Genomic DNA, 70779 nt, shown 5'->3' with positions numbered 1-70779 from the left:
AAGCCTCTCTGGCTGCACTGGCATCAGGAAGGTTGGAGGTTCAGAAGTATCTAGATGGAGTTTGATATGGGGTATCAAGTTGTTGGGTGCATGCACAACCTTCATCTCTGCCACTAGCCGCTCTGCCCAAGCGTGGTACCTAGTTTCACTTCAGGACACTGTTTCCACACACAAAGAGGACAATGAGACTACTACCTGAAACTGGCTCAACAGTTGGAGGGACTTTCCCTGTTTTTATAAGGCCACCCCTGAGCGAGGCTGCAGTGCTGCTACATTCACTTTCGGTTGCCATGGACCCTGGAAGCTGGTCCATCTGTAACCCATGCTCAGGCTTTTCCCTCATTTGGCTGGTTGGACAGGAGCCCATACAGCCATGGGCACAAGCTGTGGGAGGGGCACAGGATGACAGTGGTGGGGGCCTTGCACTTGCCTGTGCCTTCTGACCCTTGCCCATGCTCAGTTGGCCAAACTGTCTCCATCTGATAGTGCACGATGCTGGGCCTGCTGGACCTCACGACTTGGTAGGTCTGACAAGACCCAGCCCACTACAGGCAGCTCCTGCGGTATGGTTACTTGCTGTCCCATGGAACTACATTATGTTTTGGGGGTTGGTGCATAATTATGTGCTGCAGAGGGCACAAACTTGCTGGAGAACCCCAGAGAACTCATTGTGAATCTCCCCTAGGAACTTGGCCCCAGCCTGACCTGGCATCTTTACCCACCACTGATACCTTCTGCACCATAATGCCAGCTGGGTCACGTGGCTCACATGACAGGGCTGTGTGCATCTTGGATATCATAGGGCCACTTGGAGACATTACAGTGGAACTTCCCCTTCCTTCTCAGGGGACACTCTCAAACTAATGTGTGTAGAGGCAAGAGAGTGGGAGAAAGAGAGGGGAAGTTTGAAGTTGCTGGTTGTGGGATGGTCTTTTTTTTTTTTTAATCTACATATCTCCCAACTAACTTCTGGTTCCCTTAGGGCAGGATTAGAATTACAGCTACAGGCCTCCCTGGTGGTGTAGGGGTTAAGTCTCAGTGCTATCAAGCTATCACTGCTGAGGCTTGAGTTTGATCCCAGGCCAGGGAGCTGACCCACATGGCGCAGCAGACCTCTCCTGTCTCTCCTGCTGCTCCCCTCAGCAGTGTATCTCAGTAGATCTGCCTGTTCTGCTCCCCACTCTGTCTCTGGTGAATCCTCTCACCTCCCCCAACACCTCTGGCCTACACCCCAGTTCTTGTATGCATAAATAAAAATAAATTTTAAAAAAAGAATTGCAACTACATAGCTCTGTGATCCTGGGCAAGTCATCTCACTTCCCTGAGCCTCGGTGTTCCCCTCTGTAAACTGGGGATAATGTTGGCGTCCCCAGTCCAGCAGTGTTGTGAGCACAAGAGGGAGAAAGCATGCAAGGCCCTGGCACGGTGTCTGCATGAAGTTAATTCTCCTTAAAGACCACACCATTCTTCTCCCCTGTGACCCTCTGACAAAGAGCCTCCACCCCAAGCCTAGTGCTCAGTAAGTCTGTGCTAATGTGTTAGTGGGTGTTGATGAGTTTATGTAACCCTTGGGCCACATGTGGTTAACATGTGTGCATTTTAATAGGCTCTTTTACAGTGACTCTAATGATATGTGGATTGTCTGGGGACTGTGGGGGTTGTTCGTTCGTGTTGTAAACTCACCGCAGCTCTGCTCCACACTCTCCTCAGAGTCTCTAATCCACCTCCTTTGCAGCCTGGGGTCTGCCCACAGCCACCTCCTCGCAGACACTCAAAGCCCAGGGTGCAGGGTGTGTGGTTTGTGTGGCGTCTAGGGGTGTGTGTGTGTGTGTGTGTGTGTGTGTGTGTTCTATAGTTAAAATCCCCAGAAGGAGGAAAAGGCCCAAGTCAGAGCAGGCTCTGAATCCCCCTCCCACTCCCTAAAGCAGCACCTGTGCCCTGATCTTTGCGTCTCAGTATCTAGCTAACCCAGGACACTGGCTGCAGGGAGCTCAACAGACTAACTTTGAGCACTGAATTGCACAGGACCACCTCCATGCAGATTTTCTTGTAAACGGGTGATGAGCTCATGGTGTTTTAAACACAGTACAATTGTTTAAGTCTATATTTCTTCCTTCATAATTCTGTTAATGTTTTCTTTTCTCTAGCTTGTTTTAGTGTAAGAATGCATACATGGTGCATATTACATGTAAAGTGTGTTAACTGTTTATATCATTAATAAGTGTTCTGGTCAGCAGCAGTAGTTAAGTTTTGGAGGAGTCAAAAGTTATATGAGGATTTTGAGATGGGAGGGGCAGCACCTTTAACTCACTCCTGTTTTTCAAGGGTCAACATGTGCTTTGCTAATTGAATGTAAAAGGTTTCCCTCAAATGGTTTTTCCTGGGCGGTGCTGCAGTGCCCTCTAGAGGAGGCTCTCTGAAATTCTCGGGTTGTGGCTTGGCTGGTCTTTGAGTGTTAAAGCTCAGATCTTTGCCTAGGAATCCAGCCAGGCTTGGGCTGGGGTGTTGTTGGTCACCCCTCCACCTTGAAGAGTGGGCTCAGTAGGAGCTGAGACTCTGACGGGCAAGACTGGGAAGGGGACTGATGTCAGAAGACCAGAGCTGAGCCTCCCTGACCCAGGATGGCACCAGAGCAAGGGACAGACGACTCATTTTCTCTCTTCTTTTCTTCTCAGGCAGAAATGACTCAGCAGATGTCCTGATTCCCGTGTGGAAAAAGAAAAAAGAAATGCATATATGTATGTCAGATACATTCATGAGTAATTCGTTGAAAAGGAGAAAAAAATAAGGTAGGATATAATCCAGCAAATCGGAAATGGGGGGGGGAAATTAACCAGAAAAACAACTGTGGGAGCAGGATGTCCACTGAGCAGGTTTTCTAATCTGGCAGACAGGTAGAGTCCTGGAGCCCACGGTGGCTTTCTCAGGCTTTTATTGAGCTGTTACATATATTGCTGCAACCAGGTACACAGCAGGCAGGGGTGCTGGAGGGCCGGGAAGCCAGTAGGCTTCCAAGCCCCCACAAGTCTTCACTCTGGGTTTCTCTAGCTTTCTTTCTCCCCTTCTCTCTCCTGCTGCTGCTTCTCTCGGTGACTATCTCTCAGCACTCCTCTCCTGGCCCACAGAGGTAAATAAGCCAGTTTACAACAATATAACAACTGCAGGTGCCCCATCAGGCAGGCCCATCCTAATGGTGGGAGGGCAGAAAAGCCTGAAAACCTTTTACCACACCATTTACCCTACAACAACCAACAAATATAATGAAAAGACAGTTGTCACATCAGTAATTGTGATTAAATGATCTATTCTCTATTATCAAGCTTTTAAAACATATATCAGTTTATTTATTTTTGCGTAGAAGAACTGAGGTGTAGGCCGGGGTGGTGGGGTGAGGGGATTCACCAGAGATAGAGTGAGAAGCAGAACAGGTGGATCTACTGAAATACACTGCTGAGAGGAATAGCGGGCGAGACAGGAGAGGTCTGATGCACCATGTGGGTAGCTCCCTGGCTAGGGATCGAACTCATGCTGCAGTGGCTGCAGATAGCTTCATAGGTTGTGTCTTAACCCCTTGCACCACCAGAGAGGACCCCTCTGCTCACTTTTTAATCAGATTTTAAAATCCATGTCACTGTTGATGGACCTTAAAGTTCCTCTCAATTTTACTATTAAAGGCATTGCTACTACAAACATTTTTGCTCAGGTGTTCTTGTACACATGCTTGAGAGTTCACAAGGGTGTATGCCTAGGGCTGAGGGCATTGTATCCTTCCCGTCCACTGTGGCAGTGCCCTCACGACAGCAGTGCACCAGAGTTTCCGCTGCCCTATGCTCTCACCCACACTTGGGATTGCTACATCTCACATGTATAAGATGACCTGTTTATTCTGTGCTTAATAGCCCTTTGTGGCAAACACAATGGACGAATAGTTACTCAGGGAATGCATCTAGATTGTGTTCTTGGCTATTAAGTCCTCAGCCAAGTCTGGATTGAGGTCGTGAAGGCAAGCTGTGCCATTATTAATTCAGAACATCCTGCTATAAAACATGGGGTGAGAGACATGAAGTACACTGGGAATTTGGAAAGGCTTGTTGGCCATCTCCACCACCAATCTGCTTCACGCCATCGTCTTTTTGTCTTGACCTTTTGTTCAAGGGAATTAATAGGGAGCCCAGACTTCTAGGTTTGCCTGGAGTGCTCCCAATTCATGCCAGTTGTCCCAACACGATTATTAATAGCTTCCTTTGACACTTCAAAGTGTTCAGGTTTGAAAGAAAAAGTGTATGGTCATCCTAGCTATTAGAACAGGAATTCAGATCAACTCTTATCCACAATTTCTGACACTCTGCTGTGGTCGTGTGGAGATGGTTGAGGGCAGAGAGCGCATGTGACACAAATCACAGGGGAAGAGCTGCAGTTGTTGCTGCCACAACTTGGTTTAAGGTGGAAGTGGGCGCCCTCTCAACCTTTCAGCTCACAGAGGAGCTGACCTCTGCATGGGAAGCCCTTTCCCGAGGAGGTCAGGTGCTCTCACTGTGGAGTCGAGGTCACACCTTGTGGTCACAGCTAAGGGACAGCCACCCCAGGGGTAGGTGGTACCAGGCAGCCTGGTGGGCATTCCCCCTCCCAGTCTTAAGAATCCGTTCCAAGCCACCAGACATTGCCCCCTGCCAGCACTTTCCCGAGAACAGTTCCTGGATGTGCTTTGTGAACTGTGGCCAAGCTCTTGTGACAACACCTCCTGGAACAACAAAGGGACTCTTTGTGGGCAAGCGGCTCCAGCTAACAGCTTGTGGACTCCCTCTGGCACTTTCTTTTCTAGACAGTCCCTCCACCCTTCTCCTATCCATTCAGTTCAAGACAATCTGGGATCCTAGATAGATAATTGAGCCATTTGACGAACCTGAAAAGGTAGCTTAGGGCAGCCTCCTAGCATCAAAACTTCCGGAGGAAATGCCAGGGCACAATGGGAGCTCTGTGGTGGGAGATGGATCAGGGCTCTGCATTCAGTGCTTCCCATCCAGCATTGTGTCACCTCCCAAGTGAAGGCCTCGGGCACAGCAATGCGCTCATGCCACAGAGGCTTACCCTCAGAAAGAAGCCCACAAAGGCATTCCCACTGAGTAGCCTTGGCTGCCCAGGCTCTCACTTTAAGAGTAGACTCATTGAGGCTCACTCCTACACGGGGGCTCACGACTCCTCTGGGGTCACCACCTCCACAAAGTCTTTGTTGAGCTGCTCTTCCTGCTGCCATGGCCCAGAGGATAGTGTACCCTCTTGCTTTTGTGCCTCCTCCATTATCTACTCTGTGTGTGTGTGTGTGTGCGCGCACACAGACACCCACACATGTGCATGCCTGTCACAGCACAGTTCCTCTCTCAAGGGCAGTAACAGTATCTTACTTATTTCTGTCTTCCCCTTTATATACGGGGAGCTTAATAAAAGTTTGTTAAATGAATAAATGAGTTAATCTTTCACCTAGAGGGGATTTGTCACAGAAACAGACTGTACAGAAGAACTTGAACGATATTGTCAGGTCTCTTTTTGCCTTCTGTATTTCTTCCTTGACTCACTTTCCGTGACCAGAGACAGACTTTCTCCCTGCTGGGGAAGATGGCCATCAGCAAGCCCAATTCCTGGGACTTGTGCTCTGGGAAATGAAAGGAATTCCATGGTCTGCCCCAGTTGTTTGATGAGCCTGGAGTGTGGGGGTGGGGTATACACTGACTGAAGGGTCTACTAGAATCATGTGATTGAACTGGGGAGAAACAGTTCTCCAAAGTGAGGGGACTGTGGTTACTTGAAGAGACAAAAATAGCAATAACCATTAAGCTGGCCGAGTAGCATTGAGAAAGAGCAATAGCACTGAAGCTTGAGGAATTCTTAGGACAGATGCAAGAGCCAGAGACTGGGATTGCTCTATAGGAGGGGTGACTGGCACTAATAACCCAGTAAAAGCAGCTCGGGCCTGGAGGGGTTTTACAAGGACCGTGCCTTCTGTGAGAATGGCAAATGGTTCTATCTAAAGATTCCAAATATCAGTCAACAAGGAGTGGATGTTTATTGAGGACCTACTAGATGCTAGACACCTGGCTGGCCTGGGGATTAAGGGGAGGGTGTTGATCAATAGTCAACAGAGCAGCCACAATCCCTGCCCTCTTGTGGCTCGCCATCAGCTGGGTGCCCATGGTTCATTGAATGATCGCCCTGGGCCACACCTCCCAGCTGACTTTAGCTCCAGGGTCACTGGGGAGGGGGCTTTGTTTCAATAGCTAACATTCTTGGAACTGGGCTTCACAGGCTCAGCCCCATTTTATCCTGGCAACAATATAGTGATATCCACTTCAGGATTTAGGGTCAGAAACAGGCCTTAATTGAGGCAGAGAAAAAGAGGGGGAGGGAGAGAGGAGAGCTAAGAATAGGGGGAGGGGAGAGGGAAGAGCGAGAGAAGGAAAAAGGGAGGAGATATACAGAATTGAAGGGAAGAGATGCAGCCAGGCTTTGAGGGGGCAGACTGGGACCAGGACTGGTGTGACTGTGTGTGGACCCTGCTCCACTGGCTCAGCAACACCTACTCTCAGACCCTGTGCCTTCCGTGAAGAGTCCAGTTCCCAATAGAAAGGCTCTGACTGGCCTGACCTGGGCCAATGCCCACCCCTGTGATGGGGATCAGGTTCTGTGACTGACAACCCTGCCGTGTGGAGCCGAGGAGCCGGATCTCCCAAAGGAAGGGTGGGATGGAGGCAAATAGATTGGGGCAAACAAATACAGCAGCTGTGTGCCACATGGGTCCTCCTATTATCTCTGTTCTCCAGGTGAAGAAAGGTATCTGACTTGTTCAAGGTCACTCTGATGGTAAATGACAAGTCTTAAACCACCTGCTTGATTGCACAGCCCATGTTTTCAATCTCTATGCCAGCCAGGGGCACCTCACTTGATCACAAAAAGTAATTTAGGGCCTCCCTGGTGGCGCAAGGTGTTAAGCACCGCACTATGAAGCAATCTGCAGCCTCCGCAGCACAAGTTCGCGAGTTCGATCCCTGGCCGGACAGGGAGCAACCCAAATGGCACAGCAGACCTCTCCTGACTCGCCCGCTGCTCCCCTCAGCAGTGTATTTCAGTCAGAATGCCTGTTCTGTTCCCCACTCTGTCTCTGGTGAATCCTCTCACCCCCCCCCCCCACATCTCTGGCCTGTACCCCAGCTCTTGTATGCATAAATAAATACATCTTTAAAAAAAACTAATTTAAAAGAACTCATAGTGGTTCAGAGTTTAGGGACCAGTTAGAAGGTAATTGCAGTTCAATAGGCAGGAGAGGAAGTACTAACTTAGACCAGGGCAACTAAGAAGGAGAGGAGGACCTGAAAGACTAGAGCCATGAAAAGACAGGCTCTGCTCTGTCATGACTGATAACAAATGCATGATGGAAGCTTGGTGAGGAGTCTACACAGACACCCAGGTTTCTGGAGTGGGCACTGGTGGGTGGTCTTTACTGAATACAGAACTGAGGAGGAAGCAGTAGGGTTGGGTGGGAAGAAGATGAGTATCATGTGGACACGTTGAATTTGAGGTGCCTGAAGGAAAGCAGAGATGTCCAGAACTAGAGAATAAGCAGGGTATGGAGCATGGGAAATAAAATGCTCCAGAATAAAATGACCTATCTGTGTTGCTGGTGCCCCCCCACATTCGTGTCATCTGACACTGATAACCTGATGATCAAGCTGGGGATCACAGTACTGAGGGCTAGTCAGGACATTTTCTGGGTTCTGCAGCATCGTGAGAAACCATCAGGGAAGGTGTCTCGTTAATAACTGAGCTTCCATCTGCCTGGCCCCTTCTTCACATTATCCAAGGAAGTCTCAAGTGTACACGGTGGTGGTTGATATGCGTTTGTGTTGTGACAGAGTCTCGCCATCCAGTGAACATCTTCCAGCAAGTCATTCTTTTTTTTTTTTTAAACAGCGGCAGGTGATTCATTTTATTTTATTCATTTTTTAAAGATTTATTTATTTATGCATACAAGAGCTAGGAAACTAGGGTACAGGCCAGAGGTGTGGTGGCTGAGAGGACTCACCAGAGACAGAGTGGGGAACAGAACAGGCAGACTGATGAAATACACTGTTGCGGGGAGCAGCGGGAGAGTCAGGAGAGGTCTGCTGCACCATGTGGGTAGCTCCCTGGTGGGGGATTGAACTCATGCTGCAGAGGCTGCAGATTGCTTCATAGATTGCGTCTTAACCCCTTGCACCACCAGGGAGGCCCCCCAGAGAGTCATTCTTAAAAGTCAGTATCCATAGCATCTTCTGAGCACAACCTTACCCATTTCTTCTGCACAGCACTTATTTCACTGTCATTACTTCACCAGGTGCTAATTTTCCATGCTCCTTAAAGGCAGGAATCATTCCTCTCTTGTTTGTTCATCTAAAAGGTGGAGACTCTCCCCTTTCATGCCCTTTTCCTTCCCTTACTTCCTGTCCAGGGCTGTTGATATACTCCATCAGTTTCCAAGGCACACCCACATTCCTGCCAACCTCCTTCCGCTTCCTTTGCTGGTGCCATTGGCTCTGTAAGATAACTGACTTGGAGCCAACATCTCCTCCTCTCCTGTCTTCCACATGAGTGCCAGGGCAAGACTCTGCATTGGAGCCAGCAGTTCCTGGTCAAGGGCAGAGCTCCAGCTGTGAGGTCCCATCGGCTCTAGAGTTGTGGTCCCACCTGCTCCAGGAGAAGCCTGCCATGGGGAAGTCATTCACTGATCTGGCTAATAAACAAGAGGCACATTGGTTTCCCATTTATATTTATCCTCATAACCTTAGGGACTTCGTGAATAGGGGGATTAGTGGAGAGCAAGATTTTGCCATTTCCGGATCCTCTGGTCAAATCCCACCTACTAGACCCTTCATCTCATTTACCTGAGAAGGAAGGAAGAAATGCACAGAGATGATTTCTACCCTACAGTCTGGGCCGTTTATGAAGATTTGTCCCTGGGATCATGTCTTAGATCATTCAAATACACTGCAAACCTTGGGCTTTGCTCTCATATACATGATCCACACTCTGAATGATGTTATGACACTGCTGGGCTTTATCCTGACACATTTTGAAAGGCTCCTGTCAATCTGCCAGCAAGAAGTGATATGAACCCCCATCACTGAGTGCGAACCAGAAGATCTGAAGGGCCTGGTAGATATTTAGCATTTTCTTGGCCCAGGAATATCTCCTGATTGAATAAAACATCCCACAAATTATCTGTGTGTTGCATCCACAGCAACTCTACAAGTTGGATGTCATATCTTCTTATTTTACAAAAAGGCACACTAAAGCTCAAAGAAATGCTATAATTTAGCAGAACACTCAGCATGAGTAATAATAACAATTAACATTAATTAATGGAAGTGAATGGTAGACCTACTAGGTGCTAGCACTTTGTTCAGGCTTTTATGAATTTCTCACAAGTGTCCCTTAAGGCTGGTGTTGTATCTTACATATGAGGGAACTGAAAATCAGAGGGATAAATGACTTGCTTCCGGTCACAAAACTAATGGGAGTGGAGGTCAGCCTGTCTGATTCGGAAGCCCTTCTTCCTTCATTGCAATCCTCTCCTCCCAGGTGGGCACAGGAAGCACAGACAGTGAGTAGCGGTAGAGACTCAAGCCTGACAAAATACATTCTGAAAAGGAAAATGCCATTCGGTCTGACCCCAGAGTGGTAGCTTTGGAAAACAGGGAGAAGAAAGTTCCTCATTTGTGCTGTGCCTCCTGGAGGCCTGGGGCAGAGCAGGGGCCTTTTCTGGCTTGTTCGGGAAGGATGCCCAGGATGAAACTGGCCAGAATCAGTACCTGGGTGGATGCTGGGAGCAGGGACAATAGGGGAGGAGGGGTCGAGCATTCCGATGACCCTTTTCCAAACTTAGCCAAGGATCCCCCTTGCCCAGAGATAGAGGCAGGGCCTGGCAAAGGCCTCTAGCTCCGCAGAGAAAAGGAGAGCCCCCAGCAAGTCCCCTTGGCCCTGGTAGTCCTGAGTGAGCCTTTCTAGGGATCCCTGCACATCAGTTGGTTGGGGAAAGAGCAGGCAGGGGAGGAGCTAGACCAAGAAGCATTGTTTTGGAAAGCAAATATGGTGGATATACCCCTTTGCTTGAAATCCATCCTCTCTCCCGTGGGCTGAATTCCAAACTCCACACACTGGTGAACTCCTCCACCATGTGGCCACCGCTAACCCCACCAGTGATCTTGGATTGTCCCCCAACACATATTATATGATTTAGTGGTTCTCCCGCCATCTCTCCCAAAAGTGGACTCACCTGGGGAGTTTTCTTTAAAACACAATAGTATAAACCAGAGACACACTATTGGGGTGGGAGTGGGGAGAGAAGAGGAAGGATCAGGGCCAAAATAAAGGGGGTGGGAACTGTACGGGGACTATAACTAAAATGAAAATGCATACACTGTGCAAAAATGAAAAATGATGTAAGAATTATATAAAATAAAATAAACTATTTAAAAAAAAACACAGTAGTGCTTAGACCTTGCCCCAGACAGGGATCTGTAGGGAGGGATGTGGGGGGGGGGGTAGACACCCCTCATATTTAAAAATTTCACAGGGTATTCCAAGGTGTGTCTAGGGCAGAGTAGCTCTCTGCTAGGGCTTTTCCCTCTGTCATCCTCACTTGGCCAACTTTAAAAAAAAAAGATTTATTTATTTTTGCATATAAGAACTGGGGTGTAGGCCAGAGGGTGGGGGGTGCGTGGGGGTGGTGACGAGAGGATTCACCAGAGACAGAGTGGGAAGCAGAACAGGCAGACTGACTGAAATACACTGCTGAGGGTAGCAGGGGGTGAGACAGGAGAGGTCTTCTGCTGCGCCATGTGGGTCAGCTCCCTGGCCAGGGACCAAACTCAAGTTGCAGTGGCTGGCGATAGCTTGATAGTGCTGAGCCTTAACCCCTGCACCACCCGGGAAGCCCCTCATTTGGCCAACTCTTAAATTCCTGTTGTGTCTCTTGTAGGGGCCGGATGGGCACAGGGCAGGTTTCTAGGATCCGAGCAGACCGGGTAAAGGAGAGTCCTGGAGCCCTCGGTGGCTTTCTCGGGCTTTTATTGAGCTTTACATGTAGTGTGGCAAACAGCTACACAGCAATCAGGGGTGCTAGGGGGCCTGTAGGCCTGCAAGTCTTCACTCTGGGCTTCTCTGGCTTCTTTTGCTCCTTCTCTCTCCTGCCTCCCTCCTGCTTCTCTTGGTGACTATCTCAATATTCCTCCCATGACCCACAGAAGTAAACAAGACAGCTTACAACAATGTAACAACTGCAGGTGCCCCATGAGGCAGGGCAATCTTAATGGTGGGAGTGTAGAAAAGCCTGAAATCCATTTACCCTACAGTCTCTGTTCTGGTGTAAGCTGAGAACAGGAGGTCCAGGAGGTCTGTCAACCAAGGGAGACTTCCATGAACTCTGTTCTCCTTGGCAGGGTGGGCTGGGTGCCCATCTGTGCTGCTCCCCCATGGCACATGGTAACTATTCAATAGATAGGTGGAAATGTTAATATCAAGTTAAAAGCTGTCTCCCTAAAATTTCCCGTAGTCCCTGATATTCCCTCCTTCCCAATTAAACATGAAAGCACCAGTCTTTGCTGTTTCTAAAACTTTCCCCAAATGTCTATCGGTATTGGTCCTTAATTAGCACTTCTGGATCCCTCTGGTCCTCGCTGTCCTCCTGAGCTGGGGAGCTGGCTGTCTGTTCCTGCAAACATTAGCGTTTCCTCAAATAGCTGCTGGAAAAGGAAGCACTGCTTCTCCACAAGAAAAGACCGTTAGCAAACAAGAGCTCTGCAGCGGCAAGCTCAAAGGCAGCTAAAGCGTGTCCCTCTCTGGGAGATGTATAAAGCACCTCCACTTAAGATCATAGGGTGATGTAGTCAATACCTATCTATTTCCTCCTCCACCCTTCCTCTAGGAAAGCCACACCACGTTTTTGTCAGAGAGCACCAGACAGGGAATAGCTTCAAAAGAGTGAAGGGAATGATCCAGGTTGGAGCAGAAGAAGAGAAAGGCCAGAAGCTGCCAATAAGACATTAATTGGCTTTGGAACAGGTAAGAGCCTCACTCTGGCCCAAATATCCCAAGGCAATTTCCAAAAGCAACTGTAGAGGAAGAGGTCTGTGTCTTTCTCACCTTTTTTTTTTTAAAGATTTATTTATTTATACAAGCACTGGGTACAGTCAGAAGCACGGGAGGGTGAGAGAATTCACCAGAGCCAGAGCGGGGAGCAGAACAGGCAGACTGATGAAGTACACTGCTGAGGGGAGCAGCGGGCGGCAGGAGAGGTCTGCACGCCATGTGGGACCCTTGCCAGCGGCTGGGGATCCAACCTGCGCTGCAGAGGCTGCGGGCCGCTTCGCAGCCCAGCACTTAACCGCTGCGCCAACGGGGAGACCCTGTTTTTGTTTTTTCTTAAAGATTTATTTATTTATGCATACAAGAGCTGGGGTACAGGCCAGAAATGTGGGGGGGGGGCGGTTGAGAGGGTTCACCAGAGACAGAGAGGGGAACAGAACAGGCAGATTGACCGAAGGGCACTAATGAGGGGAGCAGCGGGTGAGTCAGGAGAGGTCTGCTGCGCCATGTGGGTTGCTCTCTGGCCGGCTGGGGATCAAACTCGTGCTGCAGGGGCTGCAGATCGCTTCATAGTGTGGTGCTTAATCCACTGCGCCACCAGGGAGGCCCCATCTCACCTCCTTTGAATGGGTGGCTCGGAAGTCGGAGAAGGGGAGAAGGGAGCAGGAAGCCACAGGGCAGCCTGCTCCTGCCAACTGCCCAGGGTTTGGAGAGAAGCCAGGCCGCCTGCCTCCTGAGGCTTGGGAATATGCCCGAATAGAAGGATGCTGCAGCCCACCCCACCCCCCACGCCAGCGTTGAGAGGAGTTGCTCCTGGCAGTGCCCAGCAGGTGCCAGAGCACTGGGTGTGGACAACTCATCTTTGTTGGATTTTTGGCTCCCTTGACTTTACTTCTTTGGGCTGTTTCCTTATCTGAAGATGAGGGTTTTGTTGGACCAGGTGTCAAAAGTCCCTACTGGTCTTGCTTTCTGGGACTGGTAAGAAAACAGGGGAGACAGAGGGGGGAGGAAAGTGCAGGGTTGAAGTCTCAGTCCATGAAGAAGGGGTGGAAAGACTCTCCCCCTGACATCTTGGATGAGATATCAGATAAGGAAACTGAGCTAGAAACGACTCACGTGAGGTCGTATGGGTAGCAAGAAGGCAGGCTTAACTTCATGTGCCAACTCGAGCAACAGGGCTGTCAGCAGCATTGCTGGAGGAAGGCATCCATAATCCAAGAGCAGTATCTGCCACTGGCTTGGGGAGAGGAAATGGCAGCATGAATGCCACACATTTGCCATACTTAATATTCATTTGAAAATTGCTAATGAGAAATTACTTCATTCGTGGTAACTAAAAAAAAAGACCTGCCCTCAGGAAGCGTACATTCTAGGAGAAACAGACAATACCCATGTAAACAAATGACTAAATAATATCATAGCCACTATCTCTTTGCTAAGTAGTATGAGGACAATAAAATGGTGCAATGGGGTAGACAGTGTTGGTATGGGGGAGCAGGGAGAGATCAAAGTGATCAAGGAGGTGACATTTAAGCAGAAAGCTAAATTCCGAGAAGATGGAGCCTTGTGAAGAATTGAAAGAAGAACATTCAGGCAGAAGGAACTCCTCGTGCAAAGGTCCTGAGGTGGTGCCTTAAAAGGACAGAGAAGGGAGTAGAGGCACTCACAAGGTAAGGAGAGGGGTCATTGAAGGAGGTGGCAACGGTGAAGCCAGATGCTTAATGAGCCCATGTGGATGTCTCACAGGCCTCCCAAAGTCAGCCTGTCCAAATTCACCTCCTCAACCCCTGTCCTCCCTTCCCTCACAGCCGACTGGCTCCTCCCCAAGTCTTTCCTTCTCTTCCTGTAAATGACCACCCAGCTGATGACTTAGACCACAGTGCCACCACCCAGCCCTGGACCATCAACCCTTGCTTGGGGTGCCCATGCTGGCTTTCTTGCCTCCAGTGGTCCTTGACAGAAGCCCAAAATGCTCAAACCAATCCCATCATCACTGCCCCCAAGCTGTCCTCTCCCTGTTTTAGCTTCCTTGCAACTATCCCCAGCCCACAAACTAAAGGACACGTTTTTAAATCATCTTCTTAAAAGAGTTTTTGGAGTTGGCCACAGCCACAGACGTGTTTAGTCCCAATTCAATCCACCCATATTCTCTACTTGTCCCCAAACTGACAATGTTTCCAGAGTGGTTTTGGGGGCTGGGGACCACTGGGGACTGGGCATTAGTTATTATAGGGACCGTTTATCAGCCACCTGCAGTGCTCCTGGCCCTGTCTCCAGGAGCATCATAATTAGTCCTGCCAGGCAAGTATGATTATTCGTCCCACTCTCATTCCTATGGATCCTCAGACTCAGAAATGTTCAGCTTCTTATCATAAGTCCCCCAGCTGGTAAGTGGCTGAGCCAGGATTTGGACTCAGCTCTCTCTGATGCCAAAGCCCAAGCACTTGCTTCTACATTAAGCGCCCTCCTAGATAAAATGAGCAAAGGATGACAGGCTCAGTGAGTGGCACCTTGACCTTGACATTTTCCCTTCATTCCAAATCAAAATAAAGGTCGGAGCCTGCTCCCCAGGCTCCTTGGTATCTCCCAGCCTGGAAAGATAAGAGGGTAAGTAAGACCTTCTGCTGCCCCCTTCCCTGAAGAGATGGAGGTGTTCTAGTCTTCCTTATCTGGCCTTTCAGTCCCTGTTCTTCCACCTGCCTGGCTCTCACATTCCCTCTGTTGCCAGGTGGTCACCTGCCTGCCCTGGGCTGGACTAGCCAGTAACCGGTGCCCTCCAGCTAGTTGGCCTCTTGATCAGGAAGCATTCCCGTGGGAACCATGGTGCCAACATCCGGTGAAGACGGGTCCTCCGTTACCTGCTGGCGCTACTGCTGCTGCTATCAGGCACAAGGACAAAGGACCTTGGTGCCTTCCGCCCGGCAGGCTGTGTTTGTCCAGGGCGAGACTTTAACTGGCACAGATGTTGAGTAAACAGGAGTGCCGGCCTCACAGATCCGCCTTCCAACGAGCCGGGCTTTTGCTGGAAGGTGTTGCTTTCAGGCCAATTGCTGAAATACTACCCTGCCCATCTCTGCAAGGTAGAGACCATCAGGCAAGCACTGCTCCCTCTGGGCCTCAGGCTTTCCAGCTCTACAATGGAGAGTTGCACAAAAGGATCTCCAAGATTCCGTCTCAGGTCTAAAGCTTTGAAAGACGTAGCTGGAAGTCTCCAGGGCTTTAGCACTGGAAGAGTGAGTGCCTGGGGTTGGGTGTGGAAACCAGGCCTTGGTGTCATGACATTTTTCTTCCTCCCCTCCCTCAGCCTCATATACCCCCATATACCTCTGTGTCTGGCCAGGGAGATTGACCTTTCTCAGAGCAATGTCCTTGAACACGGGGTCTGTGATCTCATTTACCCTGATAGAGCTCCTAGGACTGGAACTAGGTAACCTCATGGTAGGAGGATTAAGTGTGACTGTCTTGCTACAGAGGCCACTTAGAATCTGATCTCTGACTCTCTACCCCCAGAAATCTTAGGTAGGTGGAGGGTGCCCACACAGAGGGACCATGGAGGGATGGTTTTTCTGATTAGAGCAGTGGGAGACAGCATGCTGATAGCAATCGTCAAGCTTTCATGTGCATAGGAATCAGAATCACCTGAGAAGTTCATTTAAAATCCAGAATCCTGACCCCACACTCCAGAGATTCTGAGTCCCAAGGCTGAGGTGAAGGTGTATTTTTAAGATTCTGATTTTTATTTTTTTAAAGATTTATTTATCTATCTATCTATTTATTTATTTATACAAGAACCAGGATACAGGCCAGATGCGCAGGAGGGTGAGAGGATTCACCAGAGACAGAACGGAGAACAGAACAGGCAGACTGATGAAATACACTGCTGAGGGGAGCAGTGGGCGAGACAGGAGAGGTCTGCCATGCCATGTGGGACCTTCGCCGGCAGGCCGGGATCAAACTGGCGCTGCAGAGGCTGCAGACATGTTCACAGCGCTGCGCTCAACCACCTGCACCACCAGGGGAGGCCCAGATTTTGATTTTTAAACATGTATCTAGGTGACTTTTTGGTCTTTAATGTAATGGAATGAATGAGTCTGAAAGCTATCAGCCCTGGGTTCAAATCCCACTGCTGCCACTTATAAGTCTTGTGACTTGAGGGCAGTGAGTAAGCCTTTTTAGGTGTCAGTTGTGTTTATAAAATGAGGCTGTAGTAATAGTTACCTTTTAATAAATGAGACCATTGTTTTAGTGTTATTATACTTTATAAATGTTTGTTGAGCAAATAGGGTAAAAGTCCACTTGCCCAAACCATAAACCTGAGGGTTGTCCTTTATGTGCCTCTAGTACATCTCAACTTCCAAAACACGAATTCCGTGAACTGGGCCTCTTAAAACAACCTAACTCTGGGCCTCCCTGGTGGCGCAAGGGGTTAAGCACCACACTATGAAGCAATCCACAGCCTCTGCAGCACAAGTTCTGTCCCCCAGGGCCTCCCCTGGTGGCGCAGCGGTTGAGCACTGGGCTGCATGCGAGGCTGCCCGCAGCCTCTGCAGCGCAGGTTTGCTCCCTGCACTGGGCTGCGTGCGAGGCTGCCCGCAGCCTCTGCAGCGCAGGTTTGCTCCCTGGCCACCGGCAAGGGTCCCACAAAAAAAAAAAACAAACCTCAAAACAGGTTCTATCCCCCAGCCTGGCAGGGAACAGACCTCTCCTGACTCCCCCGCTGCTCCCCTCAGCAGTGCAATTCGGTCAATCTGCCCATTCTGTTCCCCACTCTGGTGAATCCTCTCACCCCCCACATCTTGGCCTGTACCCCAGCTCTTTTATGCATAAATAAATAAATAAATCTTTAAAAAAACACAAAACCTAGCTCTGCCCACTTCTCTCCATCCGTTCTGCTACCACTCTAGTCAAAACCAACCATCTTTCTCTCTCTGACCACTGTACAGCTTCCTCTCTGATTTCCCTGTTTTCACCTTTGCCCCCTCCCATTCTTACTTCCTAGAGCAGCCACACTAATCTGATAATCACTCTGCTTCAAATCCTAGCTCTCAGGAAGCCCTTATGAGTCTAAAAAATTTCCCAATCTCTCATAGCTACTTCTGCGCCTCCTTTCAGTCCCTCTACATTCAAGATATTCTCAACTTTTAGATTTCTCCAATGAATATCGTTTACTCTTGCCACTGGGGTTTCACACAAAGTATGCTTGCTCTGCCTGAAAAAAAACCTCTTATTCCCAACACATCCTTTACCTACTACTCATCTTTCATATTTCAGATTGAATGTCATTTCCTCAGGGTCAGACAAAACCATCTCCCCCCCATGCATTCTGGCAATTCTTTCCCGGTACTATAACACCTGTTACACTCTGCTGTCATGCCTTCATGCCTGCCTCTACCACTGAACAGCTCCAAGAGGCAGTCTGTCTTGTCCATTGTTGTAACACCAGCAGGTAATCGTCTTTGGCACATTGTGGGTGCTCAAAGAATGACTCCATACAGGACGGAATGAATGAATGAACGAGCCAGAAGGCCCTGGTCGTAGTTAAGTCATGGTGGCCGCCCCCTGGCAGTGTCTGAGTTTAGGGTCTAAGTAAGTGCCTGGAGAAAAGGCAGCCACGTGGGGGCGTCCGTAGGCACCAACAGGCCACAGGGGGGCGCCCCCGGCTTATTGTATCTAGTTGGCACCACCTCCCACTCGGGCTCGGGGACCAAACGCCAATGGACGGCAGGAGGCGGGGTTATCCCGCTGATGGACAGTGTTGCTCCGCCCAATCTAATTCATCTTTTCCTTGGCCCCTCCCACTGGGGGAGCCACCAACCGAACTCCTGCAAGGTGCGCTCAAGGCCGAACCGGCTCGCCTGGCGGGCTGTGAGTGGGCGGCCGCTCGCTGGGGCGGGGCATCGGCGTTGACGGGCAGGTGCCCGGCCCCGCCCCTCCCGCCCAGAGGGCAGCACCCGCGCCGGGGGCCGCAGAAGTGAATACGTGCGCGGCGCAGCCAGATCCCTGCTCGGACCCCGGACGGCGCGCGCACCTGGAGCCCCGGTTCCGAGTCGGGCCCGCGGCGTACCGCGGGATTACTGTGCACCCCGAACTCCGAGCACTTGCACCCTCCCGCCCGTGTCGGGCTTTCCGAAACCGGCTCCGAGCTCTCCAGCGCCCGGGATCCTCCTGGACCGGTCCGTCCAGATTCCCGCGGGACCGGGCTGCCCGCATCCCCCAGCATCGCCCGACTCCGGGCTCCGCCTTGGTCCCGGAGCCGTTCTCCTGGATTGCACCCCTTCCTTGCGGGGATCTCCGGAGATCGCTGGCGAGCTTTCCTCGGAGCCCGCGGAGCAGACCCTCCCCCAAGTGCCCACTGCCCCGCCGGCGCGGCCCGGCGCGGCCCGGCTCGGCTCCCGGAGCCCGCCCCGGCCATGGCCCGAGCCCGCCCGCCGCCGCCGCTGCCGCCGGGGCTCCTGCTGCTGCTGCTGCTGCCGCTGCTGCTGCCCGCCGGCTGCCGGGCGCTGGAAGGTGAGCGGCGTCGGGGGATGCAGCCCGGGGTGAAGGTGCCCGGGGTCGCCGGAGCGTGGACCGGAGAAGGTGTGGGTCGGATGCCGGCTGGGCGCACGTCGGAAGAGGCGCCGCCACCGGCTCCCACTCCAAGGGCTGGAGCATGGGGTGAGGGGGACGCCCCCCGGAATCGCCTCGGAGGCTCGAACTGGCTCGGAGAGCCGCGGTCCGTGTGTTGCGGGATCGCGGGCAGCTCGACTCGGGTTGAGCGTTCTCGAAATTCAGGGCCCGCCGTGCGCTTTTGTGGGAGCACCCCGCGCTCGCGGCCGGGGAGCGGAGCCCTCGCAGGCGAGCAAGTGTGGGCGACCCACCAGGCAAGGCGGGGCTCTCAGGCCGCTGCGGGGTTGTGATTGTTGGGGGTGAGGCGGGAGTCCCCAGGTTGGGGGGCGGCGTGGGTTAGGAATCCGTTGGAGTTAACTGTGGGAGTTTGCACCCCGCTTTGTCAGGGGCGGACGCGGGGAGGGGGGTGTGTGTGGAGAGGAGAGGGTCTGTTATTGTTTATGGTTTGCCCAGCGCCAACTATACACGAGGTGCTGTGTGCACCGGTGTTGCTCACTGCTCTGTGGCTACCAACCCCCTCTTCTAGTAGGACACCCCGAGTGCTTATTTCTCCATGGAACCCCTCAAGTTGTGGGATTTGCTCCAGCTAGCACCGAGCCGGTGTGTTACCCATTAGCCGGTGGGGAAAGGCCGGGCTTCTCAATAGGTTCTGTGAAACCTGCCAAGACTGTGCTGGGGGAGGGGGTACCTCCAACTTCCAAATGGCTGGACTTGGGTGAAGAGCCCGAGTGTTGTTGGTCCCGGTGGGACCCCTCACACACATGCCACTTGACACAGCCTGCAGGGGACCAAGGCACTAACACAGGTCACAAACAATAGGCACACACACAGAGCTTCCAAAAAATTTGGCGCTGTTAGAGGAAAGAAAAACCTTACTTGATGTGGAGGGAAAGACACCTTATACCTTTGGAGAAACTGGAATAGAGGCAGCACTTATTTTTGGCATCTTTAACAAATCTAGTCACTTTCTTAGTTCAGGGACAAAATACATGAATTCTGTGTAACTTGGTTTGTTCGTATATTCATAATCAGTAAATGTGAAGGTTGGAAGGAAGAAAGAACACAGCTCCAAGAGAAAGGTATCTTCGGTACTTTGTCATTTTCTCCAGGGGGGAAAACCTTCCTGTGAACTCTCAGCCCCCTTTATCTCTGAGCCCACTGGTGCTGACAGACGGATTCACACAGAGGGACACATGCAAATCCAGACAAACACTCTGAGGTCGCGCCCACACTTGCGCACACTCACCCACATGTGTGTGATAGGATCGCAGGCGTGAGAAACCAGTGTGGGTCTTTGTTGTTGATTGCCTCAAGGGTGTGAGCCAGTGAGCCTGTTGGGATTCCCAGATCTCTGTCTGTGGCTTAACCCAGAAGGGGTGGCAGGTACACATGCTTTTGGGTCCCCAGGGTTCTGGTTGTTGGGTGTGGTGGGTGCTGGTGTAGGGTGGGGGAGTCAGGTGAGTGAGGACTATCTGAGTAGTCTCCCCCCTCCCTCTTTGATTCCCTTTCTTTCTCCTTTCACCCCTCACAATCTGCTAGACCCTTGAGGCGGCCCTAGGTGGGAGCTGGCATTCAGGTTTTCAAGAGGCTGGGAGTTGACCAGCTGGGAGGGCATTCAGTTTCAAGGGCTGGCAGGGACCTGGGCAGCTGCAGCAGCCCAGGAAAGAGAGGTCCATGACTGCCTCCCCTCTGCCGTCATGTGAGATTTAGGGCTGCTCCCTGACTAGGAGGCCAGGCCAGCATGGGGTGCCCCTGTGAAGTAGCAGTGCCACCCAGGTACGGCTTTAACCAGTTCCTTCACTTTTGCCATACCTCAGACCTTAGAATCTTCAGTTTGTATGTGAGAAATGAAAGGAAAAAGAGAGATGCCCAGCCCAGGGGGTACACCTACCCTCCTTTGGGCTCTCTCTCATCATGAGTTGGGATGTACCTGCCTCCTAGGGTTGTGAAGATTGAATCCTTAATGTGGGTGAAGTGCTTAGCATGTAGCCATTGTTGTTCAAGGATTAGCTGCTGTTGTTATTACCCTGGGGTCTTCTCCTTGGGGAGTGTCAGAAGTGAAACTGGTGTGTAGGGGAGGTGGATCTGGGCAGGAAGAAGTCATCCCCCTTCCTCCTGCCCTTCTGCTCAAAAGGCAAGGATGGAATGGGAAGGAAGCTGGGTCGGGGGTGACTGAACCCTACTCCTGCCCATACCCCACCCCTGTTACGGAGTTTGAAGAGTGGTGGGGTGGACCTGGAGGTCCTGGGCTGTGACCAGAGGGCAAGGATAGATGGGACCCCTAGCACTGAAAAATCTCTTGTACCCCCTGTCCCCCAGCCTTACAAGTGGGGGATTTGGCCCCCTTACTCCAGCCATCCATTTGGCTTTGCTTGGATTTGCATTGCCCTTGGCCTGGGGAGACATTCGGCTCTGCAACTGGGCATTATTGTATTTAAAGCCAGAGTCCCTGAGCTGTGGGTGCTGGCCCTTATGGACCCATGGGTAAGAGGCTGTCTAGCACCTGGTTGCTCTTCCCTCCCTGAACACATGGGGCTCACCCAGACTCCATCCAAGGATTTTACCAGTTTTCCTTGAGGATGGAGCCAGGGTCCTGTCTTTTCCAACCTGGTTAAAGAAACTGCCCTCTGACTATTATGCTTGCCCCTCCTCCCCCAACACACACACACACACACACACACACACACACACACACCCCACTGCTCTTTGGTGCTCACTCTCCTTTCCAGCAATGCTCTTCCCGCCCCCCAAGCCAAGATCATTCTCCCCTTCAGGATCTCTAACAGGTATGGAAGTGGGGGTGAGTAGGGTGAGCAGACCAGGAGTGGGCGTGAGGTGAAAAGGGTATCCGCATCATGGGGGCTCTTCTACCTAAAATAGCAGGGGGAGGCCCCTGCTGGGAACCTGCTGAGAAAAGAGAAACAGTTACCAGATAATAAGAGGTGAGGGTCCACACAGGCCCCTCTGGCCGAGCCCTGTTAGCTGAGTGGCCGCTGTAATGGAGCCTGTCCCTGAGGGAAAGAGGCAGTGTGAGCCTCTGTCTCCTGAGAAGCAGCAGCAGTGACCACTGAGGAGGTGGCAGCTGAGAGGGGAAAACGGACCCAGGATTTCTGTGGCTTTTTCACTAATTTGAGTTGCCTCTGGCACCCCCTATCCCCTCCCTGTGTGTCATGAGCTGACACTTCAGAGCTGTCGAGGAGGGACAACGGCAGGTATTTGGGGGAACCAGTTTGCTTGTCACTACCTTCCCTTTAGCCAGAACTGCTGCTTCCACCGCCACTGCCACTGTGGCCGCAGCCGCAGCGAAGTAAAGCCGAAGCTGCCGTGGGCCGGCCTTACACTAATTAAACAGCATGAAGAGGCTGAATCACAAGGCCTGCATAGTTTGAAAATTGTAGCCCTGCCTGTTGTGCTGAGTCAAACTGGTTTGTCGGGATTGGGCAGCTGAGGGGTGGGGGGAGGGAGGCTGGGTACAGCTGGGCACCTGATGGGGTGGGAGAGGCCCCCTACCCCTAGGGCTAGCCCTGGCCTAGCCATGGCTTGAGCATCTCATTGACTTCTTCCCCCAGATTCCTGGCCAGACCTGCTGTGCCCGCATCCCAGGAAAGGACTCAAAGACCTCACAATAGGGGTAGCTTCCCATCCATGCTTCTGGCTGGCAGGGCCCAGACTAGGGTGGGGGGTGTGGATGAGTACTGAGGCATCCAGGCTCCCTGCCCTTGCTTCTTCCTCCCTCTCAGGTTTATTTAATTATAAATCCTCATGATCTGAGGGGAGGGATGAAAAACAAAATGTGTTCTCTGTTCTGAGATGCTCCGGAGCTCCCCTCCCCCTCCATCCCAGACTTGAGGGCAAAGGGGGAGAAAGGGCAGGGGGGAGAAAGGGGTGGCCTTGAGTGAGTCAGGCTCCTCCCAATCACATGGCAGGGTACCCCCAAGACCCGTTTCTCCTGGTGCTGGTCACCCAAGTCTATAATTTGTACAGGCATGCACAAATACTGACACATGGAGGTTGGGGGCTGGGGGGAAGGCCCAGGATAGGGCCCTCAAGTTGTTTGACTGAGGTGGGGACCCTATGGAGGAAGGGGGGACTAATTGTGGGGTGGCATGGAGTTTTCTCCCTCTCTTCACAGGCAGGGCTCCAGGGTACACCTTCTTGCCTAGACTGTACCCTGCTGTGCCCCTGCACCCTGCTGGCCCAGTCTGGGCATGTGACCTTTCCTACTACTTCTAAGTCTCTGGGAAGGCTTCTTGTTTCTTTCTCTAGATTTTTGTGGTTTCCTGGGTCTCATTGAACACCCCCTGCCCCACAGTGGGGTTGTTCTGAGTGATGTGACGTGGGGTCTGGCAGATCCATAAAGTTCTATACACCTGGGCCTTTACCAGCGCAGATGGAAGGTTCCCAGCTAGTGTCCCTGCACCAGGGTGGCCTAATGAGGTCCTCAGACATGGGCTGGGTGTCCTCAATGTTCTTCGTATGCTGGGGCCCCAATTCATGTGTGCAGATATTGCCCGAAGCTCCTAGGGCTAAATCTCTTCACTATAACACCCCCTCCCCCAGGGTTCAGGGGCCCTTGGGACAATGTCATTGTGCTGGCAGGGAAGTGGCCTGCCGTTTGGGCTGGGGCAGTACCTAGGAGGCTACACCCAGTCACACCCAGAATCATCTTTATGCCCCTGCCCCACCTCTGCCTCTTGACCTGAGACAGCTCCCTCCTGTGCCACATCAACGGCCACGGGAAGCCATTGTGGTATTTGTTACTTCCCTGTGCCTCTGGCCAAAACTACCTTAGTACGTCTCCTTTATTAGCAGACATTGCCCCCTCATCTCTTCCTCCATCCCATGGGAAGACTCCTCCCATAGGAAAAATCCCTTCCCGCAGTGTGCGTGTATGCGCTTGTGCGTGTATTTCATGTTCATGGAGGTTGAGCCTCTGAGGTTTTACCAGACTCTAGATCCTGGTACTTACACCGTGTCTGCACACTTTTGTCACCTACTTCAGGGCAAATGGGCATCTGTGTGTGCACAGCTGCTGTGGGTTGTGTGTGACTGTAAGAGCATGTCACCAAGTCTGTACGGGGAAACTAGTGTTTGTATTTGCACTTGACTACGCTCAAGACTGACTTGTGGCTGGCAGTAGTGGGTGCAGTTGGATATTTAGGAGAATGTGCTGTTGGCATATGTGTCCTCGGTAGGCCTGTGTCTCAGGAAACCTGCATATACGAAGATTGTAAGAGAGTCTTTGCCTAAGGCAAGCCAAATCTGTGTGTAGGGAAGACTCGCTGTGTATGAATGTTTAAGGGAGACTAATCTGTTTGTTCCATATGTATCTGTGTGTTGGAGAAAGACAGACGGTAGATGTGTGTGAAACCATGTTTGTGGGTAACTGGTTTTGTGTGTTTTTGCCCACCGTATGTGTTGACTTGCCCCTCTTTGGCCCTGGGGGTGGGGAATGAGTCCAACCACCATGAACTGGGTGATGTGTGCATGTGTGTGCTCAGGAGAGGGCCACACAGTTGCTGCCACGTGGCTGTTCTCCATGGCCCTGCTGAAAGGGGTTTTGCTTCTTTCCGAGCATTGAAGCCCCAGTCCCAGAGCCCCGGGACTGGCGTTCACGTCCCAGCTTGCTTTTGGGGGGCTGTTGGGGTTCCCCTATCTGACTGAGCCTTGTATCTGGAAGTGACCTGCTGTTCTCTGGTCTCCAGCCACATGGCGGGACAGAAGAGGATGGGAGTATGGTAGGTAGCTGGAGGAGTTTGGAGATTGCTCGCTCATTCGTCTTTTGCCTTTATCCCTGTACCTCATATCATCGACCCCAGTGTGCGAACAACACCCCTCACACGCACAGCAGAGGCAAGGTGGGCTCAGTTGCATCGCGGATCTCCCTCCCAATGCCACAGACATAATTCTGGAACCTGTTCCCCACCCCCCACCCCCCAACCTCCTTCCAGAGCCAGGGACGGGAGCACCTCAGGGTCTTCCTCTTGGTGAAGGGACCGGCCTCTCCACTCCTCCAGAGTCCTGGGAAAACCGAAAGCTGCCCCCTCCCCACCAGGGTGACCAGAGCCGTTCCTCAGGCACACATGACTCGAAATCCAAGTCCTCTCCTCATTAATGGGAAAAATGTGCCGAGATTGAGCGATGGCCAAGGGCCGATCCCTTCCCTCCCTCTCGGTCCCCAGAAATTAAACAGAAATGAAGAGACTCCCCGCTCCTACCGCCTTCCCCTCCTCTCCCCCTCCTCACCATCCCTCCCTCCACTCCCTCCGCTCAGAGCCAGCGCAGGGCTTGTTTTAAACTGTAGAGGAATCTGGCTGGAGGGGGGAGGGGGCTGAATATTTAGGTTTAAACAGTTCCAGATGGGTTTGGCACAGTCTGAGCAGAAGGAAGTGAGGGAGAGGGAGGAGGGAGGCAGCATTCGAGGGAGCGGTGGGAGCCCTCCTCGCCTGTTGGGGTGGCGGGCAGCAGGCAGACAAGCAGGCGGACTGGCTGGCTGACTCGGGTGGGGGGGTGCGCTTGGCTGCTCTGGCTCCTGGGGACAGGAATACTCCGAACTGCTGGCTGGGGAAGAGGCCTCTTGGCAACCTCTGTCTCTGTGGGCCTCCTTGTCTCTCCATCTCACTGTCTTTTGTAGTCCGCCGCCGCCGGCCATCCCGGCTGTCTGGTCCTAGCCAGCCACTCTGCACATCCCTCCAGCTCCGACTGGGTGCCGCCCACCATCAGCTCTTGGAGGCCCCGCTCCTCCCACCTCTCTCCTGGCTAGTCTCCGGGCCCCTGCTTCTGCCCATCTCCACTTCCCTCCTGTGTCCAATGTCCATTCGTCTGTCTGTCTGTCTGCCAGAGGGGCCTGTCAGGCCACCTACGGTGAGCCTGGGATAGCTCACTGTGCAGCAGGGCCCTCCAGGGACCAGCCCCTGCTGCAGGAAGAGGAGGGAGCTGCCCTCCCCACAATGAATGGCTGCTACATGCTCCTCCTTTTGCCCTGTATGGGGCCTGCCTCATCCTTGCCTCAGACCCAGACTCCAGAACCCCAGTGGAGGTCATGAACCTGGAGGCTGTAGGGCTCCTGGACACCCCCACCCTGTCCCACTGTTGATATAGTAGCCTTCAGAAGTTTTGGGGGAGACCCTGTCCCAGAGCTCAGAGTTGAGGCAAGAACTGCTGGTTGCACTGTCTCTTTAGGTCTGATCTTAGGGTTACACTGTAGAGAGCAGAGCTGTCCAGCCAGGACCCAGAATTAGGTTCCTAGGGAGGGGAGCAAGTTTACGTTGGAAACATGAATGGGTCCCTTCTACAGAAAACAGACAAACCATAGCTCAGAATAGGATTGGTGTTATGACAAAGCCCCCTACCCTACATGCACAGAGAAGGCATCTAATCCTGATTTAGGGGTTCAGGGAAGACTTCCTGGAGGAGGTGACAGTTTGGCTGGGATTTTTAGGAACTTTCTAGACTTTCTGTTTCTCTTTTACAGAAGGGCAGATTGTAGCCAGAGAGTTCTGATTAGAGGTTAATGGTGGAGTAGACCTGAATTTGAGCTACCCTTGCAACCTTTGCCCTAAGTTCTAGCCTTTTTATGTATGTACGTTAAGCCATTTACTTCCTCTGGGCTTTAGTTTTTTCATCTGTTAAAGGGGTACACCACTAGTTCCTTTGTCTAAGGATGACAGGAAGAATTGAGCTAGCAATCTAGGAGTGGGTCTGGGGCTTGGTGGCTCCTACCCCACCCTCAAAGAGCATTCCTGCCCCATCCCCCTATGTGGTTGAGTGGGAGGTTGGGTAGGAGCCTGTGCTGGCCTGTAACTGCCTTCCCCTTTCTCTGGGGATGTGTGGGGCTGGGCCTTTGTGTGGGGAATGGAGTCAGGGGAGGCCTGGGCAGCAGGGTCTGAAGCATACAGCTCTTTGTTCCAGGATAAAGGCCCTGCCGGCCCCTTTGTGTGGAGATTAGCAGAGCCTATAGGTGTGTGAGCTGGCCCTGGCTCCTGCCTCATTAACCCAGGCCTGGGGTCATCGTCAGTCACCCACCCCCAGCTAGCCCCAACTAATCTTAAAGGTTGTGAAATCTCTAGGGATGGCCCCAGGGTCTCCCATTGGGTAGGGGAGCTGGGGGCTTTGGGGACTTGGGAAGGGTGCCTAGCAGGTCTGGTGTCCCAGCCATTCCTGGGTGACCAACTCTCTTTCCCCATCCTGAGCTTGACCCCTGACCATTTTCTTCTGTTGCTTCCCCCAGAAACCCTCATGGACACAAAATGGGTGACATCTGAGTTGGCTTGGACATCTCATCCAGAAAGTGGGGTAAGACTTCCCCACCGTCTCTCCTGAAGTGTTGGTTGCCACGCTTTCCTCTGGCATCCGTCCCTCTCCCCTCGCTGGGGCTGGAGAAGGCCTGCTTCCACCTCCTGCCTGTTAATTTCACCTCCTGTGGGGTCCCTTTACCTGTCACCTTCTTTCTTTGCCTAATGGGTCCCTTTCTGTGGGTGTCTTTATGTCTTTCCCCTCAGCCTGCCATGTCCCCTCCCACAGACACACCATCTTTACTCCTGACACCCTCTGACTGTTTTCAGCCTATTCCCATCCTTCTGCTTGACAGCCCTTTGCATGTACCACTTGACCATCTCCCTTCTTTCTGGGACTCTGGGGAGAGCACTGGCTTTGGAACCAGGAAATCTTGGTTCTAGACCTCTGATTTACTGTGTGACCCTAAGCAAGGTAATTTACCTTTCTGGCCTTCTATTTCTTGGCTTTTAGACTCCTGCAGTGCTGGCAGCTCTAAAATGTTCTAATTAGCCTCCCTAGATAACCTTCATGGCTGCACTGAGCTGCACTGGGTTTGGGTGGCATTGTGGCCCTCAGTCACCAAGCTTAACTGTGATGTTGGGCAAGACCCTATCTTTTGTGAATCCCGGGTTCCTTTTTTCTAGAGCGAGGATGACAGGTGCACCTCTTCGTGGAGTTGTTGTGACAGGCTAACTGTGATGGCAACGGTGATAGACAGTATTTATAGAATGCTTGTCCTTTGTTGGACAGTGTTACAGCCCACTGTATATTAAGCATTTAATTCCCTACAGCCTCATTTTCTTCCAATCAGCCCCATTTTACAGATAATGAAACAGACATAAAGAGAATAAATATTATAGCTAATAAAGTACTTATAGTACCCTATTCTAAGTGCTTTATTTAAAATCATTTAGTCCTTTCATATCTTTATTCTCACCATGTTACAGATGGGGAAATGGAGGCACAGGGAGGTTAAGTTGTTATAGGACAGCCCCGATATTGAACCGGTTGCCTGGCTGTGGGTCCTCACCCGCGTGCTTAAAAGGGACTTACTAATACTCCACTACAGGTATACACAAAAGGTTAATAAAAAGGTTTATTTACAAGGGAAAAGGAAATAAGGAAAATGTACAACTCAGGGAGAAAATAGGGAAATCAAGTCTTTAATTCGTCCTACCCGATCCGCGGACCTGGAAACCCAAAGTCACTCTCCGAGCTGGCCGGACGCTGCGAGCTGGCAGAGAGCCAAAATGGGGGACCCCTCCAAAGCCCACGTGTCTGCCTATATACCAACCTGGCTGCTTAACCCTACCCTCAGGTCCCAGCCACCTTCCCTTTGGTGGTGATGGGATTTGGAGTTCCCAGTGTCTTTGGCTTTGGCCTGGGGTGGGGGTGGAGTCCACAAAGCCTGTATGGAATTAGCTTTAGGACATCCTTTTCCCCCTAACAAAGTGACTTACCCATAGTCACACCTCAAGCAGAGAGGTGGGATTTGAACCCGTAAAGTCTGCGTGCCCGGCCAGTGCACCACAGAACAGCTCTGCGAAGTAAATGTAGCAGACCTGGGCATGTGGTGAGCACCTGGCAAATATTGCTGCTCACTGCCTGTCTTTTGCACTTGGTCCACACACAGTGGGAAGAGGTGAGTGGCTATGACGAGGCCATGAATCCCATCCGCACGTACCAGGTTTGTAACGTGCAAAAGTCAAATCAGAACAACTGGCTGCGCACCGGGTTCATCAGGCGGCGGGATGTGCAGCGGGTCTATGTGGAGCTCAAGTTCACTGTGCGTGACTGCAACAGCATTCCCAACATCCCCGGCTCCTGCAAGGAGACCTTCAACCTTTTCTACTATGAAGCTGACAGTGATGTGGCCTCGGCTTCCTCCCCCTTCTGGATGGAGAACCCCTACGTGAAGGTGGACACCATCGCGCCGGATGAGAGCTTTTCGCGGCTGGATGCTGGCCGGGTCAACATCAAGGTGCGGAGCTTCGGGCCACTCTCCAAGGCCGGCTTCTACTTGGCCTTTCAGGACCAGGGCGCCTGCGTGTCACTCATCTCTGTGCGTGCCTTCTACAAGAAGTGTCCATCCACCACCGCAGGCTTCGCGCTCTTCCCTGAGACCCTCACTGGGGCTGAGGCCACCTCGCTGGTCATTGCCCCTGGCACCTGCATCGCTAATGCTGTGGAGGTGTCAGTGCCACTTAAGCTCTATTGCAACGGCGACGGGGAATGGATGGTGCCTGTGGGTGCCTGTACCTGTGCCACTGGCCATGAACCGGCTGCCAAGGAGTCCCAGTGTCGCCGTGAGTGGGGATTGGCTGGGGCAGGGGTTGGCAGGGAGGGCCTGGGACCCAGCCCCCTGTTGGTCACTACCTGCCTTCTCTCCTCTATTTTGCCAATAAAGAAACTGAGTCTCAGGTTCTCTACACTCAAGGCCTCATGGATAGGAGTGTGGGAGCTGGGATTACAGTCTCGTTCAGTGCTCTGCCAGAAGACAAGATGCCAAGGGCTTGGTCTCAGTTCCCCCCTGCGCAGTTCTTTCCTCCTTGTCTACCTGCTAGATAAGGAGGTCTGGCTCCAGGTCTGGGGTGGAGGGAGGAAAAGGAAGAGGGTAATCAGGTGCAGAGAAGGTACGGGGAGGGATGAGAGGAAATGAGAGGCATCAGGGTAAAAAGAGAAAAATGAAACTAAAAGTAGAGGAACAAAGACGTGGATAATCCTTGACAAGGAGGCACCTGGAGAAGCTGATCAAAGATTGGGAGACCCACAAAGATGCCTGTTTTGTCCAGTCTCAAGGATATGCTTAATCCTAGAAGTACTAGATGGGCTCCAGACTATGGAGGTGGGAACTGTAGGCACCATAGGCTTGTCCCTTTTACCTTGGGGTCTCTCATCTGCCAGTTGAGTGGCAATGTATATAGGTTTCCCTGGATCCCCAAAAGTAGAATGTTTCTACTTGGTATGACTTGGTAGGTTATTTTGGGGACCTGGGAATGATATTACCATTAATTTATATGGAAAAAATTTTGAGCTTCTCAGATCCCCCATACCAAGCCACACCAAATAGGAATGGTCTACCTTCTGATAGTAGAATCTATATAGTATAGTGGTTAGTCCTGAGTCTGCCACTCACTATTTGTGGAAAGTTACCTAACTCTTGGAACCTCTGTTTCCTCGTGCAAAATAGGGACAGAAATGGTGATTGCTTCCTAGATTTGTAGTGTGTCTTAAGGTTGAATTGATCTGTGTGAAGGGGCAGTGCCTGGCCCATGGCAAGCATAAACACTGCTGAGTGTTAGCCATGGGATGCAGGGGGGACAGGCATTATTTTGTCCTTATTTCATTTATGGGATTAGGAGGCTTGTCTCTGGTGGCGTGCCAAGATTCATAAGCCCTTGTGATGTGCTGGAGTTCCCAGCTATAAAACCTGTCCATGTAGGATTGTGTCATTTGAGCCTCGCCACAGCCTTGTAGATTCCAATTCTCTCCTCTATTTTGCCAATAAAGAAACTGAGTCTCAGATTCTCTACACTCAAGGCCTCATGGATAGGAGTGTGGGAGCTGGGATTACAGTCTCGTTCAGTGCTATGCCAGATGCCAAGGGCCTGGTCTCAGTCCCCTCTGCGCAGTTCTTTCCCTGGCACTTACAGCTTTATAGCCTGAGGGGTGGGAGCCGGTCCTTAGCACAGTCATAGGTGTGAGGGGACTGGCAGCCCCAGCCTGGCTGAGGCCTGGTGTTGGGTGTTGTCATGGGAAGGTAAGCAATGCCTTACCCGGACCCTCTCCACCTCTCTATGGGAACCTGCCCCAGACTTCCTTTTTCTAAGTGGAAAAAGGGGGTGGGGGTGATGAGCCTGACAGCCTGAAGAGGGGCTAACACTCCGCAGGTCCCTGGCAGGAAATGCATGCTGGTTCCCATAGCAACCAGGCTAGCCTGGCCTCTGCCCCCTCCCCCACTGGCTCAACTGAGCTGGGATGGAATATCACCTTAGTGAGGGTACATTAAACCCCAGGGAAGGGCATACCCCCAACTTTGGACATGTCATACTCTGGGTAAGCTCCCATAGATGGTCATAGATGTGTAGGGTCCCCATACATTTTAGTGTGTTCAGGAGAGTGCTGGTTTATGGCCGTTACCATAACATCATTGTTTCTGCTGCTCCCTTTCATCCCCAAGTATTCCAGTTTGAATAATAAATTATTTGACCACTGTGATATGGGGACTCTACAGAGACCAGGGCCCTGAGTGTAAATGGCAGGAGGGGAGACAGAGAACTCTAGGCTTGCTTTGGGTCCAGTTCCCCACGTGGATGCTTTGAGGCCTCTGAACTCCAGGTGACCCCAGCCTTTCTGCCTGTTTTCTTTCTCTCCTTTTCTCATCCTTCAGCCCCAACCCCTGCCCAAGGGCAGAAAGGAGGTGTTGCCCTGCTCCTGGTGGGTGGGGAAACATGTTGGCTAAGAAACTCAGAGGCCCCACCTCCTGGCTGTTCTGGGGTGTCCTGGAGGGTCCTCGGGAATGATTCCCTTCCAGCTACAGGGAGGGGTAGGTGTACTCAGCAGAGTACATCTTAACTGCCTCCCGCCCGCCGTCTCTCCCCACCCCTCGTCTTCCTCCTCCTCTCTCTGCCCTGCCTCAACAAGCCCAGGCTGTCCAGGTGATGGGGCTGACGTCTTAGTCCATGAGGCCCCGGGACTGGGAGGGTGGGCAGGGGTGGGGAGGAATCCGCTGACATGGGGTTTCCATGGGGCAAAAGGGCCTTTTGTAGCTGCAGCTGGAGTTAGGCAATCCCAGCAGGGCCCCCATAGTCTAGGAGGTGGAGGGGCCAAGACTTGTGCTGGGGAAGAGCCAGATTCTCACGGAGGTGTGGAGGATTGGTGTCTGCAGACAAGGCAGGTGAGCACATCCATCCTCTTCTCCCCTCTGCAGCCTGTCCCCCTGGGAGCTACAAGGCAAAGCAGGGAGAAGGGCCCTGCCTCCCCTGCCCCCCCAACAGCCGCACCACCTCCTCTGCCGCCAGCATCTGCACCTGCCACAATAACTTCTATCGCGCAGATTCGGATTCTGCAGACAGTGCCTGTACCAGTGAGTGAACTTGAGTCCCTGACTCTCCTGCTTCAGGCCTTCTCTCTGTGGACTGGACTGGGAAGGCCTACATAGTCACTGTGAATATCTCCACTTTCACGATGGGGAAACTGAGGGTCAGGGAGGTTAGTTGTTGTACTCAACATGACACAGCTAGGAAGTGACCAGCCCTGAGCCAGAAACCGGGTTAGTGGGCGCAGCCCTTCTACCAGTATTTAATAAGTGCCTACGAGCTCCTAGCCAGACTGGCTGGGCCCTCTATTCCACCTTCCATAAGCCACTGCTGCTTTCTTGGCCCCACTGTAACCACAGAGGGAGCTTCATATCTCTGGCACAGCCTGGTATCCCAGTTTCTCTCTGCTCTGACTTTTTGTACCAGGCATGAGGCCAGGTGCAGGGATGTGGAGGAGAATAAGATATCATTGTTGTTCTAAAGGAGCTCACAACCTGTTGGGAGAAACAGATGTGAAAACAGATAATGACCATACAGTAGGCTAAGAGCTGGGCTGGAGGGGTACTCAGGGATTATGTTATAGGAGTACAAAGGGCGGGGGGGAGAGGATGAATCAAGGAGGACTTCCAAGAGGAGATGCCATTTCAAGTTGAGACATGAAGACTAACTAGGAGTCTGCCCAGTGAAGACATGTAGAAAGGTACTCTGCTTATTAGACTAGAGGCAAAGATAAGGCAAAGATAAGGAGTATGCAGGAACTCTGGGCAAAGGGTTGACCTAGGGCCCCTGATTCACCCCCTCTCCCTCTCCCTTCCTTGCAGCGGTGCCATCTCCACCCCGGGGTGTAATCTCCAATGTGAATGAGACCTCACTAATCCTTGAGTGGAGTGAACCCCGGGACCTGGGTGGCCGAGACGACCTCCTCTACAACGTCATCTGCAAGAAGTGTCGTGGGGGCCCAGGGGCCGGGGGGACCTTGGTTTGCTCACGCTGTGATGACAACGTGGAATTTGTGCCTCGGCAGCTGGGCCTGACAGAGCGCCGGGTCCATATTAGCCATCTGCTGGCTCACACACGCTACACCTTTGAGGTGCAGGCAGTCAATGGTGTCTCCGGCAAGAGCCCTCTGCCCCCCCGCTATGCTGCTGTGAATATCACCACCAACCAGGCTGGTGAGGAGGGGCCACAGGAGGGTAGGGCCTGGGTCATCTTCCCCTGCACAGAGCTGAGGTTGCCCAGGGCCTGCCAACGAAACACCAGGGGTCCCATGGGAACTGGGTCGTTGGAAAGGATGTCAGGGTCCAAGGAGCCCATGGTGAGCCCCACACTCTTCCCTTAGCCCCGTCTGAAGTGCCTACACTACACCTGCACAGCAGCTCAGGCAGCAGCCTGACCCTGTCCTGGGCCCCCCCAGAGCGGCCCAACGGAGTCATCCTGGACTACGAGATGAAGTACTTTGAGAAGGTCAGAGTCTCAAGGGGCAGGAGGAGGCCTTGGGACAAGAAGATTCCCCCAGATAGTGTCAGAGGCTGTAGGGAGCCAGGCCTCAGATGCCGAGGGGGCCACAAGGGCAGGGCTGGGGTGGGCAGGGTCTGATTGGCTGTAGGACCCATTGAGCTTCCTTTTCCTGGTGTTGCAGAGTGAGGGCATTGCCTCCACGGTGACCAGTCAGAAGAACTCCGTGCAGCTGGACGGACTGCGGCCCGACGCCCGCTACGTGGTCCAGGTGCGCGCCCGCACGGTAGCCGGCTACGGGCAGTACAGCCACCCTGCTGAGTTTGAGACCACAAGCGAAGGAGGTACACAGCCCTTGAGCCCCTGTGCCTGCCCCTGCCCGTACTTTCCATACCTCCACTCACTCAGCCTCTCCGGTCTCCAGGCTCTGGTACCCAGCAGCTCCAGGAGCAGCTTCCCCTCATCGTGGGTTCTGCCACAGCTGGACTTGTCTTCGTGGCAGCTGTCGTGGTCATCGCTATCGTCTGCCTCAGGTACTCCCAGGCCCCTGGTTACTCCCGTGGGCTGATTAGAGCTTCCCGTTAGTACCTCAGAAGAACCATCTCTATGAGGTTACCACATAGAGAAACCATCGCCCACATCAAACCCAGACCACAGCCTTACTAGGCTGGCTCTCCTTGCTGGAATAACTCTCTCCCGTGCATGCCTATGTCCTAATCCAGTTCCCTCCCTGTCCTCTGACTGGCAGGTCCCCTCTAGGACCGAGTCCACTGAGCCCTCTGCCCAGTGGCTGCTGTAACCACCAGTTGTGGGACCAAGCACCAGGCCGTCCCCTGTGCCCTCTGCCCCTACTGTGAGCCCAAGTGTCCCCTGAACAAAGGGAGCTTTGGGACTTGTCTCAGGCCTCCCTCCACCCTGTCCCCTCCAGGAAGCAGCGGCACCCACCTGATACGGAGTACACAGAGAAGCTGCAGCAATACAGTGAGTGTGTCTCCTCATTCCAGCCTCCCAAAGCTCCCTTGGTGCCTGCGGGGCTTGGAGACACCCTTTGCCCTGCTTCATTCCTTGGTGCTCCTACCCCGCATAACCCCTCCTGCTTCCAATCAGTGCCGTTTCCTCAGCTCCTCTGCCACTCCTGCTAGGCGCAGGGGTGAATGAGACAAGACCCTGGTGCTCAAAAGCAGTTAGTTCCATGAGAAAGACAAGATAGGAATACACAGAAAATAATGAGAGAACAGTTAAGTGTTAAGCCAGGTGTTCTGTTATAAAGGGCACCAAGTCTTCAGAGAAGAAGGCTTGAAGACTCCCTGGAGGAGGTAGCTTTGGACTGATCTGAGCCAGACGGGATGGATGAGCAGGGTTTGGAGAGGTTGGGGAGAACATTCCTGGCTAGAGAAGCCTCTGGGAGGTAGTAGGTGGGGTGGGGAGAGTGCCCAACTGTGGGCAGTGAGAAGACTGGTTTGACAGCTGCTGGGAAGCAAGAGTGGGTATTTGCGGCCAGTCCTTGGAGGGTCGAGAGAGGGAGGTAGAGAAGTTTGAACTTGATTCTACCATAGGTAATCCGGAAGGCTCTCAAGCCAGGGAGTAATACAATGAAAGTATTGTTTTAGGAAGACAGGTATGCAGGATAGATTGGTGGGAAAAGACCAGAGGCAGAGAGCCCAACTGGGAGTGTTGAAGGCCTGGATAAGGTCAGGGGCAGTGGGAACAAGCGGATCTGAGAGAGGTTTCGATGTGATGAGTGATGAGGGAGAAAGAAGAGGAATTGTAGATGTCTAGCCCTTACCATCCCTAGGGTTGTCACAGAGAGACTGTGGCAGGGTGGGTGGGAGCTGTGACTTCCACAGAGAGGGCTGTGGAGCAAGCTTAGGAGGAGGTTGAGGAACATGCTCCATGGGGCTTGACAAGAGTCAGGTAGTTTCCTGGGCCTGAGGGCGCAGCTTGGGCACAGCTTGAGTTCCCTCACCACTCCCAGGCTGAAGATCTGTCTTCTCATGCCCACCTTTTTTTCCTTTAGTTGCTCCTGGAATGAAGGTTTATATCGATCCTTTTACCTACGAGGACCCTAATGAGGCTGTGCGGGAGTTTGCCAAGGAGATCGATGTGTCCTGTGTCAAGATCGAGGAGGTGATTGGAGCGGGTGAGTCTCCTGGGGCACAGTGGGGATGGCAGATGGTGGTTACCCCAGGGGAGGACCGAGGCAGGCTGGTGCAGGGGCAGTTTCAGAAAGTTTTCTCCCTGTGCCCTGCAGGGGAGTTTGGGGAAGTGTGCCGGGGCCGCCTGAAACAGCCGGGTCGCCGGGAAGTATTTGTGGCCATCAAGACGCTGAAGGTGGGCTACACTGAGAGACAGCGGCGGGACTTCCTGAGTGAGGCCTCCATCATGGGTCAGTTTGACCACCCCAACATAATCCGCCTAGAAGGTGTGGTCACCAAAAGTCGGCCAGTCATGATCCTCACCGAGTTCATGGAGAATTGTGCCTTGGATTCTTTCCTTAGGGTAAGAACCAGCCTCGGCCTTTTCCCCCCTCAAAAGCTGGGTTGGACAAACCACCCTCTCCCACAGTCAGACCCTGTTCAAGTACAGAGGTGGCATGGTGCAGGGAAACAGCTGGGTCTTCAAGCCGGAAAGACCAGAGTTCTCGTCCTCATAGCCCGCTACTCTCTCAGGCTTTACTTAACCTCTCCAAGTCTCAGCTGCGTTGATTGTAAAATTGGAGTGGTTAAGAGCAATCTGAGACTTTACAGGGATTCATGGGGTGTTGTATATTAATGCCTGCCACACAGTAGGGCAGCTCACATGCTTAGTACACTCAACAGAGTCCCAGGTATATGGACCAAGCCTGATCTCAGAGGACCTGAAGAGGGCCTGCAGGTCTTGGGTAAACCCTGGGCCTCCAGGGAGGTAACGAGGTGCCCACCTAAGCTTAAGCTTGCTCGTTGCTTCCAGCTCAACGACGGACAGTTCACAGTCATCCAGCTGGTGGGCATGTTGCGAGGCATTGCTGCTGGTATGAAGTACCTGTCTGAAATGAACTACGTTCACCGAGACCTGGCTGCCCGAAACATTCTTGTCAACAGCAACCTGGTCTGCAAAGTGTCGGACTTCGGCCTCTCCCGCTTCCTGGAGGATGACCCCTCTGATCCTACCTACACCAGCTCCCTGGTACAGGAAGCAGCTGGGAGGGAGGCAAGGGGTGGGGCCAACCAGGCAGGGGCATGGGGCTGGGGATCAGCCCCGAATCATAGGATGAAGGGCGTGTGCCCCCCCTACCAGGGCGGGAAGATCCCCATCCGCTGGACCGCCCCAGAGGCCATAGCCTACCGGAAGTTCACCTCTGCTAGTGACGTTTGGAGCTACGGAATCGTCATGTGGGAGGTCATGAGCTATGGAGAGCGACCGTACTGGGATATGAGCAACCAGGATGTGAGTGGGGCTGGCCAGAGAGGTTGGGTAGGTGGAAACTGGCCAGGGAGCAGAGTGGTGGCTCACTCCAGGTTTCCCTGCTCTCGGCGCAGGTCATCAATGCTGTGGAGCAGGATTACCGGCTACCCCCACCCATGGACTGCCCCACAGCACTACACCAGCTCATGCTGGACTGCTGGGTGCGGGACCGGAACCTTAGGCCCAAATTCTCCCAGATTGTCAACACCCTGGACAAGCTTATCCGCAATGCTGCCAGCCTCAAGGTCATCGCCAGTGCCCAGTCTGGGTCAGTACCTCTGCCACTGGTCCCACCCTGTTCTCCAGCCTGCAGGCCTCCCCTCTACTTCCCCCGTCCTCAGGATTTACCAGGTTGCTGCCTTCTCCCCACAGCATGTCACAGCCCCTCCTGGACCGCACAGTTCCAGATTACACGACCTTCACAACAGTTGGTGACTGGTTAGACGCCATCAAGATGGGGCGGTACAAGGAGAGCTTTGTCAGCGCGGGGTTTGCATCTTTTGACCTGGTGGCCCAGATGACCGCAGAGTGAGTGGAGCCCCTGATTTGGAGGGACAGGGCAGGTGGCTTCGAGCTGGGCCTAGGGTGGTGGGAAATTAGGAGGGACTGACCCTGCCTTGGTCCATCTTGCAGAGACCTGCTCCGGATCGGGGTCACTTTGGCTGGCCACCAGAAGAAGATCCTGAGCAGTATCCAGGACATGAGGCTGCAGATGAACCAGACGCTGCCTGTGCAGGTCTGACACCTGACTCCCACTGGGTGGGTGGCCCCCAAGGACTGCGCAGGGACTCCGACCAGCCAGCTGGACTTTTGGACTTTCGGATGCCTGACCTCAGGCTGTGGTCCAGAAGATGGAAGTTTGGGGAAGGCCCACGCTGGGACTTCTCCAGGCCTGTGCTCCCTCCCCAGAAAGTGTGTCCCAAACCTCTTCATATTGAAGATGGATTAGGAGAGGGCGTGATGACCCCTCCCCAAGCCCCTCAGGGCCCAGGCCTTCCTGCTCTCCAGTGGGGAATCCCCACCACCTCAGACTTGGCTATTCTTCGGTGCCAGAGGTCCTGGGAGGGCCTGGTGGGGAATAAGCCCGGGTTCCACAGGGCCCAGCCCTGGCAGGGGTCTGGCCCCCCCAGGTAGGCAGAGAGCAGTCCCTCCCTCAGGAACTGGAGGAGGGGACTCCTGGGAATGAGGAAATGTGACACCCCCAACCCGAAGTCAGCTGGCATCTCCAGTTTGCACAGGGACTTGTTCTGGGGGCTGAGGGTTCTGCCCCACCCCCGCCCTTGGTGCTGTCATAAAAGGGCAGGCAGGGGCAGACTGAGGAGCAGCCCCTTGCCCCCCCAGAGACTGACTCTCAGAGCCAGAGATTGGATGTGTGTGTCCGTGTGTGAGAGCGTGTTAATGTGAGATTGTGCATGCACTGGCCTGCACAGAGAGCATGGGTGACCATGTAAAACCCTTGGCACTGTGCCCTGCAGTGGCACTAGATAGGCCATCAATGGAATAAAGGCAATAAAATGATTCTCTTGCCCCTTCTTATTCTGTCTCCTAAGGCAGGGTTCCCTGATGCCGATGCCTTCAAGTTCACAACCCTTTGGCATCAGCCCTTCAGAATCCCCTGTAGTCTCTGGGAGAACTGGTCCAGGCCTATCTAGGCTCAATTTCCCTTTTGTATTTTGCCCTCATTGCATCTAACAGACTTTTGGGAAGTTGGGTGATACAGTAAAGAGCAAACACCCCCAGAGTGCCTTCCAAAGCTAGGTATTCCCGGTTGGACCAGGGTAGACACTTGAGTCTGGATGGTGTTTCACAAGACAGGATCCTTTCACACCTGTTGTCTCTGAGGGAGCTCAGGGTGGAGGGGGGTTGGTCAGCTCTCAGGGTCACGTGATCAAGGACAAAGGGGATGAGAGCCCACCGGTGTTCAGATGCAGAGGCCAGCTTCTTTCAGCAACACCAGCCCAGAAGGGTGACCATTCTTCACTGAGCGCTTATTATGCCCCAGGCAATGGACTAAAATGCTCCATTGATACATGGATCTTATTTAATCTCACAACAACCCAGCCAGGGAAGGAAGTATTTTTATCTCCTTTTAACAGAGGAGGAAAAGGAGAGGTTAAGTTACTTACCCAAAGTCACTGAGCCAGAAAGTGAGGCCTGGGGCTGGGATTCCCACCCAGAGACTGCCTGCACACTTGAAAGGTTCAGAGGATAAATAACAAGAACCAGGGAGAGGGTTAGGAAAACAGCTTCTGGAAATGTCAAAGGAGAAGACCTTGGGAAGGGGGGCTGGGGTCACTCAGAGGCCCCTTGATGCAGAACCTGGTTGGGGTGGGAGCAGGTGCATTGTATTTCCTAGTGTCGATTTCCTAGAGTGGGGAGAGGTCCCTTTGTGGGGCATGAAACAGGTTTCCACGGTTTCCATGAAACAGGTTACCTGCATATCTTAATTTTTTTTTAAATTTATTAAGCAGATAGCTATTCTCTGCTTTTCTTTCTTTTTTTAAGATTTATTTATTTATACAAGAACAGGTCAAAGGCACAAGAGGGTGAGAGGACTCACCAGAGACACAGTGGGGAGCAGAACAGGCAGACTGACCGAAAACACTGCTGAGGGGAGCAGTGGGCAAGACAGGAGAGGGCTGCTGCACCATGTGGGTAGCTCCCTGGCAGGCCGGGAATTGAACCCGCGCTGCAGAGGCTGCAGACAGCTTCACAGCATGGCGCTCAACCTGCTGCGCCATGGGGAGGCCCTGCATATGCTAAATTAGAGGGTCGTGAGGAGACTTGGTAGGGAGAGGGACACTGACAAAACCCTATAGATCTCTGGGTTTCTGTGTTGCGGCCCTCCCCCCCCCCCCGCCCCCATCTCTAGCTCTGCAGGGGGAGAGCTCCTTGGGAGAATTCTAAGCGGCACAGGAAGAATTGAGGGTACTCTGGGGATCTAATAGGGGTTGGCAGAGCTGCCCTCCTGGAGGCACCAGGCGCTATTTCAGGTGCAGCAAGGATACTGGCGAGGCTGCGGCGGGGGTAAGAGCTTTCGGGTTTTGCCCAGTGCTCTGCGGGGCTGCCTAGCGGGGAGAAAGGGGTGGGGAGCTGTGGCAGGCTCCTGGGGCTTCTGGAGCCCCTCTGCGTGCGCCCCAGCGGCTCCCGCTGGGTGGTATCCGCCCCCCCCCCCTTAAAGTCAGGGGCTGCGCTGCAGTAGCTGGAGGGGCGCCCCACAAGTCTCAGCCCTCGGCAACCCCGGGGGCTGGGCCGGTGGGAACAGAACCTCTTCGCTGAGGCCTCCTTTCTTTCCTGGTTCCGGACTGTGCTGGGGGGGGGGTGGGGGGTGCGGTTGATGGGATGATAGAGGGCCAGAGGGCCGGAGGTCGCCTTGGACTCAGGCACCGCAGCTGTCAACAGGGTGAGGTGTGGAGGGCTTCAGGGGGAGGGGACACGATGGAGTGGTGACCTGTACACTCCGGGCCCCATTCTCTAGTTGAGGGCTCAGATAAAGGGAAGGGGGTGCACCAAACTCCTGCTCAACTGCTACCCATTTCTTCTTTGGCTCAGGGACTGGGGAGAGTTGTTAGCCCAAATCTCCCTGAGTAATTCCCTCACCACCCTATAACCATCTCAGCCTGGAGACTGAATGAGTTTGGGGGCTCCTCCCGCTAAGGTGAGACTTCGCCCCAGCACTGGGAAGGCAAGATGTTTTACACCAAGGGAGAAGTGTGCACTGGGAGCCGGAAAATAAGGGGACACTTGGTATATGAATGCCCCAGACCAAAGATTTTGAAGGACGTTTTCTGTCCTGAAATCCTGCATGCACAGAATGCAGTGTGTGTCCAGATAAGCTGTAGCTGCCTGCCTGCATGCATACCTCTGCTTCCATTTACCCAGCAGACTGGGGCAGACTACACTTGCCAAAGCCACACCCACACCTTGTCCCCAAGTCACCTCCCTTACTCAGGTTCACACATTCTTGCTTTTAAGACCCTCCCTAGCCCCACCTCCCAACCCATCTTCCCTAAGAGTTTCCTGGGACTGAGACCTGGTCGGGTAAGGCGTGTGAAGAAGGAAGGACAAATGCCTTCACTGACACACCAGTGCATTCCTCCCATGCTAGCTTGTGTCTCATCTGAGAGGGTTAGACGAGTCTTCAGACCTCTGAGCAGGGGTGGGGCTGTGGTTAGGACAAAGGAAGAATAGGGTACTGAGGAGGAGGTCTGACTTTTCTGAGTGCAGATAAGGAGCACAGGGGAGTGAGGTCTTAATCTGCCCCTCTTTGTTAATTACACACTCCTGGGCAGGAAATTAAATCTCCCAAATCAGTGCTTAAAAAGGGAAGGGGGTGGAGGTGAGGAGAGATGAGGCTGGGGGAGGGGCAACTTCCCTTCACTTATCTCATCCTTTCTGCCCCAGAGGGTCAGCTGCAGCCCCAAATGACTCATTTTATGCCACTCTGGCTGAATTCAGAGAGTAGGGACAGATGGGGAGAGTAAGCTCAGCCCCAGATTGTATCCTACCCCATCCAGGGAGAGAAACCTGGACCATAGCCCTCAGATCGAAGCCTGGGTGGCCAGACCCTGTATTAAAAACTGGGAAATCTGGGATGACATAGTATAATATGAAGGGCTGCAGATTTAGAGAACAGGCAGACTTCGAATCAAAGACTAGCTTCCTCGTCTATGACCTTGGGCAGGCTGGCCTCCCTGAGCCTGTCAGCCCTGTGCTCCTACCCCCAAACTGGAACCCTATACCATTAATGCCTGCCCTTATTCTATAAAAAGTTGTTAGTTATCATTCCTACCTCATGAGATTGTTAGAAATGTTAAATCAGTTACTATACTAAATATGTGTGGGGATCATAGTAAGTGCTCAAAAACATCAGGTACTATTTTTATTAGTGTGAAGTTTAAATAAAATACAGGAATAGGAAAATACTGACTAGCACTTGGAGCATAGCAAAGGCTGAAAAAACCAAGGCACTTGGGGAAATCCACCAACCCCATTCCACCTATGGAGATGCTGGACATTTTGCTGCAGGCTTAGCCCAAGCAAAGGCCCACTTCCTGGGATAGGGTTGCTGGGGCCTGGATGGTTTGAGATAATGCGTTAAGGGGTGAAGAATGCAACAAGTTGCTGAGGGAGTGTGGACTCTGCCTCTCTCTCCTTAGCATACTGATCCTGAGGCTGGAAGTGAAAGGGGCTCCTTCTCACTGACTGATGTTCATTCATCCTTCAATCTACTGTGTGGCAGACATGTATCGGGCACTAGGGATACTGTGATGAGTAAGAACAGAGACAGCAGCTGCTTCAAAGAGTTTGGTCTAATAAGGACACAGATGTTATTCAAATAATCATAGAAAGAAATATATATAACTACAAGTGGAGGTAAATGTTCCTGCCATGGGACAGAATCACAGCCTTAGGGACCTTAGCTAGTCTTAGGGCCCTCTAACCAGTTATCTGATGCCCAGCAGAGGGAGCTGGGGCCCCCATAACCATCCTGGTTCCTTTAACCTCTTGGTGTCTGGCTCTGACTATATCTTCCCCCTGCCCCCATTTACTTATTCAACCCACCTTCATTGGGCCTTTTCTTACGCCAGTCCCAGTGTGTATGGAGCTGGGATGTGATTAACTGGCTATAGTGTCCCCCCCACCGCCTTGAATGGTCACAAAGTTTGGGGAACACTGATATATAAATCAGCTAATACAATGCAGTGAGGTAATTGCCACAGCTAGAAAGGACGGGGTGCTGACAGGAAGCAACACATGCAGGACCTTCTGTCAAAGAAGGCTGTCTGAGAAGATGATGATTGAATTATTCCTTGGAGGCTATTTGATGTTAGTAAGAAAAGAGAAGGCAATAGTATATGCAAAGGTCCTGGGGCAGGTAAGAGCAGGGCAGTTGGGACATACAGGCCATTTCAACTCAAACTATGAGGAAGGAATAGGGTCATGGACATATGGCCTTGAGCTAGGCTTGTCCACCCCATAATTCATCCCCAGCTGGGATCATCCTTTCTTCACAGCCCAGAAAGCCAGAAGTTTTACAACTTCAGAGTTCCTGGGGGGATTGCTATATTGCTCCTTCTTACCCCTCTGCTCTTTCTCTTCACTAGCATGTCTGATAGACATGATGCATTCTATCCTGGTTTCTACAGCAGAGTTCAGAGAGATTACACATTTGCCTGAAGTCACAGAGTCAGTCGACAGCAAAGCCAAGATCTGAATCCAACTCAACCTAGCCACGATTCCCATTACATCAGGATACTTTGGAAGGTGGCCTAGGGGAACCTAGAAGTGTTCCACCTGATGGCACAGCCAACCCTTTCCTGGCCACATCAGTGACCTCTTCCTGAACCCCCCCAAGGAGGGGGCACTGTACCCATAGACAAAGACTGCTTTCCTTTTTCAGAAAAGGGGGGGAGAAAGGAGGAGAGCAGGGTGGGGGTGGGGTACAGGTGCTGACAGCACTTGTCAGGAGAGCAGTGCAGGCATAAATGGTATAGGGTTCCAGTTTGGGGGTGGGGACACAGGGCTGACAGGCAAGGGGCTCTGTCCCTCTACTCTCCCTCCCTGGCCCTCTCTGTTTCTCATTAATTATTCCTGTCTCATGGAGCAGGAATGAAAACAGACTTAGGAGCTGGCTGGAGGCCTGCTGTGACATCAGCCCAGAGGTGGTTGCTCTGACCCTGACTATTGGGGGCTGGGGAAGACCCCCATGCCGACTTCGTGCTGGCTTGTTAGGGAGAAGGAGAGAAATGGGAAACAACTCTTCCTGAACATTCCTCCCTTCTCTGGGTTCTGAGCTTGGAGCAGGTGAAAGAGGTAGCAATTGCCCGAGGAGACCAGGAAAGGGAGTGTCTGCAGGAATGTGGGGGGTACTAGAGCTGGCTTTCCCCAAACACCACTGCCACCCACACACCCTGCCACTCCTTCCCCCACAGTCACCCCCCAGCACCACTCCCTGGCATTGTTTTCATCCCAACATCCTCTCCATGTACTTTTGAAGCCACCTCCACAATAGGAATCTTCTCTCATATATTCTTCTCCCATCTTGGGGACTCCCCTTGTCCTTTCTGAGTCTCAGAGTCACAGTCAGGCTTCTTCTGGGACTGGGTACCTGGTGGATGAGATTCTTCTTGGCGCTGGCCCCCTGGATTTGACATCCGGATGTTGACCTCTCACCTCCAGTGACCTTCTCTTTCATTCCCAATTGGCCTCCAGCAGCTCATTGGGTACACTTTGATCTTGATTATCACTTAGCCATCTCCTGCAAGATTGCAAGTCTGATATCCCAGGCTCCCACCAGTTCCTCCTGTCTGCCCGGTTTTGAAATCTTGGTTCTCAAACCCCCTTTTTCCCCTTACCTAGGAGCCTTCTGGTGAGCACTTATTTTTCTGCCCAACCTGGACTTTTCCACTCCCAAACATTTCCATCCTAGTCTCCCAGCAATCCTTATTTTCTTTAGCCAATTTTCAATAAAATACCCTACAGTAACATGCAGACCTTTCCCTCTAATACTTGAGTCCCCAGGTGGGCCTTCTTCTATTCTCACCTCCTACTTTATGAAAATAATGCATCTTGTGAGCAAACACTTGCTGAGACTGCCTCTTTGCCAGGTATGAGCCTCAGGTGACAAAAAATGAACACGTTTGAGAAGTCCAATAGAAGAAAAATAAGAGACAGAGTGCCATAGAAATACTTCAGGTGTCACTGATAGATTTGGGAGAGAAAAGTGACATCACCATTTTGGGAATTGAAGAGGGTGTGGGACAGATCGGAGAACATAGAGAAGGTAGCACAAAGGCAGGAGAGGAGGTCACTGCCTCAGTGAAGTGTAACAAGGTCCTAGATGGAGATGGGGTGAGGAGGAGGTGCTGTAGAGATAACAAAGATGGGACAGGTATGAAGGATCTTGCAAAGGTAAGTAGCAACATGCTTAGTGACTGATAGAATGTGGGAGGGGAGAGATAGCAGAGATAGTAGATGTCTGAGCTTGGGTGATTGTGAGGACTGGGCAATTGGGTGTACTTTGGCAGCATTTAGGGATTCAGAGAGTATAGGGAGAACAGTATGAGTCAAGAACAATTGGCTCAACAGTTGGGAGCTTTCAAAGAGAGATTCAGAGTAAGCCACTGAGTATGCGAATCTGGAGCTCAGGAGTGAGGTCTGAGCTAAAGTGATCAGACATAGCATGCAGGCCGGGGATGAAGTTCAGAGAATGGGCAGACTGCACAGAAATGTAGAGAAGAGGCGGGGCAGAGGTGGTATATGGGCAATGCCCCTCATTTTTTGCAGGCATGTCCGGTCCTCTCTGAGAGTTCTCACACTACATTGTAAATGTTCCTGTCTGTCTTCTCAGCCTTGATGTGTGCTCCTTGGAGAGGCACCACATATTTATAATGCATGTTCCCAGGAAGATGTGCCAGGATCTGGCACAAGATAAGGGTTCACTAATGCCTGAGGGATGGGTGGATGATAATAGTAATCCGTTGAGGGTTTTCTATGTGCCAGGCACATTCTAAGTGTTTTGCATCTAGTAATGCATTGAATCTTTAGGACAATTCTAAGATAAGTACTCATACTGTTTCCATGTTAGATGGGAAAGTGTGGATAAAAGAAGTAACTCATCCAAGGTCACAAGTGTAAGTGGCAAAGCCAGGATCTGAATCTAGGTAGTCTAACTCCAGAACTGATGTTTTATCTTCCCACACTATTCTGCTTCTTCAACAAACCTCAAATAAGAACAATGACTATAATTACTATTATTTGAATGCTTACTAGGCCAGGTATTGTGCTAATAATTTTACCAGGTTAACTCTACATAGATGAATTAATAGGTGACTCTATTGACGGATGGAATAAAATAAGTATGCATACATATAGGGACAAATAGTGTGAGTGAATGAATGAATGAATGAATGAGTAGTTGAGAAAGGGAAGGATGGATAAAGGGATAGATGAACAGATGAATGTGTGTGTGAAAGAGAATAACCGAATGAGGAGTATGTGATAGATAAATGGAGATGTGAATGGACGAGAGTAGGAAGGATAAAAGAACAGACAAGCAGACGAATGAATGAGAAGATGGATGAAAGGATGAATATGTGAATAGATGGGAGAACAGGTGAGCGGATGAGTGGGTGGGAGGAATGGACAGATGAATGGATATATATACTCAGAGATGAGAAAATGGACAAGTAGATGACTGGGTGAATGGACGGAGGAGTAGATCAATGGATGGGCAGATGGAACGATGAATAAATGGTAGGATGGATAAATGGATAGAAAATGGATATGTGAGTGAAAGTATTAATGAAGGGACAGATAATTAGATGATTAAATGGCTAGGTGACTGGATGAATGGATGGTTAGATGGATGGATAGATGGATGTTTAGATGGTCTGATGGATTAAAAGATGAATCCCTATATTGAGGATTATAAAAAAGAATTAAAAACCCCACAAATTATAGTTCCTACCCTTCCCCCTACATTTATCTATGCCCTATACTGGTCATTTCTTCCACATCGTTACATAGAACCTGTCTTGCCCTAACAGTCCCCCCTTCCACTGCAAACCCATCACCAGGCACCAAAGCTTTATTCTTACCCCCAGCCCAACCCCATCATAGAGATATCCTAGAATAGATTCTAGTCATCTTGATTCCTTTCCTACTTTTCTGATTTGATGTCCAGGGAAAGCACCTTCCAGACAAACAGTCCAAGGAGAAGAAAAAGGAAAACACTAGGGATTGTGGGGGCTCCTGTCACTGTCCCCGTTGCATTCTTAATAACCCTCACCCTGGAGCCTCAGGACCCTAGCACCTGCCAGGACTGCAAGGCTGTGATTAAAGTGAGAAACAAATAGGCTTTACAGAAAGTATTAGAAGCAGGGTCAGGGGAGAGGGATGTTCTGTGGAGCGGGCAGAACAGCCATAGTATTCTCGGATGGAGAAGGTGTTTTCAGTAGCAACATTCAGGCAGGCTGGAAGGAGTGAGACCTTCCTGAGTTAGAAGGCAGGATCTGCCTCTGAGGAAAAGTTCCCAGCTGTACGGTATGGGAGCTGTGTGACCTTGGGCAACTCACCTGACCTTTCTGAGTTTCCTTACCTGTCAGATGGCTAATAACAGTTACCTCACAGGGTCACTGAGAGAGTGAAATAAAATGATGCAAAGAAAGTGTGGCACAAAATAGGCCATTCACAAATGATTTCAAGAAGTGATAGAGTATACAGATTTCATTCTTCCTGGGCAAAGATAAACTAAGAATTCTTTGTCCTGTGTCTATTTAGGAAGAAGCATAAGTTTGGGGGAACAATGACGTCATGGGTCTAGGGTCCCCATGGCCTCTGGGTACCAACACAGCCGAGTGGGAATCTGTTTAAAAAGCCCTCTTCCGTTTCCACCCCCACAAGCTGAGGACCTTGGAAACATCCCAGGCCTGAGCAGAAACAAGTAGCATCAGGGTGCAGGTGGGAGGGGTTGCTAGAGTTGGAGCCCCTGGGAAGGGTAGACCCTCCCCACAGCCCCCCGCCCTCCCTCTCTGGGCCAGGCGCCAGCAGGCAGAGCACCCAGTTCTGCACTTAACAAAAAAGAGCCGCTTGTTGTGGCAGATGAGTCATGGAGACCCTGGAATGGCCCTGGGAGGGAAGAGAGGGAGAGGGTTCCTCCCGGCCCAGGAATAGGCTTTCTCTCACAGCCAGACCTCAGTGTGTGTGGCACGTGGCTTAAAGGAAGCCAGAAACTCAGTTTTCTACCTTTTTCCTTCCCACTGCTTGCTCTTACCGCTCTCCTCTCATTTTTTCTCCTTCAAGTTTACATGTTTTCAGATGTAAGAAGAGGGGAAGAGAGCCTGGGACTCTCTCCTGGTGTTTCACTGATAATATTGGATAGCTGGACTTTTGACTCTGCTTGGGGGCACTGTCTCCTCCCTTGTTCTGGACTTGAACACAAGAGACATGAAGGGAGAAGCTCTTATATTAGACTTTTTATGTAGTTTCATCCCCATTGCAACCCCATGACGTTTTGAGGAAGAACTTTTTTACACATAAGGAAACTGTGACCCCATTTTACAGATTAGGAAACTGAGGCCCAGGGAAGTAACTTAGCCGAAGTCCCATGCCTGGTAAAGGTTAGAGTCTGTATTTGAACCCAGGGTGGCTGACACTTGACCAGAGTGGCTCCTTAGGAGGCCTTGAAGATGGAGACCCCACAGGGGTCCAGAAGAGGAGGCGAGAGGTTCTATCGGCATGTGGAGGATAGGGCTGCTGTTCTGTTTGACCCGGTGCCAGGGCTCCTGGCTCCACATGCAGCCCTGCGCTGGGAGCCCAGCTCTGCATGTGTGAAACGAAGATGCTGAAGCGGTGCCAACAGGTCCATACCCAACCCAGCCCCCACCCGAGGGCTCAGGAAATGACACACCTGAACAGCAGAACAGATTGTTGGAGCTGGCTCCAGCATCACATCCCAGGGGAGGGGTTTACAGATGGTTGCTCAGCAGCCCCTAGGAGGGAGGAGGGCCAGGTAGCACTCCTGGGCTGACCCAGACCCCACAGTGTGGTGTGGTGGACAGATCAGCCTGCGGGTCAGGTGGTGGGGTTCAAGCTCTGTTTTTTGATTTTAGAAAATACGTAAATATCTTTGGATCGCATTCTCTTGTTAAAAAAAAATAAAAAGGAGACTTTTTTTCTTGCTTGGCTTCTGCATGTAGAGTCTAGAGAAAGACATCTCCTGACGGGGGGTTTCTGACTTGGGTCAGAACACAGTCTTTGGGAAAAGTGGGTGTGTGGGGCCCAGGATCCCTGCCTAAACTTTAAGTTGTAAGGATTGTAAGGAAGCATGAAACATCCCATGGGAGTGGGGGAGATGCCTACAGTTTTTTCCAAGAAGCCTGGCTGTGCATAAGGGGGCTTCCTCTTGATGCTGTTGCTACAGTGTCTGAAAAAAGGGTTTCCTGTTCCTGCGGGTCAGAATGTGTTCAGGGCAAGAGGAGATGGATAGCGGGACTGGGATTTGCTCTATTCTGGCAGCTAAACTCTACCGTGGGCAGGGCTGGGTTCTGGGTTCAACTCTAGAACATCATGTTTTTGACATAGGTAGGGTGACTAAGACCCAGAGGGGAAGGCCAGAGAGCCCAAACTCCCACATTCTCAGGCCCAAGACAGAGTGCTCTTGAGTGGCCGGCCTGCAGGGCCTCTCTTGTGGTTGCTAGCTTGTGGAGGCCGGGAGTGCCCAGGGAAGAGGCGGGGGTGGCGGTGTCATTTCAAGAGGGGGAGTCATCCCTTCTTCCACACCAGCCTTGGCTGAGGCAGCAATGCAGGCAGAATGAAGGATGGGGGAGGGGAGGGCAGAGCCTTGCAAAAGAGGAGGCAGGAATTCTGGTTGGAAATCATTCAAATGAGGCTATGAAACCAGAACCCTGTCTCAGAACAAATTGGCCAGATTATGCCTGGGGGGAAGGGGGTTACCAGGGGGTGGAGGAGGTTGGGGGAGGAGCTGGATGGGACGCCCAGTGTGTGTTCCCAAGAGGAGCCCAGGCCAGAGATGTGATGGATAGAAGGGGGCAGTTGTCCCCCTGTCACCCATCTGACTTGTCCTGGATGGCACAGGTCTAGACACTCTCCAGGGCTGCTCAGCTGTGACCCTGCTGCACATCCCTGAGGACCACTGTTCCTGCTCTGCCTCTGAAGCAGTGAAACCCCTTTGCTTACCTAGTATTCATTCAAAATGTCCTATTTCCCCGTTAAGTCCCCTGCTCTGTGCTCAGTCCTGGGTACTAGGATGTTCTGCTTTGGGGGCAGGTGGGAGGAGCCAGTTTCTGAGGCTTTAAGGGGTGACTTAAAAACTGAATTCTCATTTCTTGTCCTAACTGAGGAGGTGTTTGGGAGTGTGGGGGGCTCATGGGGGTGGGAGGCAGCAGGGGAAAGCCTGCTCTTGGAGTCTAGGCTAGCGATAGGAAAGGAGGGGAGGAGCAGGCAATGCGGGGGTTCACTGTGGGGCCAGGCAGGGGCATACAGCAGAGGAAAACCAAGGCCTTCAGAGACTCATCAAAGGAACTGCTGTGTGAAAGAGGCGACCTTGGAGGGGTCAGCCGGGTTCATACCGCCTGGAGAGGGATGAAGGCCAGAGCGGGAGGGGCCAGGGCCGGGCTGAGGGGCGGGGCAGGGCGCGGGGCAGTGGGCTCCAGCACCAGCTTCCTGTCCAGCTGCAGGCAGGGCAGCTCCAGGAAGGCTCGCTTCTAGGGAGAAGCTCTGTCAGTCTAGGCGTCGGGGCCCCCTTCTTAGGGAGGAAACAAGGTTCCTTGGCCACCTCACCCCCATACCTTCTGTTCTGCACTTGTGGCCAAAATCAAGTCTCTCAGTGAGAAAGAAGTCGACTCCGCTGCAAGTGGTGACCCACCTCCTACCTGGCCAGACCTTCCCTCCGCTGATCCCAGCCCTGGGGGGCTATCTGGGTTGCTGTTCCTCAAACGCTGCCCCAGTCATGGAGAATTCTGCTTTTGTACTACTTTCTGTCCCTATCTCCTCCCTTGTGACTCAAGTCCCAACCCTTGGAGAGGGAGTCAGAGACTGGGACCCCATCCCTTTCCCACTCCCTCCCTGAATCCACTAATTATCCAGTGACCTTACTCCTCACCCACCCCCAGTATGGATTTCAGAGACATCTATGACCTCTCCCGCCCAGATTCGATAGCGACTGCCAATTCTTCTCTGCTTTGCCCTCCAAATGGATTCCCAGGATTTTCACTGACCTGCCCATTCAGAGTGTGCTTCTGGAGTCGTGTTCACCACTCTGGACACCCCCCACCCCACCTCAGAGAGCTCTCAGAATTCTCTCTGTCCTCCCCCAACCCAGTGTGAGCTTCTGCATCCTCCTCTGTGCACTCCCGGATGGGAGGAAGTCCTAGAAGAAAGGCACTTCTGAGGGGATGAAGGGGGGCAGTCAAGGCTCATGATGGGAGGGACCTCGGCTTCTGGTCCCTCCTTGGGGATAGGGCAGGGTCTGGACCTCTCCTCTCAACCCCTCCTGTCAACTAAGGGGCCACTGTGGCGGGTGAGTGAGCTGGAGGGGGATGGGAGGGGCAGGGGAGGTGGGGGAACCGCTCGTGTTGTTCTTGGCTTGGAGCCCCCAGCCCCAGGGAAATCCTGACTCTGTGGAAAACTGAGCAGGCAGTCAGGCAGGGGAGGAGTTGTTGGAAGAGGAAGAGGAGGAGAGGGGGAGGAGGACCAGGGCTCCGGGTGAGGTGGGGGTAGGGGCTCTTCTCATAAATCAATTCCACTAGCTCTCAGCCCTGACAAAAACCAGAGACCTGGGGTCCCCTGGGGGCTGGGGCCAGAATGGGGGCACAGACCCTCTGATGGGTCTCAGGGAAGGAAAGTCTGAAATGAGGTGCAGCATCCAGTTCAGAGGGCCCTGCCTCAAGCCCCCCAATTAACAGGTGAATGTGGCAGGAGAGGGAACTGAGAAAATGATTCACAACTACAGGAGCTGAACCAGGGCGGTTGGGACAGATTGAGGGGCCGTGGGCTCAGAGGGTATGCTCACTCCCTGGCCAACAATTCAAAAAAATTTATTGCCCTGAACTCTGGCCTGGTTTGACTCCTGAAAGGTTGTGTGACTCCGGACAAGTGTTTCACCTCTCCAGGCCTCAGTCTCCTCAGACGGTTGAGGGTGCCAGTAAGCTCAGTCCCACTCCGGGGTCCCCTGACACTATACTACAACAGCCCTTCTCAGTGCTTGACAGAAGAAAGAATATTGCTCCGGAGCTGGCAGAACATTGTTGTTTAATAACAAACCCAGGACATAGAAATCCTCAAAACCCACCCCCTCAGTATTTCCAAGGATTCTTGAGATGTCTGAACATTTCCTGCTCCTACACACCCTCCTACCATGACTAGCATTGTTACAATGTGAAATGGGTTGTATGGAGCGAGGGTCCTCACTCCCCACCCCCACCGCTTAAAGGGACTTGTAATGAGATTCAACTGCAAAAAAAAAAAAAAAAAAAAGTCAATAAAGGACTTATTTACAAAAAGGGGAAATGAAGAGAAGAATAACGTGAAAGATATATATTGGTGAATGTGTCCTACCAGTTCTGCTGGGCTGGGACCCCAAAAGCATGCTGAAGCCTTGCAAAAAACCAGCAACCCCCAAGGCCCACATGTCTCTGGTTATACTAAGCCTGGCCCTTAGTTCCCAGCAACCCTCCCTTTGGTGGTGATGACATTATGGGATTTGTAGTCCTTGGTGCCTTGGATCTCATTGGTCTGGGGTAGGGGTGGGGTCCAAAAAAACCTGTGTTTGTAGAGTTTATTTCAGGACATCTCCCCACAAGAGTATCTTCCTCCATTGTTACCCCTTAGCCACGGCTCTACTTGGGACACCTGAACTTGAGCTTGTGCCTTGTGGACCAGCACCAAAGGTCTGTCTGTGGGAGGAGGACGCAGTACAAGGCAGTCAACATGTGCCCCTGAATATCAGTCGTCACCTCCTAATTAGCTCCCTCATCTTGCTAGCCCCGGCCTCTTCCTGCAAAAGTCCAGCATGGTCATTTTCTCAACTGTCCCCCAGTTATTCTTCCAACTGTCTTTCACTGTTCCTTATTCCATCACAGTCCAGATTTCTGTGGTTACTGACAGAGCCCCTCAGGACCCCTTTGTGCTGCCTTCTGGACCCTGCTGGATCTAGGCCTCACCCTAGATCCTCATTTTGAAAGATGGAGATATTTCAGTCAGCAAACAGAGCCAACTTTTGAGGTACATTCTGTTCCTCTGAGAGAATGCTGAAGGGCAGCTGTGTGTTTATTTCCAAGAAAATAATGTTGTTGCAACTACATTATATTACTATTTCTTAGGAAAATAACTTTGGCCAATCCCTCTTTGCCCTAAACTCCCCTTTCCACCTTGGGAACACCTGCTTCCCCATGTTTCAGGAAAGAAACCCCTAGAATGTACATGTGGGAGCAGGGAGGTATTGGTTTTAGGCCACTCAAGTTCCCTACCCTTGAGTCTGAACAGCCCCACTCTGCTTTGGCCACACCAAAGACAAAGCTTGGGGCTAATAAGGGCGTCTTATTCCTCTGAAACCTCTAGCAGGGTTTCCCTTCCTGGAGGCCTGCTTTCCTCTGGAATTTCATACCTTGAGGAAGCCCCAAGGGTCTGAGCCCCAAGATGCAGGAGATAGTGGAATCAAAGACCTTTGAGGGCCTCGACTTTGCTGCACAGCTTTTGTGGAGTCCAGAACTGCTGTCGTCTGAAGTGCAAGCTGCACATGGCAGAGGATGAATGAAGAAGCCTGGAGGACAAGAGGTGGCTGGCAGGTTCCTAGTTAGTAGTTTGACAGATGTGTTTTGTCTACTAGATGCCAGTTCCTCAAGAAGAGGTCCAGGCACACCTGCTGTGGTAGCACCTTTGGCCCTTTCAGCCTCCTGCTTTTGTGAGGACTCATCTCACTTGGGTTACCTCAGAATGTGGGGGTTCCCGCCAGGTGAGCTGAGACTATCTAGACAGACCATTTTTCAGACAGCAGAGCCCCTACTCTGCAACCTCCATGATAGCTGGCCCCCCTGCCTCCACTTGACCACTCTCGGGAACAGGACACTCATTACTTCACAAGGCAGCCCTTGGTTAGGTAACTGAAGTGACTGAAAGTTAGAAATGGAGATTCCAGAAGCATTTTTTGCTGGGTCCTCTGTGGGAGTGAAAAGGGCATGAGGGAGCACAGTTGTGGATGTCACCACGAGGAGGATGGTAAGGCAGGGTGCCTATTTAGGGTGCAGCCCAGAATCACGGGCAACTGGCTCAGGTGTGGGATGTAAGGGGTGTGGTTTGAGTCTCTACTGTGCCATTAACTCACTGTGTGGCCTGAGGGAGTCCCTTCATTCGCTTCCTGGGCCTCAGTTTCCATAACTGTAAACTTTATAGGCTAGGTTTGGGGACTTCTAAGGGCCTTGCCCCTGGCGACGACGGATGCTCTTCCGAGTCTATGAATAGCTGGCGCAGAGGGATCAGGTCTTGGTCTATGGGGGCCAGGCTGGCTCTAAAGTGTTCAGAGAATGGGCCCTGTGTGGGATGGGACAAGGTTCCCTTTCATTTTGTGAGGCCTTGGCGGCAACCCAGGGCCCACAGACTCTCCCTCCCGCCAAGGTCAACCCCACCCTGACCTGGGGGGCACAACTGCCTGGGGCAGTTGAGGTCAGGAACTGATGGTTTGGAAGAAGGAGCACAGGACAGAGGTTCAGGTTCCTGTCCTCCGACTGGGGAGAGGGTCTAAGCAACTGCAGCTCTGTGTGACTCATTCCGGACAGTGACCCAGAGCTTTGCCTGGTCTTCGTGGTCTCTGGAAAGCCCTCCACTGGCCTTGGCATCACACAAGTCTGGTATGGAATCCAGGCCTGCTACTTACTAGCCCAGTGACCTTGGGCAAGTCATTGGCCGTTCTTCACCTGGCAGTCAGGAACTTTAATTTCTACCTTGCATGGTTGCTGGGAAGATAAGGCACGTGAGTTAGCATCATGCACATAGCATGCGCTCCGTGGAACGTGGCTGTGATAATCATTATCAGAGACCCAGGCAAGAGAGACTGAATTCTTCCTGCTGTCTCAGCCCTCTGTCTCTTGGTCTGTTTGTCCATCAAGGCATTGGGGGTTTCCAATTCTCAGGCCCTAAAATCTATACAATTTAAAGAAGTCAAAACAAAACCTCCACTCTGTTGATGTTGAGAGGGAACAAGCTCCTGGCCTGACCTAATGGGTTCCAGGTGTGCTCAGTGCCCTGCAGCAGCTGATCCAGGCACGGTGGCTGTGGCTGTGACTCTTCCCAGCTGGCTGGGAGTGCTCAGCCAGGCCGGATCTGTCCAGTCCCTCTAGCCAGTGCAGAGTGTAGAGCTGGGCCAGGCCCAACCCTGGGCAGAGGGATAGCCAACCTGGGGCTCAGAGAGATGGGGTGCAAAGCCAGGAGGTGTTGTGCCCAATCCCAGCAGCACACATGGGCTTCTCAGACTGTCCTCCCCACCTCTTGCTAACTATCCCAGTTAATGCTGAGCACCTACTGTGTGTCCTGCCTTGATCTCAAAAGGGTTCTGGGATTGCTGAGATGATTTTCACAGACCCGTAAAACTTCTTCTCACAGGAGGTCGGCCGTGGGAGTAACCTCCCAGAGAGGCTGAAGGAACCAGGTGGGAGCCCAGAGGGCATAAGTGAGGTTTCTTTTATTACCATTATATATTAATTACCGTGTTATATAATCAGAGTGACAGCTGTCATTTATTAATGGCAAACCACGGGCCAGGTACTGTACTGGGTGCTTTCTTTACATGAGTTCGTGAAGTCCTCACAGCAGTACATGGGGAGAGCTCTTGTTATCTTAGAGAACAGAGAGGGGATTGGAGGCTAAGAGATACCAAGAGCCCTGCCTGAGATGACACAGAAACTGACTGAGTGGGATCTGAGCCCTAAACCTTGAGGTTGAAGCCTGTTTCACCATCCTGGTCCGGGCCCATCTATACCTTTTGTATGCTGGTCCAGCCTTCCCTAAATGGTCAGGGGGTGTATGTGAGTGTCTAAGTGTGTGTGTGAGTGTCTAAGTGTGAGTGTGTATTGGGAGGACCTGATTAAGAAGCAGAGTAGGGAGGGATTTCTCTCTGGATGAAGCCAGGACTCATATAAGCATCAGTTGGGCACACAGCCCCCTCTGCCAACCCAGCCCAGCCCTGCCCCCAGTTCTCCCAGCATCAAGCTTCAGCCCTGACCTGTTACTGGAGTGAATATCCCTTCCCCCCAATCTCCTCCCACCTCTGGACTGGTATCCCCCGGTCTTGAATTGGGTAACAGAGGGGACTGTTGGCACTGGGGCCATAATCTAAGCACCCTACTCTCATGGGCTCTCTGGGACAGATTGGGGGATCACCATTGTGGGGCACTGGAAACCCAACCTAGAACTGCAGGTCAGTTTTGGGGCATGACTGTAAGTAAGGGGTTGCCTCAGCTCTCCTGCTTAGGTAATTATTAGTAATAATAATTTTTGTTCCCTATTAGCTCAATAATCATCCCTTAAATACAGACTTCTTATTGTTATAATTTCTCAGAGCACCTACTACTTTCCTTCATACCACCAATTTATAAATTCACTTACATATGTCTTTGGTAGATTCTGCCTTCCCAGTGACTGCAAGCTCCCAAAAGGCAGTCTGCTTTTTGCTATAACCCCAGTGCTGACTCTGTTTTGACACATAGTAGGTAACTGACAAACTTCTGCTGAATGCATTTATGGATAAATGAGTGAAATGGATGGGAAGCTAAGCAGAGATGGGGCAGGACCTGGGAAGGGAGAGAGGTATGAAAATGAAACTTAAAAAAAAATAGATTGGTTTTATTTATTCATGCATACAAGAACTGGGGTCTAGGCCAGAGGTGCGGGGGGGATGGGTGGGGGAGTGCGCAAGAGGATTCACCAGGCACAGAGCGGGGAGCAGAACAGGCGGATCCACTGAAATACACTGCTGAGGGGAGCAGGTGGCGAGACAGGAGAGGTCTGCTGCGCCATGTGGGTTAGATCCCTGTCAGGGATAGTGGATCAAGCTCATGCTGCAGTGGCTGGGAATAGCTTGACAGTGCTGAGACTGTAACCCTGCACCACCAGGGAGGCCTGCGGATGAAACTTTTTTCATCTACCTACAAAGCTGAGGTGAAACTGCATCATTGGTTCCCCTGAGGAGCTAAGTGTGGCTCTGGGAACAGGCAGTTAAGCCATGAGCAACTATGTTGAGCAACTATGGCCTCCTCCAGCTAGGAAATCAGGGAGCTTAAGTCCCCTCTTGGATCTTTACCCCTTACAACCCAGAGGGGCCGCCAAACATGCCCCTCCTCCTGCCACTGCCACTCTCAAAAGAGAATTTGGGACGAACTGCAGTATTTGAACCATTTCAGAGAGGCCATCAAAAGCCAGTCTAGACCAAAGTGGCAGGGTGGGAGTTTCTGCCACCTCACCTTGTGTCTTCTGGAGCTGTTGAGCATAGGATACTCTCTCCATCTCTACCTCCACTCCTTAGTCTTAATTATCTGGGGTGTGGAAAGGTGTTGTCAGGAGATCTGGGTTCAGTGCTCTACCACTTTCAGCTGGGAAACTCTGGGAACACTTAGCTTCTCTAAGTGTCGGATTCCTCATCTCTAGTATGACAGTCTTCATCTTGCAGGGTTGCTGAAGGGTGAAACCAGATCACTTGTGCACAGTTATTCCTGCGTGGGCACCCAGTAGGTACTCAGCGAGGGCTGGTCCTGGGCTCTCATTCCTGCTCTGCCATCCGACAGCTGTGTGATCATGGGGGCACATTGCCTCCCTGGGACTCAGCTTCATCTGTCAAACCAGAGGGTTGAATCAGATCATCTCAACGGCCCCTTCCAGCTCTGACTTGCTTGGTTCTATTCTGAGCAGGCAGCCCCACCTCTGGGGCAGGGGCAACATGTACATTCTTTCAGCTCAGATTCAACCCAGGCACATGCTTGCCCAGCCCTATCCCTCACATTTAGCCTGTGGCGGTTGCCACATTGGCCGCACCCTTGGCACCGGGGTTGGTTCTCCCACCCCCACCCCACTTGCCAGGCCATAGGTGGGTGGCTCTGTTCTTGCCTGGATCTGAAGGAGCCTGAGAGGATGAAGAAGAAAAGGGGAGAGAGGAGGGAAGGGGAGAGGGGGAGGAGAGAGGTATGAGGTGGAAAGGGCAGGGCCTTGAGCCTTGTGGGCTTTCTATAGGCCTGTGTCCTGGGCCGGAGGTGTGAGTCCTGGGTCTGCGGTGTTACCCTCTTAGAAGCCTGTTTCCTCGCTTGCGAACTAATAATAATAACAATTTTTAAGAACACCACTGGATTGCAGTGAAGATTAAATGGAGAAAATTTAAAAAGTATGGCAAGTGCCTGGCCTTCTAAAATTTTGTTCCCTGGGACCAATAGGGACACGTTTCTCTCAGACCCCGGGGAGGGGGATGTTCCACGAAGGCCCCGTGGGGGCGCTTGGGCAACCTTCCCACGGGCCTGCAGTCTTTACCCCGCGGCCAGAGCACCCTCCCGGGGGGCTGCAGTCTGAGATCCAGGGCCGGGGGCGCCCCCCCGCGCACAAAGCAGGGGGAGACGCCACGGCGGGAACCAGCGCCCCCGCCCCCACACGCACCACTTTTGCCTCCGCACTAGCGTCTTTGATCTGCAACCTTCAGGGGGATTAAGAGCCTGAGAGCCCCGCTCCCCAGGGTCCCCCCGCTCCCCGCCGCCCTCCCTCCGGGCTGACCTCCCAGTCGGCGGCCCGGGCTGGGGGCTGGCTCCGCTGCCGGTGGTCCCCGCGCTCCCGCCCGCCGCGCCTCCGGGCAGGCCACTTGGATTACAGGGGCAGCAGCCGCGGTTGGCGGCTTCGGGGAGCCCCTGGGGCTGGGGCTCGGGGGCGCGGGGCGGTAGGAGCGGGCTGGGGGCCGGGAGTGGGTGGGGGCCGGAGCGCCTCTTGGCAAAATGGCCGGGGAATCTGTGCAAAGTGTTTAAAAAGAAAAACTCTCCGGAGGAGGACGTAACCTTTTCTTAACATCTGGGGCTCAATTAGCTAATGACAGCAAAGCCTTCTCCGGTGTCGTTGACCCCTGGGCTGCAGCCCCGCTCCCCCACCCCCGGTATTTATACAGCTGCGGCCCCTCGCTGCGATGCGGGGCAGGGGGCTTGGCTGGGTTATCTCGGCGGAGATCCGCCGCCCACCCCAAAAGGCTGAAAGAAAAGGCTTAGCGTTCGGTCCCACCCACCGGCTCCGCCGTCCTGGACGCTGCTCCCTCTCCCTGCGCCTCTGCTACCTCGGGCTTCCTCCCCAGCTCTCGCCTGTCCTCCCCAGCTCTCGCCTGTCCTCCCCGAGCCCCTGGGTCTGCCTTTCTCCTCCGAGCTTCTCTCTTTTTCTGTTGCCTTTCTCTCCTCTGCCTTCTCCTTTTCTCTCCACTCTCCTTTGTCTCTTTGCTGCCCCTCTTTCTCTCTCCCCCACGCTGTCTTCCTCGGCTTTCTTTGTCCCCTTCCTTTCTTGCCCACCATCCCCTTGCCTGTCTGTCTCTTTTCTCCTGTCTTTCTGTCTTTTTTTTCTCTCCCCAGTGGCCTCCCCTCTCTAACTCTGAATAGCTCCCTTGTTCCCACTCTGGGTTCCTGTCTCTCCCTCATTCTAGAGCTTCCTTCCCCACCTTTGTGTCTCCCTGTTTCAACCTCTGAATGCCTCTCTGTCTGTCCTCCCAGAGGTGCGTGGTGCCCTGGCTGCCAGGCAAATTCCCCCACCCCCCTCCAGCAGACCTGGTGCTGTGCCATTTTTGGGCCAAGCATCCTTCCTACCTGGGAGCTGTGCATGCCTGGGGCTGGGCACTTGCAGACGGTCCTGCTCTGCAGTGTGAGAAGGTGGGGGAGCTGCATTTAAGGCACCAGCAATTCATGGTTAGAGACAGAGGGGATCCTCAGGGGGCTTCCCTAATGCCCGGCCACTGCAGATCCTGGAATCTTGCCTTGCCTGGACCCTCCTTCTCTACCACTCTGCCCACTCCCACGTACTTCAACACCCTACCTGGTATTTTGAACCCAGATGCAAGTGCAGATGTACATTTTCCTCTTTGTCTTCCTTCAGTTAGCAAACTGGAAGATTTTTTTTAAAAATTCAGTACCAAGGGGGAAAAGTGGTAAGTACAGAAACTATAAATAGCACAAATAGTCAGGTCCAAAGTCAGTGTAGGTAGCAAAGAGGAGAGAGTTTCAAATAAGAAGAGCTGTATTCCACTTACAACGGCATTGTTTAAACAATTCTTGGGGGTATAACTTGAGTCTCCGTTTCCTCATCTGTAAAATGGGACCAAAAGTATTAAACAATGAAATTTATTGCCTACAAGGCTGCAGTTAGTGAAAACGTTCATAGCGAGTTTGCTTTTTGTTTTCCTGTTAAAATCTTGGGAGTGTGGTTTTCCCAGAATAGCTCTATGCTCCAAAATTCTACCTCTTACTCTTCCAAATACTCTAGAATCTCCCGCCTCGTTGCAGACTGCTCTATACTGGGCGAAGCCTTCAGATGCCTTTCACAGTAAAAATGCAGGTAGGTAAGATCGCAAAAGTTTGCAGTGGGAGGAGGTCCCAGAGTTCCTGAACCCCTGGGTTGAGCTGGGTGAGGATCCCCTTGCTGTGTACTGGGCACTGCAGCAGGTGCTTAGCTTCATGATCACGGATCCTCATCAGAACCGAAAGAAAAGGGTACTTACTACCCCTGATTTACACCCGGGGAAACAGAGAAGCAGTTGTCCAAGTACCACAGCTCTCTCGGGGCAGAAACTGGACTGGGACCCAGGGGTTTCCTCTGTAGAGCCCAGGAGCGTGCACGCGCGGGGCAGAGAAAGGGCACAGCTACCACCCTCCTACCCCGACCCGGGGTGCAGAGCCCAAGCTGCTGCTGCGTCCTCCCGCTCGGCCGCCCCCAGGACTGGCTCCTGCTCGCTGGGCTAGCTGCCGGCACCGGATGGAGAGTTCTGAGAAGGTTTAATTTGCAGGAAGATATTCTCATCAGATCTGGTCTCCCAGCCTAGCGCTGCCATCGCGGGTCGGGTCGGGCTCCTACCAGCGCCCCTCCCTCCGGGCCCAGCTGGGCGAGAAACGGACGCGGTGGCAGCAGAAACTGGAGCCACGGTCTCCAGGCGGCCACGAGGGGCCGAGGCCTTCGAGGGCTTTGCTGCCTCTTGCCAAGGTCAATCAAACCCTCCCACGCTTGGGAGGCGCAGGCAGCGCGCGCCGGGCAGCAGGGGGCTAAGGGCGCGGGGGGCGTTCCCGGCGGGCCGGGCCAAGGTGGGGCAGCTCCGGCCCGGCCCCGCCCGTTTCCCGCCCGCTCCGGGCAGGTGCTCGGAGATTTCCAGGCCCCGGGGAAGATGGGGCGAGAGGGTGGGAGGTGGGGCGGGGGCCAGAGGCTGGGGCCCAGGCTTCAGGGTACGGCCCACCCGGGAGGAAATGGAGACTAATTAGGATCGTTTTTATGCTAATATGCACCTGGCCGGGCTTTTCTAGAGCCGGGAAAGGCTGTGGAGGCCAGGGAAGAAGTGCCGGAGAATCGGAACCTTCCGGAAGCGGTCCAGTCCCGGGCAAAACACAGCCCGACGACTGCGCACCCGCTTGGGGCCTGAGGGAAGTTACTGGAGGACTTCGTGGGGTTTCGTCTCTGTAAAAGGGGTCGCGGGGCAAGTTTCCTCCCAAGCCGGGTCCCCTGGTCCTCAGGTTGCTCTCCGAAAACAGAGGGGACGTGGCAGGAGGTGTGAAGAGGCTGTAGGTGTCAGCGGGCAGAATCCTGCCCCCCCCCCATAGTATCCGCAGTCGCGGGGCCCAGGAGCATGTTTCCTAAGGCCCAGAGGTTTAAGTTGAGGGGGTCGGGGGAGGAGGCGAAGCAGAGGTTCCCGACTGATGCAGGAGGTCGGAATGAGGCAGGGGGTTTACCAAAGACCATGGGAAGTGGAGTGGGAGAGCAGGGCAGAGAAGTGGGTGTTTTATGGTGGGAACCCCCTGAGCTGAATCATAAGGTTGGAGTAGAGGAGAGGGTAGGTTGTGCCAGAGAGTTGGGGGGTGGGGTGGTTAGGAGACGATTGATAAAGTGATGAGCTGAAGTAATCTGAGGGGTGCTAGATGGGAAGGAACAGCAGTAGATACAATTGGGGTGGGGGGTGAGGAAGAGAGGACATTTTGCCCTGAGGGAAGCCTCTTCATTGGCCTTAGGCAGCTCTGCTCCGAGCTGAGGAGGCCTCAGTATGGTCACTGAGTGAGGAGTAAGAGTGGATTTGGGAAGAGTCCACCTGGTAACTAGATCAGGGCTAGGGCAGGGAGTTGGAAGAGTTGAGAGCAGGGATGCAGCTGAAGCTGGATTACGGGAATCTAAATGCAAAGTAAAAGAAAGCTTTGAGGGGTCAGGAGCAGGCGGGTGCTTACTGAGATGGTCTTGCACCCTTCCATACCTTGTCTCATTTAATTCCCACTACACAGCAGGTGTTATTAACCCCATTTTGTAGACAGGGAAACCGGCTCAGAGGAACTTTGCCCTTGGATGAGAGACATGATTTGAGAATAGGTCTGTCTGCCTCAGAAAGGCATTGTGCTCCACCAGGCAAGAGTCCTGACTGGGGACCTCAGCTGTCCTTCCTTCCCCTTCCCCAGGTGTGGCCCTCCTTGGGCACTGACCCATTGGCCAGAAGGAAGGGGCTGGGCTTCCAACCCAGTGCAGCCTGTTCTGAGCCAGACTGATCTTAGCAGGAAGCCTCCACCCAGCTGAGAGGAGGGGGAAAGGGAGGGCTTCTCCCCCCCAGAAATGAGATCATTTGCTCTGCAACATGCCACTTTTCTCTCAATATGTCCATGTGTACATGTGCGTGATTCTATTTCATTTTTAAGTTGTGTAATATTCCTTAGTATGGACATTCCATTTATTATTTATTTCCCTATCACTAGATATTTATATTTTCTCCAGAGTTTTATAATCACAAACAGTGCCTCAGTGTATATTCATATTTGTAAAGATATCTTTGTGTAGGCACAGATACTTCTTTTTCTTTTTAAAGATTTATTTATGCATTTAAGAACTGGGGTACAGGCCAGTGGTGCAGGGTCGGGGGGGGGGGGGCGGTGAGAGGATTCACCAGAGACAGAGTGGGCAACAGAACAGGCAGATTGACTGAAATACACGCTGAGGGGAGCAGCGGGCGAGTCAGGAGAGGTCTGCTGCGCCATGTGCGTTGCTCCCTGGCCGGGCTTGAACTCATGCTGCAGTGGCTGTGGTTAGCTTCATAGGTTGTTGCATCTTAACCCCTTGTGCCACCAGGGAGGCCCCAAGGCACAGATATTTCTATAAGATAGATACCTAGAAGTGGCATTAGTGGGTCAAGGGGTATGTTTGTCTTTTAAAATTTTTTTAAAAGATTTATTTATTTATGCATACAAGAACTGGGGTATAGGCCAGAGGTGTGGGGGTTGTGGGAGTGAGAGGCTTCACTGGAGACAGAATGGGGAGCAGAAAAGGCAGACTGAAATACACTGCTGATGGGAGCAGTGGGCGAGACAGGAGAGTTCTGCTGGGCCATGTGGGTAGCTTCCTGATGGGCTGGGGATCAAACTCTGTGCTTTAGCGCCTGCTGATAGCTTCACAGTGCTGTGCTTAACCCCTTGCGCCACCAGGGAGGACCTGTTTTTGAAATTTTTATTTAAAGAAAATTTTTTATTGTTATTGAAGTATTATTTTGCAAGATGTGTTTGTTGTATTTATTTTTTTAAAAAAGATTTATCTATTTATACAAGAACTGGGGTACAGGTCTGATGTGCAGGAGAGTGAGAGGATTCACCAGAGACAGAGCGGGGAACAGAACAGGCACACTGACTGAAATACGCTGCTGAGGGAGCAGTGGGTGAGACAGGAGACGTCTGCCACATGTGAGTTCAAACTGGCACTGCAGAGGTTGAGGACAGCTTCACAGCACTGTGCTCAACTGCCTGAGCCACCAGGGAGGCTCAAGATGTGTATGTTTTAAATGCTGATAGATAGTACTGAACTTCCCTCCAGATAGGCTCTGTCAGTTCACACTCCATCAAAGCACTAATGTGCCCGTTTTTTCACATCTTTGTCACTGGGTATCAAATATACATACTTGCAAATCTAGTGAATGAAAAAGAGTTGTTCACTTTTATTTTCAATTTTAATTCCTTGCATCTCTATCACTCAGCCAAAGGCTGAAGAAAGCATCATTTGTGAGGACCTGAAGAACTCAAGAACCAGTAGTCAAGATTTAGGGTAGCCCTGAGGAAACTCTTCATGTCAGTGAATGCTATCAGGACCTAGACAAGGGAGGCAGCAGAGTTCCTTTCTCTGAGCATGTTTTTCTGAGCTCACATCTGCGTGAACACGGGTACTTCGGGTCTCTGGCCTGTAACCAGATACCTGCTGGGTTTCTCTTCTAGGCCTTTTGGCTATGATCAAGAGCAGATACCTGCTGGGTGAAGCCTGGCTCCGCAGAGGTTATGGAACCAGCTGACAGGCTGCTTGGTGCAAAGGAAGGCAGCCTTCAGGGAGGGCACAGGAGTGAGTTCAGCTTTCTGGAAGAGCCACGGCAAAGAAGAGTCACCTGACTCAGTGCTAAGTGAAAACCAGTCCATAGGCTGAGAAGGTGAGTGATGGGAAGAAAATGGGACCTCAAACTCTTAGCAGGGTTGGAGGTGGTGTTGATGGAGAGCACTCCCCTCCCCATAGACACATCTATTCCTAGTAGTTTTTAAAAATAATGACATAGTTGATATATTGAAGACTTGTTATATAGGAAATACTTGCTCTAAGTGTTTCAATATTTTGAATTATTTTATCCTTTCAGCAGTTTTTGTGATATAGATATAATTGTTGTAATTTTACAGAAGAGAGCACAGAGAGTTAAGTTGCTTACCATGGTCACAGCTAAGCTGGGATTCAGACTGCAGCCATGCGCTTCGGAGCCCAAGCTTCCATCCACCACACACCTTTCACTGTCTTCCTCAGCCAATGTAACGATAACAACTACTATTAATTTAAAGCAAGTCAGGCACTATGTTCTTCTTTTTAATCTCTAATGCTTATAAGTTTGTGTAATAGAAGGTGTTACCTTCATTTAAAGATGAGAACAGTGAAGTCCAGAGACCCAGAATATGCACTTAGGTCCCCATGAATTAAAAGACCCTCTTCCTTCCACATGCCACAGGGCCCTTCACACCTTAAGAAGAGGGGAAATGACAGAACCCCAGAATGATCAGGGCTGAAACCCTCTAATTTGAATGTCATTATAGATGGAGAAAGGGAGGCGTGGAGAGGGCACTTGCCCAAGTTTTCAGGGTAAGCCTGCGCAGCTCCTGGGCTCCTGGTCTTCCATGGGGATTAAGGGATTTGCCTCATCTTTGCAAAGATGAGAGCATGTTAGTGCAGCCTGCAGGGAAAATCTGTGTGTGGTAGTGGTGGCGATTGTGGTGGTAGTGCAGAGCTGGGAGCAGGAAGCTATTTGCAGCGCCTGGGAGAGCCCTCCCTCATCTGCAGGGTTGACTGGGAAGTGGAGTGACAGTTTGGAAGGGGAGTCTGGGGAAGTCATACCTTTCCTGTGACTATAACCTGGAACCTTTCCCCTGCCCTGTTCCCCCTTTCATCCCACCCCTGTATACACGTATCCTCCCCCAACTTAAATAAAACATGAGCTGGGTATCCTGGACAGAGTCTCCTTTGAAGGGTTTCAAGTGCACCTTCTCCTGTTACCCCAGGACTGTCATTTCACTTTATAGGGCCACCTGACTTTCCAGGGAGATGTTTAAAAATGCAAATTACCCCGGGACCTAACAACACAATGAAAAGGATATATCAGTCATTCACACCTTCCTATGAATTCCCTTGTTAGCTAGGGTGGTGTTTCTCAAACTAGGGTATCTATTCTCAGAGTTCTAAGTTCTCTCAATATTTTTTCAACTTGGATTTAAATTTCAATGATAATGAAATAGATTAGCAGTTAGGAAGACAGAACTCTTTGCAGTTAAGTATTTTCATTAGCTAGGACTTTGGTTCCTTAAGTAGCTGTTGCACAAACACGGGTCTGGGAATTGCTGGGAGCTCCCAGACAGGATCTATGAGAATTGCCTTTTCTTCTGAGAAGTCTGTTCATACACACACTGGGGAGACTCTAAGAAAGGATTAGCCAGGTGAGACCTCTTTCAAAATGGGCCTTTCCTGCCCTGGCATCACAGCTGCCAGTGCGCTGGGGGTCTAGAGATCTGGGCTATAGCTTTGACAACTTGAGGCCTTGGTTTCTTCAGCTGTAAAATTCACTCACCCTTCATCACTTGCAGCCTCCTCTCTGTAGGCCTGAGCTAGTTGCTCAGGCAAAGAGATAAATGAAATTCAATCCTATGAGGTTCAGTGCAGGCACTGAGCTAGGCACCCTGCCGCCCGACAGCTACAGGCAGAGGGAAGACAAAAGCTACAGGGGTATGGCAGAGGAAGAGGTTCTGCCTCCTGAGCTCAGGTGGGCTTTGAGGCAGAACTGGGCCTTGAGCCAGGGCCATAGGGGGTGAAAGGTCTAGCCCTACAGGTAGAGGTCAATGAAGCAGGTCTATGGGGTGGGCTTGTAGGGAGAGTGGGAAGATATAAAGGGGACTGAACCTATAGCTGAAGGCCTTCAAAGATCATCTCATTTGACTCTTAAGGGATTGCACAAGGGAAGATCATGAAACCCAAATTGATTCAAGCCTTTGGGGGCTGTACAGATACCAAGGTAGGCAAGAATATTTTCAATCTGGAGCTAAATTTCTAGCCTCAGGAATGTTTTCAGAGGGTCCTGCCCATGCTGGTAACCCTTTCTTGCACCACACATACTTCCACTCCACAGAACCTATTGGGGGCTCTAGCAATCCCCTCCCACCTGCCCCTAGGTTCCAGAGGCACACTGGTCCACAGGGTATTTCAATTTCAATTCCATTCAACAAAATAGCCACATCTTGGTAGAAAGCAATGTGAAGGGAGGCCTTTAGGGCCTTCCCAGGCCCTAGTCCTTGGGCTGCCATAGAACTCAAGCTGGAAAGAGGTGTAAAAGCTACAGAACCTGTAAAAGGCCTCCCCAGACCCCAACTCTCACACTTTCCTTGACTTGGCGGAGGACTCCAATAGCTGTCAGCTGTCAGGGGAAGCAGATTCCTGTTTTGGGAACAGACAGAATTGCCTCCACTTGGCCCTGGGAACCTTTCACTCTCCTTGGCTGTGTGTGTGGGGGGGAGTCTCTGGCTGTGCCCACCCCTTTGGGCTGGCAGAAATGAATATTTTGCCTGCTGTGTTCACACAGGCCTCTTGGGGCCCATAGGCACCCATCCTGTCTGGGCAAAGGAAGAGGTTCATTGCTCCAGGACCAGCAGGACAGTGGTGAGGGAGTCAGAATGAGGTTGGACTCAAATGACCTGGAGTCTTGTGCCCACTCCTTTCAGCAAAGATGTGGAAAAAAAACAGGCTGGAGTGGACTCTATCACAGGTGTGTAACAGGAAGGCTGTGTAACCCACACGTAGGTGGGTTACGATGCCCACCACCATTGTCACCAATTCCATTTCTACTACTATCATTGTATGTATTTCCACCATCACTATTACCACCATCTCCACCATTATTGACTCCTTCTCCACTCCAACCATGAATCACCTCCTCCGTCTCTACCACAGCCACCATCTCCATGCCTATCATAAGTCTCCATTTCCACTATCACCGTCACCTCCAGCTCCTCTACTATCACCATCACCAGTTCCACTTGTATCACGACCTTTATCAGCGTACAGCCTCCTTCACTTCCCTTCTCGCCTGCCCTAACACTTCTGTCACCTACCACCGCCAGCAGTTACTTCTGCCCATTTTAATCCATCCATACTACAGAAACCATGAAGAACTACTATCTGGGTCAACCTTTCAACCTCTTCATTTGCCCAACTCCAGAAAGGGCAACTATAGACTCCATCTCTCCAGTTTTTCTTTTGAGACTTGTCATGAAAGATGAAATTAAATGCCGTGCTCTTTAAGTTAAAGAAGATTATACGTCTCTTGCCGTTCCTGATTTACCAGGCCCATCATTTTGTCCTGGAAGGAAATTGGATTACTCTGACAGAATGTATTCTTTGGAAAGCATTGCTGGTTATTACCTAATTCCTTATGACCTAGTGTTTGCAGATTGATTTTTTGACGACGTGTCCCAGTAGTTTTCTATTATAGCAGCTCAGTGATGGGCTCGGCACTTCTAGAGGCATCTGCTTTCCCCCCGGGTTTAAAGAGAGGCAGGGGCGGGTTGCCTGGGTCTCCTTCACTCTCCAGGCCCCTCACCCATTCTCCATAAATGCCCTCAGAGTGAGAGCTATGATCTGACTCCACCTTGGGCCAATTCCTTAAGTACCTAAGCATGTAAGTCATCAAGGCCTGTGGATGTGAATACACAAGTTCTTTCCTCATTCTCCCTGGCTTCCTGCCTTCTCATGATCCCATGTGGTGCCTCTTTCAGCTTTCAGATCACAGCTAACCTTTTTTAGGTTAAGAAAAAATTAGAAGTCTCTGCTTTTTTAGTGTCATTGCTTATAGGTTTTCTCCCCGCAACTCACAACGAGCCAACAATCTCCTATTCCCCTTCATTGGCCTGATACAGTTAGAAAATGTTTTTCTCATTCTTTTGCTGCCTTGAACAAGTTATATCTCATTTCTTTTTCTGAACAACTCTCCTGATTTTATCTCCACGGTCTTTTGTTATTTTTTCTGTATGTACCCCTCCTTCATAACCTGGCTTGATTTCCACTTTCTTTGGCACAACCATTATCATTTTAGTTCTCTGGGAAGCTTTCTGCATAACTAACAAGTAATCTCCAGGTCCCCCTTAGCTGTTTTATGCATTAGGACAGTTTCATTCTTTTTTCCGAATTTTGTTGCCTTATGTGGAAATGTCTGATTCTCCTTAGAGAGTCTTTTAAACTCAGTGCTTGTGTTTTTCATCTTGGTTTGCAAAGCTTGGTGCAGAAAGCTTCTAGAAAGGGCCAATTTCTGAATCTTATTTGAGTTACTGCTTTTCTTCTTTTCTCTTCAGTGGTGGTCACTTTTTTCAACACTTCCTTCTGTTCTCCGGCGCCTTTTGTGTGTGTCATTTCTAGTTGGCACCTGGTTCCCGGGACACATACTCCAGGTAACCACAGGGAGAGGACACTAGCACCCTGATCCAGCTCTGGTGCCTAGAGTGGGGATGGGGATAACTACCTGGAGTGTTTGGTTACCACAGAGTGCTCTCTCCACACATCTAGAACCTCTATTATAATCTAGGGCTTTGTCAGCTTCAGACTCACAGGGCAGATGAATCTCCCCAAAAGTCCAGTGGGTAATGGCCTGGAGGAGTGCACCGGGTGGAAAGGTACATGGACTTGAAGTCAGGTTAATTGTATAGAAGGTGGCAGGTGAGATGCTTTGCTTCTGTACTGCAGGAAGCTTCTCTAAGCAAGCCATATATGAGTAGGGGCTTTAAAGTTAAGGTGTTTGCCAAGAAGGATGATGTCAAAAGGCATTCCAGGCACAGTGGGATATGCAGAGGCCATGTGGGGTAAGCTGAACTTCCACACTCCAGGAAGGCCCATGGCCCTCCCTCCTGTCCACTGGCCTCATGGAATCATGTCAAATGGCCCTACCATGAACCCATTCGGTGCCTCCTCAGGGGGTCTTAGTGCTCCCAAAGTCACCTGCTGTCATCTCTAAACTTGTCTCTTCTGTGAAAATTTTCTCCCTCCATCCTGGCTAACCAATGTGCCTGCATCCCTGAAAGGATCTGGGGCCTCATCCCTTCCCTTTTGAAATGACTGTGACAGCAGGAACTCTACTGACACTTTCTGAGCACTCACAAGACAGAACTGTTCTCTTCTCCCTCAGGACCTGGGATCCAGCTGAGCATCCTCTACACTCTTAAATTTTTTATGTCTAGATAAACTAGAAAATACGGGTCAGCAAACATAAAAATAGTATCAAAAGCACACATTTAGGTATTTAGATATCTAATGATGAATGATTACAATGTGACATAAAAGAATCTCAAAAACATTTCACTGAGCAGAAGAATATAAACTATATTATTTCACCATTTAGTTATTGGTACTCCCCAGGCCTCTCTTCCTCCCTCATGCCACCTCTTCCCACTCTGTTTGTTCCCTTTGGATTGACCCATCTAGTTCCATACTTTGGAGGACCAAGCTCTCCCTGGGCATTCCTCTTTCTTGAAATCTAGATCCATATATTCAGTAACCCAAAGAACATCTCCATCACTGACTCAACATTTCCATATCTGAGCTCATTTTTCCTGACTCCTAACTAGTACCTCCTCTTAGAAGCCTTGTTCAGTGTTAATGCCATCCGGCCAGCAGAGCAGAGTGAGCGCTTCCTCTGTCTCACCCCTCCCTTTGGCCTCCACACAGGCTGGTTCCTCCCCTGCCCCACACCTGCCTCGCTTCAGGCCATGGGATCTTTCTCCTGGATTGTGCCCTCAGAGTTTTCACTGGTTCCCCATCTCTAGATTCTCATATAATTCATCCACCAGGGTACTTTTTTCCCTATACTTTAAAGAAAAATTCAAGAATAATTTGTACACATATAATTTATACAATAAAATACACATATTGTAATGGCATAGTTTGATGAATTGTAATAAATACATCACAACTGCGTAACCACCAATCCAATGAAGATATAGAACTTTTCCGTCACCCCTTAAAGTTCTCTGTGATCTTTCTCAGTCAACCCATTTCCCCGGGTGATAACTCTTCCAATTTCTTTCATCAGAGATTAGCTTTGCCTATTCTATAGAACTTCACATAAATGAAATAATATAGTTTATATTCTTTTGCTCAGTGAAATGCTTCTGAGATTCCTTCATGTCATGTTGTAATCATTAAAAAGTGCATATTTATTTAAGCCCATCTCCTGCTTAAAACTTTTCATTGGTTCTGCGTTATCCAAATTCCAGGTCCCTGCATGATCTGACCTCACCTCACACATTGCCCATCCTATAATGCTAGCCTGTAAGAAGACTGAACCACTTGTTCACCTGCACAAACATAGCTTTTCACGGGTTGAGTCCTGCTCATCTCCAACTCAAGTTGCCTGGTGAACTCCTACTCATCTGGCAGCTCTCTACTCAGAGATTCTGTAAGGGTTTCTCTGACCTGTTCCCACCCCCAGGACAAAGAGTCTGTCAGCTCCACTATAATGGACTGTGTCCACTTTTCTACTCACCCCCAAACCCCCGCCCTTCATTGATTGAATGGATTCCTTTCTTAGTCTGACTCCTGTGTC

The 70779-nt window shown here is 51.7% G+C and overlaps 1 protein-coding gene across 1 annotated transcript; it reads left to right on the top strand.

Moving 5' to 3' along the window:
- Nucleotides 1-18524: 18524 nt before the first annotated feature.
- EPHB3 (EPH receptor B3) lies at nucleotides 18525-37778 on the top strand (the record flags this gene model as incomplete). Its single annotated transcript, XM_084232353.1, has 16 exons — nucleotides 18525-18621; nucleotides 26951-27015; nucleotides 28631-29303; nucleotides 31928-32083; nucleotides 32858-33208; nucleotides 33376-33500; nucleotides 33676-33835; nucleotides 33916-34024; nucleotides 34420-34472; nucleotides 35509-35631; nucleotides 35743-35990; nucleotides 36441-36656; nucleotides 36768-36917; nucleotides 37010-37203; nucleotides 37308-37463; nucleotides 37569-37778. The coding sequence occupies 16 exons, from the start codon at nucleotides 18525-18527 to the stop codon at nucleotides 37675-37677; spliced, it is 2985 nt and encodes a 994-aa protein (XP_084088479.1). The 3' UTR covers nucleotides 37678-37778.
- Between the last annotated feature and the right edge of the window lie 33001 nt (nucleotides 37779-70779).

This window comes from Talpa europaea, assembly GCF_964194135.1.
Source record: "Talpa europaea genome assembly, chromosome: 4".
In the NCBI taxonomy this organism is placed as follows: Eukaryota; Metazoa; Chordata; class Mammalia; order Eulipotyphla; family Talpidae; genus Talpa; species Talpa europaea.
Note: the sequence above shows the minus strand (reverse complement) of the source record. Positions and strands in the feature narration are given on the sequence as shown.